General features: G+C 33.6%; 1 protein-coding gene, 2 long non-coding RNA genes and 1 pseudogene across 3 annotated transcripts; 3 read left to right on the top strand and 1 right to left on the bottom strand.

Annotated features, from left to right (window-relative positions):
- The first annotated feature begins 8,965 nt into the window (after window positions 1–8,965).
- On the top strand, window positions 8,966–15,497 carry LOC133198000 (uncharacterized; annotated as a pseudogene).
- A 24,721-nt stretch (window positions 15,498–40,218) lies between these two features.
- Window positions 40,219–45,503, top strand: LOC133193134 (uncharacterized). Its single transcript, XR_009721884.1, has 4 exons — window positions 40,219–40,395; window positions 40,521–40,631; window positions 42,417–42,511; window positions 45,400–45,503. It is a non-coding gene; the product is annotated as an uncharacterized LOC133193134 (long non-coding RNA).
- A 450-nt stretch (window positions 45,504–45,953) lies between these two features.
- LOC133193127 (uncharacterized) lies at window positions 45,954–46,913 on the top strand. Its single transcript, XR_009721883.1, has 2 exons — window positions 45,954–46,082; window positions 46,243–46,913. It is a non-coding gene; the product is annotated as an uncharacterized LOC133193127 (long non-coding RNA).
- A 5,119-nt stretch (window positions 46,914–52,032) lies between these two features.
- LOC133198007 (uncharacterized) lies at window positions 52,033–54,890 on the bottom strand. Its single transcript, XM_061334163.1, has 9 exons — window positions 54,822–54,890; window positions 54,629–54,734; window positions 54,355–54,507; window positions 53,843–54,178; window positions 53,649–53,717; window positions 53,323–53,501; window positions 52,954–53,116; window positions 52,316–52,428; window positions 52,033–52,095 (listed from the first exon to the last, which is right to left on the bottom strand). The coding sequence occupies exons 1-9, from the start codon at window positions 54,888–54,890 to the stop codon at window positions 52,033–52,035; spliced, it is 1,251 nt and encodes a 416-aa protein (XP_061190147.1).
- Between the last annotated feature and the right edge of the window lie 9,847 nt (window positions 54,891–64,737).

Consider the following 64,737-nt stretch of genomic DNA (forward strand, 5'->3'; position numbering starts at 1 on the left):
CCACCCCCCATCTGACTTTGGTACTATTCCTACAGGTGAAATATGGAGATTAGCTAATGGAATATTAAGAAAAGGTCCCATAATCCTACCCATCTCTACCTCTTTCCTAACTTTATCCAACAATTCCTCATGATGATCAGAGGCTGATGTTAAATTTTTTGACATACAATGAATCCTTGGACCATTGTAATGTAATCTAAATCCCTCATAAAATCCCTGTTTTAATTCAAGTGCTGCAATTTTATTTGGGTATGTTTCAAGACTTTCAATTAACCTGTCTACATTAATTGGTGTTTTTCCCAATTCCCATAGGTCTGGCGGAATATGAGTAATGATAGTTAGTGCTGGGCAAGTTATGTATTGGAAGCTTTGCTCTGGGGATTTGTGCCTGTGGTCCACGGGGGCGAAAACAAATAGGAGCAAATGATGATAAAGAAGGAATTTTGGAATTTACCTGACCATAGTTATTCCCATAATTGCCTGATTGAATTTGAGCTTGAGGGTAAGATGATGCCCGAGGGCACTGTGAAAGTGGATGGTTACCTCGACATTTGATGCACACATTGTTATATGAACATATTGGGCGCACACAAATCCCTTTATAATTGTAATCAAAACATGTGTATGTTGACAGAGAGGGGACTGTGCTTGGGGTTTGAAATGCATTTGTTGGGCACATGTAAATAAGCCACAATTCATTGTCTACATTTCCCCCATGGAATTGTTGGATTGGGGCTACGACGAAGACGAAATTGCTCGTCATATTTTTTGAAACCAAGACCCCCAACCCTTGATGCTCCCAACCTAACATCATGCATGTATTTGAATAACCCTTGAACTGAATCAAAGTGAACTGCGGAGTAGATGCTGCTATATACAATAAAGGCATCCGTCCATTTTTCAATGTTATCAATTTTGACAGACGGTTTATTAGTTTCCCTTGTAACGAGTTCCCCCTTTTCATTAATGTAGATAGATTTTTCTGAGGGTACAGCATTAGTATTGTGAAGCAGCAAAGCAAGATCTACATAAGCTGAACTTATTATTTTTGATTTAATATTTTGCGACACATTAACTGCCAGGTGATACAGTGTATGTAATACTTTGTAGCATTTGAGGTGTACCTTGTGATTCACCCATGGCATTCTGAATAACTGACTCTGAGGTACAGGGGGGTGATGTCGCAGAAGATTGCACACCTGCAACTGTCGTTGTAGGGCTTTGAAAACCAACAGTCTCGCTATTTTTGTTGAGTTGTTCAAGGACGACTGGAACCATCTCAGACTCTTTTTCAACCTCTGCTGGCGCGACTTTGGGTTGTTTAGGTCTTGGCTTGGTTGCTTGCCTTCGCAATGTCGTATCCTTGGTCCTCTTGGATTTCACCCGTGGCATTGTGATATCACAAACAAAATAACAATAGCAAAAATTACTTTTTAAATTTACACTAAAATTTTCTACAAAATATGTAAAAGATATTAAAGTGTACAAGCCGCGTTTATTCAAATTTTCTTAACGATTTCAATCCCACGAAAATCACCCTTTAAATACAGCTAAACTAAGCCATCGATGTAAACAAACATCACCAATGTGTCTAAAATTATTCTTTCAAACAAGTTTTTTAGAAAAATAAAGCGGGATTGAGATTATTTTTTGGAAATTTTCAAGAGCTTAAAATTATATATTATATTATATATATTATATTCATATAGATGCTGTTATATTAACTCGTGTCTATAATAACAGACAACCAGAGTCTTAAGACTTTAAAAGTTTACTTTTTGTGACAATTAAAATGATGAATAAACCTCATAAGATCAGAAATGTCTATAAATCAAAAATAAATTCCCACATAATATTATGTACACTTTAATTAGATGAAACATCAAATTGATACAACATATTTCTAATGATCTGATTTACATCTTTTCAAAAACTAAATATATTTAGTAGCATTCAAACATTTTTCATGATACACTTAATTATTTGTTCTCTCAAATTCTCATTATTAAATAATTCACAAATACAATTTTTTTTTATATACAGCTCACGGGCACTTGTCTCTATAATGAATTTTAATGAAGTTTAATAAGAACACAAGGTATCTAACTCGGAATTACATAGAGTAGGCCCCCTCGCCAGAGTCGCAGTCATTTAGACTTTCACAGAAAATGCACTGGCAAACTATTTATTATCAATATCTTCTACGATAATGTATCTACACAACCATATATGACATGCTTTGTCTTTATTTTCTTTTATCTCCGGTCGCCCGCGTGGCGCAATGGTTAGAGCGTCTGCTCTAGAGTCGCGGAGTAAGAAGTTGATCCTTACGTCGCGGGTTCGAATCCCACTGTGGGACATGGAGACAGGTCCTTGACACCATTAATTCTTCGGTTCTTAATGTCAAGAAAAATAATGACCTTGACCCCGCCTTGCTCCTAAAATACAACGCTCAATGTAATGCAATTCATACCATCACCATTAATTTTTATATTCTAAGTACAATTAATATGAGAAGAATCTCTCCTTAAGGGAATAAGATGTTAGAATTGTAACAGGAGGATTCATGAAGAAGGTATTAATACTGTAGATTTCTTATTTTACGCGAGTACTTAATATCGCGAAATGGCCCTTAGACGACAAATCGCGATAAGTATAATTCGCGAGTGGACGCTTGATTAAGATATTTTATATGGATTTCGGTACCTCAAAAATTAAAGCGAATAATTTTATTTCGCGAGTGGTTCTCCTCGCGTAATTACGCGATTATTAATTCCTCGCGTATATTTAGGAATCTACAGTAACGAAAAGAAATCAATCTCAGAAATTCTATAAATATAAATAATATTAATAACACAAAATCAGGACAGAACACGAATCCCTATAATACAAAGGGGGTGGGGTGGGTTAGATATCTAGAAGGAGTAAATATCCCCTGTTTACTGGTCACATCCGCTTTTACACATTACTTTTATCAGTGAAACGAATTAATACTTCATCGAAATTAGTATAAAAACAACCACCTAATAATTGGTATGAACCATGTCAGACAAGTAGGACCCAGAGATAGGGTGATTTTTCAAACAAGGTTATAAAAACGATCATTTTATTTGCAAAAATTGTATAAAGCCATAACATCAACTAATCTGTCAGTAACCTGCCTCAGTTTAAAAATTCAGTGTACTCAGAACATGCCTTTGCGTACGGTTGAGGCTATCTGGTACCGCTTGCAGGGATGGCTGGCAGGAGTTATCTCTCCATAAGTGCGTACGAGTTATCTCGCATTACAACGGTGATAACCATGAATTTGTACCCTTATTAAAAAGTTCCACATCAATCGTTCTATAGAAAGGTTAATGTTTATTTAATATGTAAAACATAATAATTAAGAGAGAGAGAGATCTTGCGAACTTGGGGGTCGTAAGGGGGAAGGGGTGGATCGTCACAATAATTTTAACATTAATGATTATAAAATCGTCACAATAATTTTAACATTAATGATAATAGAATGGAAACAAAGGTGTTTAACAGAGCTGTGACCCCCCCCCCCCCCCCCAAACATATGCATGACGAAGTTTATTTACTTAAATATTTAATTGTTGTATTTATTTATTTATTTACAATGTATTTAATTCATATACTCAGTATTTTGGCTTCTAAAGGAATTTCTCTTTGGTTTTGCCACCAAACTTTTTAATTAATATTGCCTAGAGAGCACAACCCTGGATCAATGGAGAGCCGCGATTCCCAGACCAACAAATATCTACCCCCCTCCCCCCTCACACACACACCTACCTACACAGAGAGAGAGAGAGAGAGAGAGAAACCCGCCTGATGCAAGATATGCAATTTTATGAACGGGATGCGTCTTGATATAAACACATTACAAATAAAAAAAAAAAAAAAAGAATGCTCACAGTTTAACGGTATATTTCTCTGTATAATATTCCTATTTTAGAATTTATGGATTTTTGCTGCTGCAAGCAAAAAACTTTTCATTCTAACTGCTCAATATTTTTCAGTGAATAATTCTTCATTTCATTTCTTTTTTTAATGCTTTGGCACCATTAAACAGTATCAAATGCATATAAAAAAAGCTAGAGACATTTAGACAAAAATATCGGTTTATTTCCTATCATTCGATATATTGGTGGTAAAGAGTGCTTGTGATTATACAGATTTAGCTCATGCTTCAACTATCATTAAAGTTTATCTAACTTTGGCACTCTGAGAAATGTGGCCAAACATGAGAGGATTGTTATAAGAAATTAGGACATAGCTGAGCAATCAACCCCTCATGCATTCTATTGAAATTAAAACAAAACATTAAGATTAAACAGAAAAAAAGTATCGAGAACTGGATTATTTTGAGGGTAATTTTATTCTAAATATGCAAAAAACAAACACAAAAAAGGAGAAGACATTTACGCACATGATACAAAAATAAAGCACTCTACCTCTAACAGGTACCAGATAATGATGCTACCTACCTCTAACAGGTACCAGATTACAGGACAACCTACCTCTAACAGGTACCTGATTTCAAAGCTACCTACCTCTAACATGTACCAGAGTTCAAAGCTACCTACCTCTAACAGGTACCAGATAATGTTGCTACCTACCTCTAACAGGTACCAGATTTCTAAGTTACCTACCTCTAACAGGTACCAGATTTCAAAGCTACCTACCTCTAACAGGTACCAGATTTTAAAGCTACCTACCTCTAACAGGTACCAGAGTTCAAAGCTACCTACCTCTTACAGGTACCAGATTTCTAAGCTACCTACCTCTAACAGGTACCAGATTTTAAAGCTACCTACCTCTAACAGGTACCAGATTTCAAAGCTACCAACCTCTAACAGGTACCAGATTACAGGACAACCTACCTCTAACAGGTACCAGATTACAGGACAACCTACCTCTAACAGGTACTGGATTTCAAAGCTACCTACCTCTAACAGGTACCAAATGACAGGACAACCTACCTCTAACAGGTACCAAATTTCAAAGCTTCCTACCTCTAATAGGTACCAGATTTTAAAGCTACCTACCTCTAACAGGTACCAGATTACAGGACAACCTACCTCTAACATGTACCAGAGTTCAAAGCTACCTACCTCGGACAGGTACCAGATTTCTAAGCTACCTACCTGTAACAGGTACCAGATTACAAGACTACCTACCTCTAACAGGTACCAGATTACAAGACTACCTACCTCTAACAGGTACCAGATTTCTAAGTTACCTACCTCTAACAGGTACCAGATTACAAGACTACCTGCTTCTAACAGGTACCAGATTTCTAAGTTACCTACCTCTAACAGGTACCAGATTACAAGACTACCTACCTCTAACAGGTGCCAGATTTCTAAGTTACCTACTTCTAACAGGTACCAGATTTCAAAGATACCTACCTCTAACAGGTACCAGATTTCAAAGCTACCTACCTTTAACAGGTACCAGATTATAATGTACATACTTCTATGCAGCACTTTATTATGAAGCTACCTGAAGTCTCTAGTAAAACACAATTTTAATTGATTTTAATAATAATTAAACATAACAAAGCAATTTAATTGGATGATTTTTGGTATTACAATTTAGTTCCTGAATAATTTAATTTTTTCATACTTATTTCGTTTCGCTATTATTCTGTTAATTAGTGGCTCAGATTTGACTTGAAACAACTAAATTGAAATGACTCAATGGAATTTCTTGGATATTGCATCAATAGCGTAATTATTGGACACATTTTTATATATTGAAAAATATTAACGCACGCTATCTACAGTACATCTTTCAAAATAATGTGCGAGGTGCACTTGCCATTAATTGTGCTTTTTATCGTTCTAACTTTTCTCGTGCAATATGGCGACAGTGACCATAGATGTGAAAAAAAAATTTACTAACAGGTCGCCAGTCTATGTAAGGAAAAACTGTGCATGAAATAAACGTAAAATGTGAAATGTTTTGTTATAACAAGCTGTACATATCCGCCGTATAAATAGTCATCTACGTGACCGTGTCTATATTCATGCTCGTGGGTATTTAAGAAGGCTCTAAATACTGCTCACTGAAGAGTTCTAAATCTATGATAGTGTTTTATGTAGTTAGGGTGATCTGCTCTTTGATGAGCAAAGGAATACGTGGGAACCTACAGTAAATGACACGAGGTAGATTATTGTATTCTTAACATTATATTAGACCAAGATAAAGTAATTAGAAACATTATTTGCATGTATTTTCCCAGTGTAAGTAGACAACAGTAATTTCTGTTCATTTGTCCTTTATTGTCTTTGAACATTTTTTCTGGAGAAATATGACAGGTACCCTATGTTGAAAATAAACTAGATAAACTCAGTATATAAACCTTTATATAAATAATATTTCTCAAAGTCAAAAAAAACCTTTTTCTTTTGTATTTAGAGCTTCCTTAAATGTCTTTCTCGATTTAGGGAATAATCGCGAGTTTCTGCAACACCCTCTTTCATTAAAATTCTCCAAGCCATCTGTGAGAATATTCTCTACTCCTTGGTATTTATAATACAAACTAAGTGCATAGTTATGATAAGCAAGGGTACCTCTTCCAAAATTGTGAAATATATGGCCTCTGGATCAGGGTTTCCTGTATTGAGGTTTGGGCTCTATTGATTATTTGGTGACTCTGTTGATTATTTAGTGGCTCTATTGATTATACATGTATAGTGAACCTATAGTAAATCTCTTTCTCTGCTCCTGTGCATCTAGGGTCAAACAAAATGCAAAGTTGTATTGAGTAACGGTGTTTTGTGAAGATTTGTGAAATTCTTGGCCACTGGGTCAAGCGTTATATATAGTGCGAGACAGGGCTGTGACGGTCAGGGACGTAGCATCGTTTTTAAAAGTGGGGGGGGGGGAGGGGAGGGAGCAGCCAAAGAAAAAAATTCAACCAACATGAAAAAGCTTGACAAGAAAAAAAAAGGAAATTGACAAAACTCGAAAATCCTATTGCGGAGGGGGGGGGGGGGGAAAGGTTCTTTCAGTACCAAATTTTATTCATACACTACTACATTACTCTTAATTGACTTTACTACAACAAAAAGTGGGGGGAGGCAACCGGCCTTTATATGAACATTTCAATAGTAAAACGTTATGCTCGGAAACAAGTGGGGGCCAGGTCCCCTCTGCCCCTTCCTGTTGCTACGTGCCTCATGACGTCACAATGTCATATTGTCATTCTGTACATATTGTCGTCGGTGACAACATGTACCTACCCTCACTGGACATATTGTCGACAATCGGTACATACTGAGGCGACAATATGTACCGAGCCTTTTTTTCATCCTGCATAATAGACGACAAAATGTACAGTCGCGCATCGGCACATATTGTCGTCGGCGACAATATGTACTAGCTGTGTTCATTTGCACATTTTGTGGCCGATATATTGTGTTGAAGAATATTTACTAAGGTTTTGAAGAGAGAGAGAGAGAGATTAACACACACAAACACACACAGACATACAGACAGAAGGACAGACAAAGTGTACGCCAGTTAAATAAGTAAACAATTTTCATAACTTGCAATACAGCAGGGAGAAAATGTTTTGTTCAGAAAAATTAGGTCCAGGATTGGTGTACACTATGTACATCACTATGATATGTCAAGATACTGTAATTCTTGAGATATTTGATATCTGATAAACCAGCCTATTCTTTTTTTTCTTGTAATATATACTTGGAAATTGAAAATAAAGTTTTTGTTCAATAGTAATATTTATCCGGAAATTATTTTTTGCTTTATTCTTATACATATACTGAAGTTATTGATGTTTAGGGTCGACAATTTTTATATATCAGTGAGACGAAAGTGATGAAAGTTCTTTTTTGACAGAAAGCGGGTATTGGACTGAAGTTTCAGAGAGAGAGAGATTCCTGCATAGTCTTTTTTGATGAATTTATATAATATCATGTTATTTGCACTCGTCACATTAGTACAAGTAGTTTGTGTCGCCGGCGACAATATGAACAGGACGACAATATGTACCTTGACAATCGCGCTGCATAAAATAGGATTTGACAGATATGCTTGTGTGATTTACACGGCAATTACATTAAAAAAACTACAAAAACATAAAACAACCCTAGCTGTGACGCGACAATATGTACGAGAAGGGAAAGCTCATTATGTCGACAAAAATACATATATAATATACATATATATATATATATATATATATATATATATATATATATATATATATATATATATATATATATACATGTATAATTTTTTCAGCCGACAACAATATCTATCGATTGACGACACTATGTGCAATGAGGATACGTGCATATTGTCACTGACGATATGTACAAAACGACTATATGAATTTACAACCATGACATTTAATTTTTCATGCATTGTAGCAAGACTAAGGCTCATTATTTGTTTTATTATGTGTAATTGTTGGCATAATATATAACATGAGAAAAGAGATGAAGCTATTAATCAAAAGCAGAAAGTTTCAAAATCTTTTACCTGTTCGAGGTAGTAGTTTAATAATCTTATACCTAATAGAGATACGTTATTTATAATGTGTTTGTTTTGTTGTATAACGTCCCTTTCGAGAATTTGTCACTCATATGGAGACGCCACCACCTTCCGGTGGAGAGCTACAAATTTTGACCTATACTCGGCACTTAGGGCCATTGAGCAGTGAGGGATCTCTTTCGTGCCAGCACCTACTGCGACACGGGACCTCAGTTTATACGGTCTCGTGATCTGAAGAACCGGTCTCTTCGTCCCACAGTGGGATTCGAACCCGCGACGTAAGGGTCAACTCCTTACTCCGCGACTCTAGGGCAGACGCTCTTACCACTGCGCCACGCAGGCGACTATTTATAATTAAAAACACGGTACCTAATTCAGGTTGGATAACTTCAAAATCTGAAACTTGCTAGAGGTTGGCACCTTCATAATCTGGTATATGTTACAGGAAGGTGGATTCATCATCTGGTACTCCTTACAGGTAGGTACATTTATAATCTGGTACCTGTTAGAGGTAGGTAACTTCATAATCCGGTACTTCTAACAGGTAGGTAGCTTCATAATTTAGTGCCTGTTACAGGTAGGTACATGTAGCTTCATAATATGGTGCCTGTCAGAGGTAAGTTACTTCATATTTTGGAACCTCTGACAGGTAGGTAGCTTCATAATCTGGTACATCATGCAGATAGGAAATTTTATAATACTGTACCCCTTACAGTAAGGAAGTTTTATATTTTGGTACCTGTAAGAGGTAGGCAGCTTCTGAGTGCGGTATTTGTTAGAAGTATTTAGATTCGTAATCTGGTACCTCTTACAGGTAGGAAACTTCATAATCTGGTACGTCATGCTGGTAGGTAGTTTTATAACCCGTTGCCTGTTAGAGGTGAGCAGCTTTATAATCTGGTACCTCTAAGTACTTACTTAGTGAAGTAAGAAGCTTCGTAATCTGATGTTAGAGGTAGGTAGATTCATTATCTGGTACATAATAGAGATTAGTAGCCGTAGTAATAGAACAAGATAGTTTTGCAATCTTGTACCTGTTAGAGGTAAGTTGTCCTGTAATCTGGTACCTGTTAGAGGTAGGTAACTTTAAAATCTGGTACCTGTTAGAGGTAGGAAGCTTTAAAATCCGGTACCTGTTAGAGGTAGGTAGCTTTAAAATCTGGTACCTGTTAGAGGTAGGTGGTCCTGTAATCTGGTACCTGTTAGAGGTAGGTAGCTTTGAAATCTGGTACCTGTTAGAGGTAGCTATAGGTAGCTTAGAAATCTGGTACCTGTTAGAGGTAGGTAGCTTTGAAATCTGCGTGGTACCTGTTAGAGGTAGGTAGCTTTAAAATCTGGTACCTGTTAGAGGTAGGAAGCTTTGAACTCTGGTACCTGTTAGAGGTAGGTAGCTTTGAAATCTGCGTGGTACCTGTTAGAGGTAGGTTGTCCTGTAATCTGGTACCTGTTAGAGGTAGGTTGTCCTGTAATCTGGTACCTGTTAGATGTAGGTTGTCCTGTAATCTGGTACCTGTTAGAGGTAGGAAGTATCATATCTCGATATCTGTAATTATTTTACAGTTACAGGCTACGTAATGTAGTACCTGTTGGAGGTGGGCAGTTTCATTTTCTGGGTGTCGTAACATAAAGGGTACTTAAATCTAAGACATTGCTTAAAAAGGACTGAAGAATGTACAGTGTCAAACAATACCGTAACTAAAAGCATGCTAAGATTTGGCAATCTTAGCAAAACTTAGATAGAGGTGACTTTAGTATGTCTAAACTTTTATACACATATTTAGAACTATTAAATGTTGATTCTCGGCGTTAAAACATTCCCCTATTCATATTTTGCATTAAAGAAAATAAATATCACTATTAAATAATGGTTTAAGAATTTTTAGTTTTTTCATCGGGAGTGGGGGGAGGGCATACATATAGATGCCGAATTATATTTTTGGGATAGTTTTGAAATACTAGTTGGACCTATGTTATAAACGCTATCATTATTAGTAAATTGTACAAGGTTATCATGGCATTGTTATGTTCACTGTGTAAATATGGGATGAAATATATTAAAGAAAAAAAAAACAGAAAATTTTTCGGTGAATTAGAAGATGATGACTAGAAAGCTAACAAAGAGTGTCTGAAATTTAGAATAAATGTAGAACACAGCAAGCACGGATTGAGTCAGGGGTTCACTACCGTTAGAGAGAGAGACAGACAGACAGACAGACAGAGACAGAGAGAACTGTTAATAACTTGGAGACATTCAAAAACACTTCCTTTCGACTCTTGATTAGATTGTAAATAAGTATATAATAAAAGGTCTATGTAGAGTCTTTGCATACCGGCATTCGCTGATACATGGAGTGGGATTCAAAATTCCCTAATTTGTTTTACTTTAATTTATAAGAGTTTCAATTTCAAGAAGAAAGACGTTCGGTTATCGTGCCCTATGTCTGCGAGAATGACAAAGCGAGTGAACATTGTCAAAAAGAAAAGAATAACAACAAAAGGTAACTGAAAACATCGTAGTCTCGAATGATAAACTAAAGGTATGTATTTACAAAAATAAATAAATAAATAATAAAAATATGTGCATAAAATTATATATAGCTCTCTCTCTCTCTCTCTCTCTCTATATATATATATATATATATATGTGTATATATATATATATATATATATATATATATATATATATATATATATATATATATATATATATATATATATATATATATATATATATATATATAAATAACTAAATAATTTAAAAAATTTACTTCATCATACATTTGGGGGGGGGGGGGGGCTCCGTGCACTATATGCTCCCAAATCAGTAATTAGAGGACTTTATTTGTCTCGCTCCCTTTCTTTTTCTTAATTATTACGTTTTACATATTAAATAAACATTAACCTTTCTATAGAACGATTGATGTGGAACTTTTTAATAAGGGTATCACAGTTGTAATGCGAGATAACTCGTACGCACTTATGGAGAGATAACTCCTGCCAGCCACCCTGCAAGCGGTACCAGATAGCCTCAACCTTTGCGTACCGATTCAGCTGGGAGACATGTCTACACGCCATATGCAGACGATGTTGGAATATTTCTTAATTAATAAGGGTGTGATGAAAGCCATTTCTTTCTTCTTCCAGTAAATCAAGTTATGAGACTTCCAAGTTCTCCATGCCATACAAACAGCACGATGTATTGGGGTGTCTTAATAGTGTAAGGATGTTTCTCTTCGTGCTGTAAATTGGATTTGCTCATTCTTGATTGCATCCTACCGGCACAAACGTTCAGCATAACATTCTCCTTAGCTTACAAGTTCTGACTCATTTTGATAATTTATTAGAAACAGGACAAAGCCAGTTCTCATAGGGCCCTAACAGTTAAAGAGCATGAGATTGATCAACCCTATAGATTTCAATAACAAACCTTATAAGTAATAATGAAACGACGTATTCAATCAACATACACATCCAGTAAAAAATCATTTTAATTTTAAAAAATACCGATCTTATACGTACTATGTATAAGAAATATCAACTAAAAAAAGATCACAGAAAAGAGATGGTTTAAAAATAAGTTAAAAGGAATATTTCAATGATGTTTTTCATTATTATTATCCTTTAAGGAACATAATACATAGCATGCTTTTTTTTTCTTTTCTTTTTTTTTTTTTTTTACAAATATAGTTACATAATCAGTTCATACATCACATGAACAAGATAAAACAGAAAACATACATTTATGCACATAGAACACTGATTTTCGTGCAGAGTAAGGCGCAAATTAGGAATGGTAAGACTATTATGATAATCTTTCAATTAAAACAATTATATGGAAAGCCGTAGGGTACCCCCAAATTATTATTATTTTTTCCTATATAATTATACTAAAAATAATTATCTCATCCCAAAATAAAAATCTTGCTTTTTTACAACATTATTTTTTCTGCAACAATAATAATTTGGGTACCTCCACATTATTATTGTTCCAAATATTTATAATTGTACCACAAATTAAAAAAAAATACCCAAAATAAAAAAAAAAAATCTTTGCTTTTTTTTTTTTTTTTTTTTTTTTTTACATTATTATTTCCCCGCAAAAATTACAATTATCATGTTTCCATACCATACCATACTATGTGTACAAATTATCTTTATTTAGCCCAGCAATGAATAATAATTTTATCGTCTGATGTTTTACAACTACAATCTTGCCAACAACAATAATTATAATCTTGTCGGTCGATGTGTGTACATTGTTTATATTAAACACCAAGATTATATCATATTACGTTTACTTCAACGATTTATAAGAATGCACACTTGTAACAACTACTGATTGAAAATTTAAATAAAAAAAAAATTAAAAAAAAAAAAAAAAAAAAAATTTAAAAAAAAAAAAGCCACTTTCATAGAAATAAAAATGTATGCACAAAAAAAAAAAAAAAAAAAATTCTTTTAATTTTTTTTTTAATTATTAATTTGTGGTACAATTATAAATATATAGGAATAAAAGATAATTATTTTTCCATACAATTAACAGATATTTATCATTATTAAAAAGTAAGGATGAAGAATTTAATTTTTAGATACGTAGTTTGCTGAATTAATGAACATTTTATGATATTTGTCCCAGAGGCAAATATATTAACTATTAAATTAAGTCACATTGCTTCAATGACATTAGCCTGAGCCTAGTCTCAAGAAAAAAAATTTATTTATTTGGTTCTTAAAAGAGCGTTGTATTATATTTTTAGGCAAAGGTCTTTCTTTTCCTATCCATAGTTATATTCGATTCAGCGTTTGGATTTAGCTGTGTAAAGGAAGATGACCATTGTTATGGAAGCCTTAAAATCGAGTACGCCTATACAATGATTGACCCCGTGAACGGTCCAGTCTACGCCAAAGACCGCTCACTGTTCACTGCTAATGGTGACGAGGAAGTACCGATAAAGTACCACAAACTTACTGACCGCTAATGGAAAAATGCCAGGACCTAATATTGTCGTATACAAGGATCAGAAAATTACCATTAAAGTCAAAAATAAGTTAATGAACGAGGCTATCACAATGCATTGGCACGGCATTGACCAGTTTGGATCACCTGCAATGGACGGAGTGGCGTTCGTTACACAGTGTCCAATTTTGCCAGGACAACATTTCATCTATACATTCCAACCTCGCTTTGCCGGTACTTACTGGTACCACTCCCACGTCGGTATTCAGAGGGAATTGGGATTGTATTTGTATGGGGCCTTTATAGTTCTCAGAAGGGACAATGAGATTCCCCCAGAAAGGCAATACATTATGCAATTACAGGAATGGAACCACTTGTACGACCCAGTTGCTCGGTTTAAAGCTAATTTAAAAGGTGCCGACGATGACCAAAAATCTTTTTTTATCAATGGAAAAGGGGAATTCAGTGGCAATAATGCACCATTGGAAGAGTTTGTCGTAGATAGAACCAAGCCTCATGTATTCCGTGTGATTCATGTCGGCTCCGCTGATACCTTGCTACTCTCTGTGACGGGGTTAAAACTTATAGTCAAAGAAACTGACGGTTTTCCAATCGAACCAAAGATCGTAGACCAAATAATTATTCTTCCCGCTGAGCGATATGAGTTTGATTTGTTTGTATGTTGTTTAACGTCCCTCTCGAGAATTTTTCACTCATATGGAGACGCCACCACTTGCCGGTGGAGAGCTGCAAATTTTGTCCTATACTCGGCACTTACGGCCATCGAGCAGTGAAGGATCTTTTTTGGCCAGCATCTTCTGCGACATGGGACCTCGGTTTATACGGTCTCATCCGAAGGACCGGTCTCCACGTGCCACAGATTCGAACCCGCGACGTAAGGATCAACTCCTTACTTCGCGACTCTAGAGCAGACGCTCTAACCACTGCGCCACGCGGGCGACGATATGAGTTTGAAGTTGATCTGCAAAACGCTTGTCAAATCAAATATAAAATTATCATGAAAATACTAAATGGTCCTTACTTAGAAGAAAATAAAAAGATAAAAGGGTTAGCCATTTTGATAGTCAACGGGGTCCCCTCATGCAACAGCTTGGGATCTTCTCGACACCCTTTTAAAGATTCCTCACCTTATTTGTCACGGGAAGGGGGACGATGTGAGAGCGAGGAATGCTGTGAAAATACTAGAAAAAATACAAAAACTGTGCTTAATTGTCCATTTGAGATATATCCAAATTCTCCAGAAATAACTTGCGTTCCAGTCTCCGAACTTAAATCTACAATTACAGAATCAAATGTTCGGGCAACAAGAGACTCTGAGACCATTTTTCTCAATTTTGCGTTTGTAGGTGGTCCCTCGATTAATGGTCGCAAATTTATTCTGCCAACAGTAGCAGCTTTGTTCCAACCGGATGAAGTGGATAGAAAATGTGAAGGATGTGACGATGAGAACCCATGCTCCTGCACTCATATCATAGTGTTGTCCTATGAAAAGGAAATAATCATGACATTCCTCAATCTCGGAAAAGGGAGTGGTAAAAATGGTAAAAATCATCCAATCCATATGCATGGCCACACATTTGAGGTTTTGAAGATGGCCTTTCCAACAGTAGAAAACGATTCAACTGGAACAAATACTCTAATAGCGAATGAAGATATCCAGTGTAGCAAAACTTTGCCGAATGATAAAAGCAATTGTAATAATGCTAAATGGAGGAACAAGTCATGGAATAACTACAAACTTATACCAGGTATTAACCTAAACAACCCAGTCCGAAAAGACACCTTGTTGGTGCCGATGGGTGGGTATGCTGTAATCCGAATCATCGCCGATAATCCTGGAGTGTGGTTTATGCACTGCCACATCGATGAGCACATGATAAATAGAATGGCGCTAATGTTGTATGAGGCCACAAACAAGATACCCGAACTTCCTAACCTCCCTACTTGCCGCAGTTTCGACAACAAAGACAATGGAATAAAAGGGACATAGAAATCACGACAGGCTCGGGGTCAGAAGAGTGAACTATAAAATAACTTTGAAATGTTTGAAAATTTTGTTAATCTTTATATATATACGGCTTACGTATCCATATATCAATCCTATATAACATAGAAATGCTTACGCTTTATTAACTTACTGCAGAGCTCAACCTTTTATTATTATTAATATATTTTGTGCTCTATTTCTATTCTAAGATTCAATTAAATATGGGTGAATGTCTCTGGAAATCTAAAAAGAATTAAAATGAAAATAGTCTTTGAATTATGTATTGTCAAGGTGGGTATCGTGTACTTATCGATATATCCTCTCCGAAATATTACATCCATGGGCCACATCGCTCACCTGAGCACATTGCCTAGGATAAAGCCCAAATCTGTTCAGTATTTAAAAAGTTTACATGGAGGGGGGGGGGGGGGGGCTTGAGAATGCTTCCATGTCAATATGACTAAACAAGGCTTTGCTGTTCTTGAGATGAAGATTTTTAAAGATTTTTTTCCAATATAAATCTATGTAAAACTTTGATCCCCCATTGTGGCCCCACCCTATCCACAATGGGGGATCAAATTTTTACAAAGGAATATATTTGAATTTTTTTTTAAATCTCAATTACAACAAAGCCATTTGTTATACTGACATGGACATTATCAGGTAGTTTAAAATCCAAGCCCCCCCCCCCCCCCCCGGTAATCTTTTCAATACTGAACTGATTTGTGCTTTTGCCAAGCCAATGTGCTCAGGTGAGCGATGTGGCCCATGGGCCTCTTGTTAAAGAAATACAGCTGTCAATGATTTCCTCAGGTAGTGTAGATTCAAGTTTGTTCAAATGATGACCCCCGGGGGTAGGGTGGGACCACAATGGGGGATCAAATTTTTTCATAGATTTATATTGGAGAAAATCTTTAAAAATCTTCATCTCAAGAACAGCAAAGCCTTGTTTAGTCATACTGACATGGAAGCATTCTCAAGCCCCCCCCCCCTCCATGTAAACGTTTTTAATACTGAACAGATTTGGGCTTTATCCTAGGCAATGTGCTCAGGTGAGCGATGTGGCCCATGGATGTAATATTTCGGAGAGGATATATCGATAAGTACACGATACCCACCTTAACAATAAACCCGATAATTCAAAGACTATTTTCATTTTAATTCTTTTTAGATTTCCAGAGACATTCACCCATATTTAATTGAATCTTAGAATAGAAATAGAGCACAAAATATATTAATAATAATAAAAGGTTGAGCTCTGCAGTAAGTTAATAAAGCGTAAGCATTTCTATGTTATATAGGATTGATATATGGATACGTAAGCCGTATAAAGATTAACAAAATTTTCAAACATTTCAAAGTTATTTTATAGCGAGCAGCGCGAAGCGCCGCTCGTCACTGCGAGCTCTAACGACAACGCCTGGGCGAAGAGAAAATTCGGACTACTGCACATTCATTCAATAGAATTTTTTTCCGCAGTAAATCTGACCCACAATGCATCGCTTCTTGTTCTCGCTGCTAACTTCGTTCACGCGGTGACAACAACTAAAATTTCACAAAAAATAAACTCACCTTAATTAATGGCTATTGCATGCAGATAGTAGATTAATCAAACGTTCTTTGTTAAAATATTTGCACTTTTTAAACTTTGTTTATGGAAATGCAGCTAACATACGACGTCATGTGACGTCACAGTCTAGACGTTCCAAATGTCTCGTGCGGTTTGAAGAGGCGGATCTTAAAATGAAGTGAACAATGCGCTCGCCCCAACGGTCGCACCGTCAACATATTAGTTCACTCTTCTGACCCCGAGCCTGTCGTGACTTCTATATCCCTTTTATTCCATTGTCTTTGTTGTCGAAACTGCGGCAAGTAGGGAGGTTAGGAAGTTCGGGTATCTTGTTTGTGGCCTCATACAACATTAGCGCCATTCCATTTATCATGTGCTCATCGATGTGGCAGTGCATAAACCACGCCCCAGGATTATCGGCGATGATTCGGATTACAGCATATCCACCCATCGGCACCAACAAGGTGTCTTTTCGGACTGGGTTGTTTAGGTTAATAGCGAAGCGCCGCTCGTCACTGCGAGCTCTAACGACAACGCCTGGGCGAAGAGAAAATTCGGACTACTGCACATTCATTCAATAGAATTTTTTTCCGCAGTAATTCTGACCCACAATGCATCGCTTCTTGCTCTCGCTGCTAACTTCATTCACGCGGTAACAACAACTAAAATGTCACACAAAAAAAAAAAAAACTCACCTTAATTTAATGGATATTGCATGCAGATAGTAGATTAAACGTTCTTTGTTAAAATATGTGCACTTTTTAAACTTTGTTTATGGAAATGCAGCTAACATACGTCATGTGACGTCACAGTCTAGACGTTCCAAAGGTCTCGTGCGGTTTGAAGAGGTGGATCTTAAAATGAAGTGAACAATGCCCTCGCCCCAACGGTCGCACCGTCAACATATTACCTGGTATCAGTTTGTAGTTATTCCATGACCTGTTCCTCCGTTTAGCATTATTACAATTGCTTTTATCATTCGGCAAATATAGCGAACAGTGATCGATCTAAAAATATTTTAAGCAATACAAATTTCCGAACAGGGCATTAAACACGGACCAGAGATGGGATCAGGTGCCTACGAGGAGCAAGTGTCTCCTCTTGACCGGTCACCCTATCTATTGGTAAGGTAGAAAGAATTAATAACCCGTAGTCAAATTTAGAATACAAACAATGGCCTCCATTTGTATAAAACATTGTTGGACCAAAGAATACATACTGTAGTAGATGTTATCAATAAGAAATTCCAACATCGATTTAATATCAACTTTAGAAAACTTGTGTGTAGATTCAGAATGATTTGTAACAAAGTAATTTTGTTGATGACCGATCACTTGATATGAAAATTTCCGAGTTCCATTTTTATAGAAGAAGCAGTTATATTTCAAAAAGCCCAGTCTTTAATTCGTCTTGAGGAATGGTTGTATAAAGTACAGAAAAGTCGTACGTTTTGATGTGACTGATTTTCCAAAAATTTCGTGATTTTAAGTTTTCTCAAAGTTCTTTGGAGTTTTTGAGAACCCACATTGTCACCACTTGTAGAATATGCTGTAGCACAATTCGTCTTAAGTTTCTCCTTCACGGTAGTTGGTCTTTTTGTAAGGAGTATAGATAAAAGCTTGGTAGAGCATTTGCTTGATCCTGCAATATATCATTGTTTATAAAGATTTTTATAAAGTTTAGGAATCCAGTATGGGTAGGGTAGATCCATCCCATTTTCGTCGACTGAAATGTTAAAAGTATCAAAGACTGAAAAGTAAAGTATAAGTTTTAAATTTTATACCATGGTAAAGTAGAATTAGGTACAATACTGTAGTTAACTATAGAAAATGCTATGGAAGCGTTTCAAATTGATCATGTACTGAGTATTTAAAATATATTACATAAATTTTATTCACTTCTTATCGTGGGTTGAGACTCTATAATGGAGGGGGGGGGGGGTTAATGAAAATGTTTTATATTCCAAAAAATCTTCTGTACTTCCAACCGACAAACTAAGATTTTTTTTATCAGCAATTGGCACTCTTCAACAATTTTAAAAATAATTTTTCATTTGTTCCAGGATTAAGGCTACACTGTAGTGTTAAATTATAAATGCAATTAAATATAAAATATAAAATGTACTTCTTTACTCATGGACATCTAACAAATCATTAAAATGATAAAATTGAGCAGCTATCCCTCTACTAAAATTTTAAAATCTATGACCCTTGAATCCAGGGGTGGGGTTAAGTTGGTAATGTGTATATTGAAAATTTATATGAATATTTTACTAGAGAAAGACATTGATGGCTTAGTGACGACTAGACGTTATAATAAACGTGATGACTTCAACTTTTTATCGTCGACTTCTCTTATTTATGTAGCAATACACCATGATCACCTGATATGGAATTTATGTCTCCCATTGATTCGATACGCAAAAGCATGTTCTATACGTGCGAACAATTTCTAAGACGAGGTATACCACAAATAAGTTGATGATACAAGGATATCAACAATCTCTGTTAAAGTCAATATTTTGCAAATTCTAAGGTCGATACAATGACCTTGTTTGCAAGTACTATCTGTCGTTGAGTGTTGACTATGAGGCGCCGTTTTGGTATTTACTGCCAAAAAGTGATATCACCTATTCAAATAGGTGATATCACCTATTCGAATAGGTGATATCACCTATTCGAATAAGTGATATCACCTATTCAAATTGAATAGGTGATATCACCTATTCGAATAGGTGATATCACTTATTCGAATTGGTGATATCACTTATTCGAATAGGTGATATCACTTATTCGAATAGGTGATATCACCTATTCGAAATGAATAGGTGATATCACCTATTCGAATAGGTGATATCACCTATTCGTGCTGAATAGGTGATATCACCTATTCGAATAAGTGATATCACCTATTCGAATAAGTGATATCACCTATTCAATTTGAATAGGTGATATCACCAATTCGAATAGGTGATATCACCTATTTGCATTTCTTACAACAATAAATAATGAATGCTCCCTTCCTCAAGATTATCTACATTTTCATTGGAACCAAGCAAATTCGGGCTGCATTAGGGCCTGTAAGTCTCGTCACGTGACTTGCGAGATTTTTCGATAATATTAACTTCCGGGTGTACCAGTGAAAACTGTCGCTAGTGCTCAGAGTCGCTCTAAAAATAGAAATCACAAGCGGTAGCCTTGCAATTCGCCACTCGTATAATTATACCCAAAGATAGTTATAACCACGTAATATAGATGTTATTGGTGTTTAAAATGAAACATTTTGAAGCAAAAAAAGTTATAACACTCTTGAACAATTCTGTTTTATTCAATATTTACTTAAAAAATCCTGAAAAATAAGTGTATGGTCATTTCTTAATTGACATCGCGATCGGCATGTGGGCTTCGTTTATCTTCATCTCTTACGTGAGAAGTTGGACAATTTGACTAATTAAATTAAATATTTAGACAGTTTATAACCTCTTATTGAAAAAAGGCAACAAGAGAATCGTACGAGGAATTATATTTTGAATCGTCGAGATCGGCATCCAACTTTTATTAGGCAATAGGCGAACGCATACGAATCGGCATGTAACGTTAGATATTATGATTTGTAAAGTCGATTTATTGTAAGTAAGACGGTGTTTTAAAAGATAGAATAAGAATAATTATCTTTTTTTATTAGCGATAAGTTCATTGTAAGCACGAATAAATTTAAATCTTGATCACACAAGTCTAATGCTAATTCGAAACAAAGTTGTGACGCGAATTTCCTCTATTGTGTTTATAACACTAAAAAGCACTGACTTTTTTCATATAATTTAGGACTACTGGTGATTTTTTCTAAATAGGTGCTTAAGTGTTTATTAAATTAAAATTCTCTGCAATTAATTATGAATTTAAAGCAGTTTTTCATCATATTTTGTGGTTATAGAAGGAGTCCCTTCGACTAATTTTCATTAATATATCCCAACTCAGTATCTACATGTATGATAACTGATGATGAATCATTAGATGACCACTTTGTACAAGTATAATAATAACTATCCATCAAAGTTATGTATGTAAGTTGATAATATGTGTTTCGACTGAATTCATTTTACATTTCTAAGTATGGTCATCATGTCTATAGATATCTGGCTTTGTTCAGTTATGATATAGGCATTGGAGACATTCATTAAACTAAATAAGTAGATACAATGTCAGTGAATTATTGTTAGGGTGGGGATGGGGAGTTTAATCTTCTTTACAGTCAATTATTAAACTTCAGTCTGGAGTTTATGAACCTCAGGGTCCACACTGAATATATAAGCTAAGGAAATATATAACCAGATAATATGTTGTAAAATCAGCTTGCACGTGCACTACAATGCTGGACAAGTCACCCCTAAGACAGCTCTCCTGTAGAACAATTCACATTGACAATCACCTTTGATTCAAAGAACTTGGCCACTGTATGGACAATTTTCCACCTTCTCAGACAACTCGAGCGCTTTGTAGCTATTTTATGCTACACTTAAAGCAAAATAGATTACATCATTTTATAGTGATTCATGCATGGATGACCTCCTTTTCATTCTGAAGTTATATGTCAAGACTACATACTATGGATAATGGATTTGATGAACATTTGATATCCAGACCAATATTGTTTATTTAAAACAGCTTAATTTAACAAAGCGACATTTTGATTGTAAAATTTCTGTTAGAAACATGGTGCTTAAGATGATAATTTATTACAACCAATGTCTTAAAAGTAGAAATCAAAAGCAGGGAAAAAAAGTAAAAGAAAGGGTACAAAAAGAATACAGATACAATAAATAAATCCTCCCTGAAAATGTAAAATGTTAATAATTAAATGGTTCGATGCAGTCTCTTCTCCCATAAATTGTTAAATTTGATGCACTTAATCAAACTGATGATGGGAGTCATTATCCAGTAGTTTAACTGTAGTGTTATTCCTAATTTAATAATTAAATTACTTTTTTTTCACTACAACATTTGTTTGTATTCTTAGTACCTGTATTTAAGATTACAGGGGTATATTGATTAAAATGAGATTATCTTTATGAGGTAGTAACATTTTTGAAAATTCTCTCCTCATATCAATCCCTACTTTAGATGAATGCAAGAGTATTTTATATCAGATTGATATTTAAAGATAGAGAATTTTGTCCAATTAGGAATTGAACACCTTAATTAATTAAAGCTTCTTATATCTTATTTGTCTCAGTTCATCCAGCTGAAAATGAGTACCGGTTTACTGAAAGTTGGAAGTAATAGACCTCTGATGATCTACGTCCCTTCCATAGGGAGTCTCTAACTCTATGATCTTCATCTGCTTAGCACAAAAGAAACTGGTTATGAATCACCAGCCCTATGTCAGCCCCTTACCTTGAAAAAATTTAAACTGTTGAAAACATCCAAAAGAATATTTTTATTTTAATTTAATACTAGAAATATTTGTGGAGGTCAGGTGGGTTCGATAGCTCAGTTGGTAAAACTTCTGACTGGAGATTCAGGGGGCCCGGGTTTGAATCCCTGTCTGGTCTGTGAGATTTTTCTCCTTTCCTGTTACATATTTAAGAAAAAAAATATATCAAGAAATAGCAGAGCCACAGTTAGTCATACTGATTTGCAAACATCATCAGGTACCACTACCAGTAGTATGGATTCAACTCTGTTCAGATCATGCCCAGGATGGTAGGTGCATATGAAAGATCTCATAGAGGAATATACAGGAAAATTCAGGAATTTTTTTTTAAATATTCTTATCATATTGGGTGCCAAATGTAACAGGTGGTGAAAAATCAAGTTTCAAGAGGGACTCAACCCAGGGTCTTTGGCATACATGTACCGTGGCTCTAACCACTGAGCAAGTGAGACCCCATATATTGACCAACTTTCACACATCTTTTAAACCGAGACATCATTAACATCAGGACTATAAGTGATATTAAATAATATGCAAGCATCCTCAAGTAGGGCAGTTTGAATATATCTCCAGGGTAGAGTTGGAGTGGCAATATTCTTGAAGAATAAATGCTTTATTTAGGAATATGTCAGAAAAATCTTCTCTCAAACTGAAAAGCAGGGCCATGATAAGCGGTAACAATATGAGAGCATTCTCAGACAATGCAGATTCAATTCTTTTCAAATTATGGCCCATGGGGATTGTAGGGCTACAATAAGGGATCGTTCATCTAATGTGAAGATAGGGTATAAAGTAATGAGGTAAAGGATAATTTTAGATCTCTTTTATATGGACAAGTATTTGCTAGGAAGATAACCTATAACCTTAACCTTCCTTGCAAGTGTTTGATAGGAAGATAACCTTAAATCTTGTTTGCAAGTATCCTTATATAATGCAGATTAAAGTTTGCTCAAATCATGACCCCCAGGGATAGACTGGGAGCCCAATAAAGGATCAAAGTTTATATCAGCACTGGTGTATTTTGGAAAGTAGGTCAAAGTTCAAAGGTCTCGAGATCAGTACAAAAGCCATTCTTCCAAGTAATATGTAAGCCTAATATCAAGTCAGCCAGTAACACTTCTCAAGTTCTCTCAGTTCTGAGGCTTATGTATTATTATGGCGTAGGCATCCCAGGTTAAAGTTTTTGGAGCAGATTTCTTTTCAAGTACCTCTATGCCCTATATTGATCAGAGATGCAGGGAAGATGCTTGTAGTATGTTTCATTGTACCAGTCAAGTTTCAGATGCTGCAATTTCAGCTGAAGAATGACAAGGTTAATGTTTTTGGAGCAGGCTAAAGTTTTTAAAGCAGGTCTCATTTCCAAGTAACACTAATTTTAAGACCTATATTGACAAAACTTGCATGGATGATACATTTATTGATGCACACTACCAGATGAGCGACTAGGTTAAAGTTTTTGGAGCAGTTTCTTTCTAAAGTGACTATAAGCCCTATGCTAACCAACTTTGCACTGAAGATACATTTATTGATGCACACTACCAGAGTTTCTTCAGATGCTGAATTTGACCTACATTTTCCATATGAGTAATTAGGTTAAAGTTTATTTAGCAGGTCCATTACCAAGAAACTATAAGGCCTATCTGAACCTAACTTGCATGGATGATGCATCAAGGGATGAACACCCTCAAACTTCCCCAGATCTTGTTTTCAAAATGAATTTGGTATAAAATTATTAAAATCAATTTGCTATTGTATGAAATATTTTAATTTTTTTTTTGTATTTCGATCAACAACCACAGTGCAGAATGTATGTCTTACTAAGATAAAAGATGGTTGCAATTTTAAAGTTTTCACTCTAAAATACATGCTAATAAATATTTAGATGTTTTAATAGGCTAGGTGTAGCAGAGTTCAGCATTCATAAAACATTAAATGCAATTTAAGAAGATGAGCGAGCAAAATGACGATGGTGTGACAAATACGAAGGTGAAAAATTAAATCTCAATTATAACAAAATTCTCCTTGATATTTCATCAAACATTAACATATACTATATGTAAAATCTCCAAAATTTACAGAAAATCTCAGATTGTAATTATTTGTCTAGAAGTAGCATACACATACCATTAGAGGGCAAAAATGCTGATCATTTCTTCATACTCTAACACAATTTTTTCATATGAGTGGGTCTTCACTCCTTTGTAGCTCACCTGAGCTGAAGGATCAAGTGAGCTTTTCTGATCTAATTAAGAGTGTTTGGTGTTTGTTGTTTAACATCCCTCTTGAGAATTTCTCACTCATATTGAGAAGCCACCACTTGCTGATGGAGGGCTGCAAATTTATACCTATACTAGGCACTCAGGGCCATTGAGCATGGAGGGATCTTTTTCATGCCAACACCTACTGTGACACGGGACCTCGGTTTATATGGTCTCGTCCGAAGGACTGGTCTCCACATCCCGCAGTGGATTTGAACCCGTGACCCTTATACTGTGACTCTGGAGCAAGCACTCTAACCACTAGGCCATGCGGGCGACCCAGTGTTTGTCGTCTGGTGTCTGTAAACTTTTCACATTTTCAACTTATTCTCCAGAACCACTGGACCAATTTCAACCAAACTTGCCACAAAGCATCCTTGGGTAAAGGGTATTCAAGTTTTTTCAGAAGAAGTGCCATGCTTTCTTTTAAGGAGAGATAGTTAAGAATTCATGAAAATTTGGTGGCATTTTTTAAAAAATCTTCTCAAGAACCACTTGGCCAGAAAAGTTGAAACTTATGTGAGAGCTTCATTACAAAGTGTACTAGATTCAAGTTTGTTCATATCATATGCCCCTCAAGGGTAGGACGGGACCACAACAGGCTAGGGGTCAAAGTTTTACATAGGAATATGTAGGAAATATCTAAGAAATCTTCTTAAGAACAGCAAAGCCATGATAAGTCATATTAATATACTGTAGACTCAAGTTTATTCATATCATGACCCTCAAGGGTAGGGCGGGGCCACAACAGGGGGTCAAAGTTTTACATAGAATATATAGAAAATATCTAAAGAAGTCTTCTCAAGAACAGCAAAGCCATGATCAGTCATATTAATATAGAAGCATCCTCAGGTAGTGTAGATTCAAGTCTGTTCATATCATGCCCCGTGGGGGTAGGGCGGGGCCACAACAGGGTGTCAAAGTTTTACATAGGAAGATGCAGGAAATATCTTTAAAAAATCATCTCTCACGATCTGCAAAGCCATTGTTAGTCATATTAATACAGAAGCATAGAAACATGTGTAGATTCACATTTGTTTTGAACATTTTCAGCTCCTTCTTTTGTACCCCAAAACCTATTTCATCCAGATTTCAAGGGGTGAAGGGGTACAAAAATAGTGAATTTCAGTGTCCCTGCTCTGGGGGGAGGAGGGGGGGGGGGGGCAAAATTAGTGCTATCTTTAAAAATTATCCTTTTTCACTCCCAGACAGCAAGCAGTCAAACTGTTGGCATAATTGTAATAAGCATTGAGCCCCTACTAAAATTTTCAATTTCTTGGCCCCTAGATCAGGAGTTCTATTGTTAGGACAGGGCTCTATAGATATTGAAAATGCATAAATTCTCTAAGTGTTTTCTCTGCCCCTTAGAGAATCAGTGGAAGCTCAGAACTGGTACAAAAATTGTTTATGACCTGAGGGTGTGTCATGACCTTGACCAAGTGCCATTCCTGCAAGTTCAAGGTCACTGGCAGAAAAAGCATAAAATTCTTGTTTAGACTAAAACTCATTAGAAGCTCATACATTGTACACAGATTAGTTATGACCTGAGTGTGTGCCATAACCTTGACCCAAGCTCATTGTGGCAAATTCTATGTCACTGGTATAAAAAAGTATAAAATTCATGACAGATCTATAATTAATTTGATTAATTTATAATAATTAACAGAGAAACATTTAATGTCCATATTTCAATAGAAGATTACTTATGATCAGAAGATGTGTTTCTTTTCATAATCAAGTTTTTTAGCAAGTTCAAGGTCACATTTACAAACTTTACAATGTTGTATTATACTTGTATACTTGTATTATACTGTATTTCCGAGAATTATTCGGAGTCCATTAAGTCAAATGTCATGCATGATTTAAGGATATACGCAACGTGCCTTACCTACTGATAATTTTTCAAGATGTTCTTAATATAAGATTATAGTGCCATCAGATGTTCGTAGACAAAAAATTAGCATGTATTACCAAGGGTCTTGTAAAGATATCAATTGATGAAAATTATTGTATAATTTAAAGAAAAATATACAAAAATTACTAAACATATTCTATATGTTTTGTTTATCCAAACTTGTTTTAGAAGAAGTACAACAGCATATATAGACATTAAAATGTAGCACACCGTTCCTTCAAGTGTTGGAACTCTTCAACTCCAGGGAAAAAAAGACAATGAAGTTCGAACTACGTTGCGTATGTCCTTAAATTAATTGCCACAATTTGTCACAAGTTGTAGCGTGGTGGTTAACGTGTTAGTCTTAATAAAAAAAAAAAATTAAATTGGTGTCCCAGCAGTTATTTCAACGTTGAACCAACGTACGTTGCTCTTCAACGTTGAATTTCGGTTGCATATTAAAGTTGAGGCAATGTTGAGACCTCAACCGTTGTTTCAACGTCAAATATCAACGTGGAATAGACGTTGAAAATGGCTTGAACTTAGGTTGATTTATGGTTGAATTTGTTTGCAGATGAAAGTTGAGGCAATTTTACTCAGAACCAGATTCGAGCCAGATTGTTGTAATAATTATAATGCACGACAGCCTGATTTTGATGTATTAAGTTGAGAGAAATGCACGGAAATTGTAGGGCACCTTAACAAATAGCTTGCAGCCACAACCGTTAACATTATTTACGAGTAAATAATTTTAAAACCAGAAAAAAAGATGGGCGTATTTGGCGTGTGATCTGCAGGAATAATGCGTACGGAACATTTATTGTTTAAATGCCTACGATTTGGTCGGCTGACCACAGCTGGACATACTTTACAAAGTTAAGCACATGGGAAAATGTTACATTTAGTTTGAAATACTTTGTCAAATTTAATATTTAAGTCCGCTTATCTTAATAATTACTACATGTATATCTTAGTAACGCTTCACATAAATAATAAAATGGAATTACAAGTACATGTGTATATTAAAGTTAGTATCAGTAGGTTGGAAGAATTACTGTCGCTCCCGGTGCAACAGAACCAGAATTTATCTATTTGAAAATAAATCAGTACATGAATTTAAACGGATAAAAAAAAATGATTGATTTTACTTCAAAAAAAAAATATTAACGCTCCGTGCGGGGATCGAACCAAAATTTTTCTCTTTTTCATTGCACTGGACAGATAACGCATACTACTGAGCTATCACCGCTATAGCAACTATACGGGTTTTCTAAAACGAGGACCGCATTTATATGTTGGATTTTTTTTTTTTAAACAAATGCTTGTTAGTTTCTTTGAATTAAAATGCACTCAAATAACGTTTCAAAATCATGGAGAGATAACCCAGAGATAACAAGTTTTTAGGAAAAAATGTTTAAAAATGTAGCATTTTGTATCAAATGACTCATCTAGTTAATTTTCAAGTTCTTTTTTAGCAAATCAAAATACAATATCGGGAAAATATTCCCCTTTCCCTATTTTGCAGGAATCCGATACATCAAAAGAATGCTAAAATTTCATGTGACAGATAAATGGAATTTTCACTTTCAAGTAGGCCCAGATTCCTGTGGAATGCCAGCCAAAAGCGCCCTCGTTCTTTGATAACAGAATAAATAAAATAAAAATCCTGAATACTTGTGGTTGTAACAGGAATCAGATTCTTAGGCACCATATATACATGTACCTGAAACAGGTGCAATTTATTAAGCACCCAAGTATTGGTAAAAGGTACCCGGTATATTGGTTCGGACCAGGATATCGGCACGAATAGCTCAGTTGGTAGAATGCCCTGACTATTGATGCAAGGGTTTGGGGTTCAATTACCAGTCCAGTCATACCTTTTCTGTTACATAATTTGGTGCCTTTGATCATCTCTGGAGTTGCAGGTGAAAGTCCTGCAAGAGGCAATAAGAATTTGGGTTGTGTCTTCCAGGACGAAGACAATGTAAGGAGGAAGGAATGTAGTGGTTTGTGGGTAGCTCAGTTGGTAAAGCGCCTGACCGGTGATGCAAGAGTCCTGAGTTCGATACCCGCTCCAGCCATATATTTCCTCAGTTCCTGTTTCACAGGAATTATAGATAATATAGCAACCTGTCAGTAACAGGTACAAGATTATAAGGCTCCCCACCGGTTACAGTTGCAAATTAAAGCTTCCTAGTATAGTTAACAGGTATAATATCATGAAATATCCTACGTTTGTACTCAGAAACAAAAGTTTTTAGTAGGAGTAATCTACAGGCCTCCTAATTCATATTCTGAACATTGGAATAAGTTTTTATATACCGTGGAAAAAGCTTTAGATACTGAAATGTCAATATTTTTGGTCGGAGATTTTAATGTAAATATGTTAGCCTCTGATTATAATACCTTTAAGCATCTTTTACAAAGACTGAATATCAGTAATGTGTTAAATGAACCAACCAATTTTACTTCAAATACAGGAACCTGTATAGATTTAGCCCTCACAAACGATGTAAATAAAATTGAAACTGTAAAGGCTAATGCACCCATATACAGCTCTCATTCCCCAGTTATAATAAATATATCATTTAAGGCTTACAAACTAAAAGGCATATAAACGTACCATAAGAAACTATAATTCAACCGATTACCAAAGCTTGAACGACGATTTAAAACAAGTTAAATGGGATGAGGCTGTGTTCAATTGTGAGAATAATTTTAATTTAAAATTAATGAACTAAGTTGATATGTATATCCCTACAAAGGTCATAACTGTTTGATCCGCTGACAAACCTTTTATTACAAATGCAATTCGTAGGAAAATGAGGAAAAGAAATAGAATACATTATAAAGCAAAACGTACAGATAATCCTGTTCCCTGGCAAAAATTTAGGGGAATTCGTAACGAAGTAGTCAACTTAGTACGAAAAGCTCGAAATGATTATAAAATAAAACTGGCCTCTCAGCTTATAGATAAGACTATTCCCCAAGGCAAATGGTGGCATATTGCAAAATCTGTCTCAAGATTTAAAAAACAGAATACCTCCCCTCCTCCTCTTAAATCTAGTGATGGTAGAATACTTATTCATCCTATTGATAAAGCTGAAGAATTTAATACTTATTTTGTAAACATCTCACATATAATCTTCCTGAACACGGACCCGGTCCACCAATTAATTGCTTTGATGGTTTTGAAATAACTGAACAGGGTGTTCTTGATCAACTAGAAATCTTGGATACCTCAAAACCACCAGGGCCAGACGGATTATCTCCAAGAATCCTATAAGAAATACGATTCTCAATTTATAAACCACTAACAAGACTCTTCAATATGTCACTCATTAATAAATGTCTACCTTATATATGGAAACAAGCACATGTTTCTCCAATCTTTAAAAACAAAGGAAGCCCCGAAAATACTAACAATTATAGGCCTATTTTTCTTGCTAGGTATGTCTGCAAAGTATGAGGCGCCGTTTTGGTATGTATTGCCATTTAGTGATATCACCTATTCAAATGGGTGATATCACCTATACGAATAGGTGATATCACCTATTCGAATAAGTGATATCACTCATTCAAATTGAATAGGTGATATCATCTATTCGAATAGGTGATATCACTTATTCGAATAGGTGATATCACCTATTGGAAATGAATAGGTTATATCACCTATTCGTGCTGAATAGGTGATATCACCTATTCGAATAAGTGATATCACCTATTCGAATAGGTAATACAGTACAATTCGTTTTTTATCATACCGGTTTTATATCATACTTCTTTTTTTATCATAGACATTTGAAACACAAAATCATTTCTTAATAATTCATTATAAATTCAAAAGCTGAATAGGTGATATCACTTATTCGAATAGGTGATATCACCTATTCCAATAGGCAATATCACGTTTTGGCAGTTAAAACCAAAACGGCGCCTCATAGCAAAGTCATGGAAAAATACTTTTCAAGTATATGTTTAATTATATAAAAGACTACGAATTATTATCAAAAAACCAATATGGGATTCAACCTGGTGACTCTACTGTAAATCAACTAGTTGAAATATATGATAAAATTATTTCAAATCTTGATAAAGGCCGGGAAGTTAGATTTATATTCTGTGATATTTCAAAGGCCTTTGACAGGGTTTGGCATAAAGGACTTATCTTTAAACTTGAGAAAAATAGGCTTCCAAAATAATATTTTGGGCTGGATTAAAGATTACCTTACTGACAGGCAACAAAAAGTAAATATTGAAGGTTTTTCATCAACATTTAAAACTGTTGATGCGGGAGTACCTCAGGGATCTGTGCTAGGCCCATTTTTATTCTTAATATACATTAATGATATACAGTAACCGAAGGCATACATAATGGTATTCGTTTATTTGCGGAAACATCATTGTTTGCTATAATAGGCGCCGATATTTTTACTCCTGCATTATCTCTTACAGCCGATCTTGGAAAAATAAAGAAATGGTCCAACTCTTGGGCTGTAGATTTTAAAGATTTTAATTTTACAAGAAAGCAGCGACTTTTTCCAGACATTTTGGAGGAAATGGGGACATTATTGAACAATCCAGTAGCCATATACATCTAGGGCTTCACCTGCAGTCCGATGGTAGTTGGAACTAGATATCATTGAGATGGTGGCCATCTCAAAGGGCCCCGCTTTCAGCAATGAACATAAAAATGTAAGGTAGCTGAAAAGGGTTTATTTTGAAGAGGACCATTTGTGTACTATTAAGGGATGTGTTGTTTGAGTCTAAAGGGCTTCCATGTCATCCTTTTTATAATAAAAAATGGCACGAAATCACGAGTGCTCCATACCCTCTATCAATAAACGGCACAAAAATTACGAATGTTGCACATCCTCTATCAAAATATGGAAGGAAAATCACAAATGTTTCGTACCTTAAGTTAATTGGTTAAGTTTGAGGCTGACTGGACTTAAGGGAAAGAAATTATGCACCAAACAAAAATTTTGAACAGAGAGGCTGTTTTTGACCTTGACCCTTGACCTAGAAACTTAGTTCAAGGTCACTGCACATCCATTGACCAGTGGCACTCTGTGAGTGAAGTATGAGCCACATTGGACCAAGCGGAGAGAAGATATGGTGCGGACAAGGATTTTCATATAATTCTGCTATGACCTTAACCTTTGACCTAGAAACATGGTTCAACGTCACTGCATACCCTTTACCCATAGACACTCTGTGGGTGAAGTATGAGCCAGATTGGGCCAAGGAGAGAGGAGATATGCTCCGGACAAGAGATCTCGGACGGACAGACGGACAGACTGATCACTATAGGGCGCCCGCAGAGCGGGGCCCTAGTAACCATATCTCTGCTATTTACGAAAAAAAACTTGTAACAGATTAAATATTTTGAGATTATTAAAGCACACACTTGATAGAAATTTCTTAATACGATATATCTTGCTTTCATTAGACCGGTCCTAGAATACGCATATGTGGTACTGGATAACTGGTCTCAGGAAAATACAGAATTGTTAGAAAAGGTCCAAGTAGAAGCTGCAAGAATTATTACTGGTCTAAGGGTAAATTCTTCAAGATCAATTCTATACGCTGAACTCTTTTGGGAGCCATTACATCAGAAAAGAATAAATCATAAACTAATATTATTTTATAAAATTGTCCACGGTATTGCCCCATATTTATCTTAGCGATTTATGACAGCCTTTCCAACCAGCGCATCATTCTTACAGATTGAGATCAGACAGAAGTAATCTTTCTCTAACCATAATGTAGAACTGTATCTTACTACAAGTTTTATTCCTTCAACTATAAAACTGTGGAAGAATCTTAGCTCTGATGTAAAAATGTCACCTTCTTTATTAATTTTTTAAGTCAAAAATAAAAATTAAACGACCATTTAACAGTTGTAAATATTTTAACAATGGTAACAGAAAAGAGAATATACTTCACTGTCAATTTCGCAATAAAGCTAATAACCTTAATGCAAACTTAAACAATCATTATATAATAGCTGATGCATCTTGTCCTAGGTGTGATTACCATAATGAGCACTAATTTATGAATTGTCCAGCATATAGCATACAAAGAAATAAACTAAGAAAAGACCCACAACCTGAGCTAGGTGTATCGTATGAGCTAAAGATTTTTTTACATGGGTGTTCGGAGTTTTCGTATCAAACGAACATCAACATACAAATTATGTACAAGAATACATCCATCCACGTAAGCCAGGGGTTCTGAGTCAATACGTTACCGTTGGACGGCAACGTGTCGACTCAGGACCCCTGGCTTGCGAGGATGGAATATATATGGTTAACAAAACGTTTTCAAATACATTTCATTTTAATATATTCTTTTCACTATATGTTATTAATACAATTCTGTGTTATGCTTAATTCATCTGGATCTTTGTGTGTGCGTGTGTGTGTGTGTGTGTAAGTTTACCCGTATAATTGTAATACATATATTCACTCAGTTCATTGTATTTGTAACCTTGATTCTTGTATAGAGAGGGTATTTATAGGCATTGCCTGTTGCCCAATCTATTCCGTATTCTGAATAAATATTGTTTAAATCAAGTATCCTACGTGTAACAGATAACGGTGCCAGATTATAAATCATCATATTAGTAACAGGTATCAGATTATTAGGCAAACTACCGGTAATTGCTACCAGATGATTAAAAAAATATACCTATAACAAGTATGAGATTACAAAACATTCTATATGTAACAGGTATTAGATTATAAGGCACCCTACCTGTAATAGGTGCCAAATTGTAAAACACCATGTTGGTTTCAGGTATCAGATAATAGAGCACCCTATCTGTAACAGGTGCCAGATTATGAAGCAACTTATTGTTGTCAAGTAATAGATATTTAACAACCGTATTGGTTACAGGTGTAGATTTGTGAGCACCCTTATTGGTTACAGGAATGAAATCATTAAGTTCTCTAATGTCAGATACCAGATTATATCAAAGCATATTACATTTACATGTAACTGGTACAAGATTATAAGGCACCCCATCTGTTACAGGTACAGATAATAAAGCAACTTGCCTGTTACAGGTATCAGATTGTAAGTCATCTAAGTTGATCCAACCATTAAGAGGTACTTAATTATAGAGCACCATACTTATAACAGGTACAAGATCATAAGAAACTTGTAATGAAGGCATCTGCTTGTAACTGGTGCCAGATTACTAAGCAATCTAACAGGTAACAAATTAATACTAGATCAAAATATACAAGGCACAAGAGAATAAAGTAACGAACAAAGAATCATAAATGCACTTTACTGTAAAGCACCTTTTTGTTACAGCCGTAGCGTATGCTAAAAATTCGAATGAATAGGGATTGTTATAATTATACATGTACTACATGTATTAAAGTAAAAAACTATATTATATAGTCTATAAATAGCCCCTATATAATCTATACAAACGCAAACAGTTCATAACACTACATATTCACCGGATTTGAAGCCGTATTCACCGGAGGGTCAGTGCGCGTGCAGTGGCATTGTGACGTCACAATCAATACCCTAAACAACGTTGAATTTAACAATGGTTGCAACGGTCGGAGCTAGCTGAATATATGAGCAGGAAAAATTGTTTCGCAAGTCTATCGCAGGATTATTTTCTAACATTTCGATGTCTTACGCACATCAAAAGGAAAACACGGAGGTTATAGGTTGTAATCTGGACATTTTTTATTTTTCTACGACAGAAGTTCGTTAATGAAAATGGAATCGTCAGGCGGCTTTCAATGTCTTATTCATTAAATCCTGACTATATAATAAAACAATTATGGACTCTTTCGATGGTGAATATGGTTTGTTATTCACCAGAAAAATATTAATATTGACCTCGGCTTCGCCTCGGTCAATATTAATATTTTTCTGGTGAATAACAAACCATATTCGCCATCGAAAGAGTCCATAATTGTATAATATTTCATCGTTTCATTTACCGGTAGATTAATTATTCATGCAATTAATTGGATTATATATTGTGTAGATTTCTGGCATGCATATATCTGGTTATAAGGGAAAATGGGTGAAAAGTCGTATCCTCAAAAATTCAGTTAATCGGTAATTGATCGGTTCAAAAAATTATATTTGTTTTAAACCGTTAAAGTGCCTATACCTTTATGAGAGTTATTGAGTAGCGTTTTAAAAAAATGAATATAACATGGCATAATATTTTCTAATTTACACTAGGTGTGGTTTTATAATATTCTTTCACTTCAAACTGCATTGATTTCCAATTATTTAAATTGTTACCAACCTGCTAACGTGAAACTAAACCGTTCTGATAATATTTGAAGAGCGACCGAAATCGCCAATAACTTATTTAAATTAATTATTTTTCGGATTATTTTTTTTATCTATAATGATTAAACTATACACTTGCATTATCTATTTGAAATCAAACTTGAATCCATTTGAATTTTTTATAAAGTTGTTACAGACCGTAAAATAATAGTTTCTGATACAATATGGAAAGAGCACTAGCGACTCAAATCACCGATGCTCATAACTAATTCAAAATAATTATTTTCCCTAATATTTTCATGTAGAATTATTAAACTACACTTAGATTATCTATTTCAAATGAAACCGGCATCAAATTCCACTATTTACTGGTTTTACAGGCGATAAATATGTTAGTTCTGATAAATTCTGAAATCGCCATTTTGAAGAGCGACTCAAATCACTGATGCTCATAACTAATTCAAAATAATTATTTTCCCTAATATTTTCATGTAGAATTGTTAAACCACACTTAGATTATCTATTTCAAATGAAACCAGCATCAAATTCCACTATTTACTGGTTTTACAGGCGATAAATATGTTAGTTCTGATAAATTCTGAAATCGCCATTTTGAAGAGCGACTCAAATCACTGATGCTCATAACTAATTCAAAATAATTATTTTCCCTAATATTTTCATGTAGAATTATTAAACTACACTTAGATTATCTATTTCAAATGAAACCGGCATCAAATTCCACTTTTTACTGGTTTTACAGGCGATAAATATGTTAGTTCTGATAAATTCTGAAATCGCCATTTTGAAGAGCGACTCAAATCACTGATGCTCATAACTAATTCAAAATAATTATTTTCCCTAATATTTTCATGTAGAATTGTTAAACCACACTTAGATTATCTATTTCAAATGAAACCGGCATCAAATTCCACTTTTTACTGGTTTTACAGGCGATAAATATGTTAGTTCTGATAAATTCTGAAATCGCCATTTTGAAGAGCGACTCAAATCACTGATGCTCATAACTAATTCAAAATAATTATTTTCCCTAATATTTTCATGTAGAATTATTAAACTACACTTAGATTATCTATTTCAAATGAAACCAGCATCAAATTCCACTATTTACTGGTTTTACAGGCGATAAATATGTTAGTTCTGATAAATTCTGAAATCGCCATTTTGAAGAGCGACTCAAATCACTGATGCTCATAACTAATTCAAAATAATTATTTTCCCTAATATTTTCATGTAGAATTATTAAACTACACTTAGATTATCTATTTCAAATGAAACCAGCATCAAATTCCACTATTTACTGGTTTTACAGGCGATAAATATGTTAGTTCTGATAAATTCTGAAATCGCCATTTTGAAGAGCGACTCAAATCACTGATGCTCATAACTAATTCAAAATAATTATTTTCCCTAATATTTTCATGTAGAATTATTAAACTACACTTAGATTATCTATTTCAAATGAAACCAGCATCAAATTCCACTATTTACTGGTTTTACAGGCGATAAATATGTTAGTTCTGATAAATTCTGAAATCGCCATTTTGAAGAGCGACTCAAATCACTGATGCTCATAACTAATTCAAAATAATTATTTTCCCTAATATTTTCATGTAGAATTATTAAACTACACTTAGATTATCTATTTCAAATGAAACCAGCATCAAATTCCACTATTTACTGGTTTTACAGGCGATAAATATGTTAGTTCTGATAAATTCTGAAATCGCCATTTTGAAGAGCGACTCAAATCACTGATGCTCATAACTAATTCAAAATAATTATTTTCCCTAATATTTTCATGTAGAATTGTTAAACCACACTTAGATTATCTATTTCAAATGAAACCGACATCAAATTCCACTTTTTACTGGTTTTACAGGCGATAAATATGTTAGTTCTGATAAATTCTGAAATCGCCATTTTGAAGAGCGACTCAAATCACTGATGCTCATAACTAATTCAAAATAATTATTTTCCCTAATATTTTCATGTAGAATTATTAAACTACACTTAGATTATCTATTTCAAATGAAACCAGCATCAAATTCCACTATTTACTGGTTTTACAGGCGATAAATATGTTAGTTCTGATAAATTCTGAAATCGCCATTTTGAAGAGCGACTCAAATCACTGATGCTCATAACTAATTCAAAATAATTATTTTCCCTAATATTTTCATGTAGAATTGTTAAACCACACTTAGATTATCTATTTCAAATGAAACCGACATCAAATTCCACTATTTACTGGTTTTACAGGCGATAAATATGTTAGTTCTGATAAATTCTGAAATCGCCATTTTGAAGAGCGACTCAAATCACTGATGCTCATAACTAATTCAAAATAATTATTTTCCCTAATATTTTCATGTAGAATTATTAAACTACACTTAGATTATCTATTTCAAATGAAACCAGCATCAAATTCCACTATTTACTGGTTTTACAGGCGATAAATATGTTAGTTCTGATAAATTCTGAAATCGCCATTTTGAAGAGCGACTCAAATCACTGATGCTCATAACTAATTCAAAATAATTATTTTCCCTAATATTTTCATGTAGAATTATTAAACTACACTTAGATTATCTATTTCAAATGAAACCAGCATCAAATTCCACTATTTACTGGTTTTACAGGCGATAAATATGTTAGTTCTGATAAATTCTGAAATCGCCATTTTGAAGAGCGACTCAAATCACTGATGCTCATAACTAATTCAAAATAATTATTTTCCCTAATATTTTCATGTAGAATTGTTAAACCACACTTAGATTATCTATTTCAAATGAAACCGACATCAAATTCCACTATTTACTGGTTTTACAGGCGATAAATATGTTAGTTCTGATAAATTCTGAAATCGCCATTTTGAAGAGCGACTCAAATCACTGATGCTCATAACTAATTCAAAATAATTATTTTCCCTAATATTTTCATGTAGAATTGTTAAACCACACTTAGATTATCTATTTCAAATGAAACCAGCATCAAATTCCACTATTTACTGGTTTTACAGGCGATAAATATGTTAGTTCTGATAAATTCTGAAATCGCCATTTTGAAGAGCGACTCAAATCACTGATGCTCATAACTAATTCAAAATAATTATTTTCCCTAATATTTTCATGTAGAATTGTTAAACCACACTTAGATTATCTATTTCAAATGAAACCAGCATCAAATTCCACTTTTTACTGGTTTTACAGGCGATAAATATGTTAGTTCTGATAAATTCTGAAATCGCCATTTTGAAGAGCGACTCAAATCACTGATGCTCATAACTAATTCAAAATAATTATTTTCCCTAATATTTTCATGTAGAATTGTTAAACCACACTTAGATTATCTATTTCAAATGAAACCGACATCAAATTCCACTTTTTACTGGTTTTACAGGCGATAAATATGTTAGTTCTGATAAATTCTGAAATCGCCATTTTGAAGAGCGACTCAAATCACTGATGCTCATAACTAATTCAAAATAATTATTTTCCCTAATATTTTCATGTAGAATTGTTAAACCACACTTAGATTATCTATTTCAAATGAAACCAGCATCAAATTCCACTATTTACTGGTTTTACAGGCGATAAATATGTTAGTTCTGATAAATTCTGAAATCGCCATTTTGAAGAGCGACTCAAATCACTGATGCTCATAACTAATTCAAAATAATTATTTTCCCTAATATTTTCATGTAGAATTGTTAAACCACACTTAGATTATCTATTTCAAATGAAACCGGCATCAAATTCCACTATTTACTGGTTTTACAGGCGATAAATATGTTAGTTCTGATAAATTCTGAAATCGCCATTTTGAAGAGCGACTCAAATCACTGATGCTCATAACTAATTCAAAATAATTATTTTCCCTAATATTTTCATGTAGAATTATTAAACTACACTTCGATTTTCTTTTTTTTAGCTAAACCTGCATCCATTTTAATTTCCTTAAGTTGGTACAGACCGTGAACTAGTAGCTTCTGATGGATTTCTGACGAGCGACAGAAATCACCGATGCTCATAATTATTATTCGAATTTTTTCTCTAGAATTATTAAACTAACCTTTTATCGTCTACTCTTTGTCATAACTGCATCCAATTTTTTAAGTTGTTAGAGATGGAAATATAATTCTGGTAGGTTATGAAACCCCCTTTTGAAGAGCGACCGAATAACTAAATAAATTTAAAATAACGTTTTCCGATTTTTTCCCTAGAAATATTGAACTAAACTCAGATAATCTACTTTAAATCAAAACTGCATCCCGTTTTTCTATTTAATGTTGTAACAGAAGGCATACTAGTCGGTTCGTTTAAAACAATTGAACATGAAACCGTAATTTTGAAGAGCGACTGAAATCACCGACGCTCTTGATTTGTTTAAGATAATGTTTCTTCAATTCTTCATATTCAGATTTATTAAACTCAAAATTTATATCAGCTACATAAAATTAAAACCACATCCATTTCTTTTCACTTTTTCTTATCATTTCGACGGACAAGTGGCCAACCACCCTAAACGTATTTAAAATTATTATGTCGTCATTATTTATTTGTTCAGAATTATTTTCCCGTCATTTAATTTTTATGTTAAATAAAAAATAGGTCGAAATGAGATAAGAATTATCACTTTATATTCTGGTGAAATACAGGTATTTATGGTTCATTGAAGACAAAATACAAGTGTATATAATGAAGTGGTTATAAAAACACACTTCACACCTTTGGTAAAAATTGACCACGGGGAGCTGTGTTTGTGAGTTATTAACAAACAGGTAATTGTTGACACCTGTCTAAGATAACGCCCTGGGCATGGTTCACACCTGTTGAACAAATGACTGAGAGATTGTTAACCGTAGCATGTTTTCCCCCCTTCTTTTCTTTTTAAATATATATTCAATTTACAAAATTTTTAATTAAATTTGAAGTCGTTTATTTCCTTTTAGAAAATACATAGATTTTAGAAATCTAAAACATTATTTAATAATAATGCTATACGAAGAAAATTCAATATTAAGTTTTAAATAACATATATAATTGTTTTGCATACTTTTAGGATTAAAATAAATAAATAAAACACTAAAAGCTAAGACTTCGGATACTATTACCGTGGATTTAAAACCAGTAGAGCACCGCTTTGATTTGAAGCGACTAAAATCCCCAGGCATGCGCAGAGGCCAGTGATTTGAGTCGCTCTTTTCCCTATATATTCTATTAAGAGCGACCCTGAGCACTAGCGACAGAAATCACGGTTACACCGGGTACCTCACACATGGAGATGCAAGATGTGTATTGGGTTATGCATGTTTATGGTTTACACAAAGCGTATAAGGAAAGTTTAAGCAGTTGTACAAAGCCGAAGGGTTCTCTGACTTACGATGGATAAATTGAGTGTCATAAAAGCTTGGGTGCGAGCAGGAGGAGAATTTCGATCGAAGTACAGGTAAACAAGTCAGAGAATGTCACCTGTTTCTTGGGTATTCGTGGGTGAAATAGAAGTCTTATATTATACATTTGTATCTGATTAGAATAGTTTTGTTATCATCATTACAACTAATTTATTAACAGATTTTTCTTGAATTCGAGGATAATGATGTTATTACCAGCTGATTAAGGAGGAGTAGTGTAAGTGTCAGATGGGTACGAACGTCATCTTGTGACAGCATCACCTTTGTTTGGGTAAATAATTTGTCAGAATACACTTCATTTATCAACAGAAATTAAGCTGTTGCATGTCAGTGGGTCTAGTTTTATAAGTATTCAATGTTTGAAAGCACTTATCAGGTCCAGTACAATCTTTTGATTTAGCTATATAGCTTTATTAAGCTATTCAGAATAGATAGAACGTTCTATTGTTAAAATGATATTGTCCTACGGACCCGGTTTAACGATAGAATTTGTTCCGTGTATTCGCAATGTAGCAAAATAAACACGGGCGATAACTCGAATTCTCTGCATTTTGTATGAAGAATCCAGAGAGTTCCGAATGTCAACATGGCGTTAAATTTGAAGCGAGGAAAAAACGTTGAGAAAATGAGTTGAATTTTCGTATATATATGGATTAATTTGTAGGTTAAAAGGCATATACAATCTCAAAAATGTTTGTTATGATTAATTTGGTAGTTATTTTCAATGCAACTCCTTTTGTATTCTTCAAAATCATTTCGGATTGGATCCACTCCGATTTGCTACATTGCAAGTATATGGGAGGTATTCTAACTGTGGTGAGGGCTTGTCCCGAGACACAGTTAGATTATTCTAACTATATTCAGAATAGCTTAATTTAGCTATTTTATATCAGTTTTTCTTAAATGTGTACTTTTCTCAGCATGCACAAAAAGTCGCACCTTGGTGCAGTGATGATACTCAACCTTGAACTCATCTGAAATTGATGCATTATAAAACTCACTCATTAAAATCTCCTTGCATTCATGTAATAATTTTTAGGCCCAAATACTGTACAGCAGTCCTCAAAATACTGGAATTTGGGTGAAAATACTGTACATTGTTCATAAAAAAACTGTAAAAAATATCAACCAAAAATCAATGTAAGAGGTTCATATTTAGCTCTTCTGAGCCAAATGCCCAAAGAGCTAATGCTATGGCCATTTGTGCGGTGTGCGTAAACTTTTTAGAATATGGGCCATAACTCAAGAACCCTTTGGCCAATTATTGTCAAATTTGTCACAGGGTATCCTTGGGCCAAGGGCTTCCGTTTATACTAAAACTAGGGTTGTGACCCTTAAACAAGGGGAGATAATTAGGAAAATAGAAACAAAAGAGACTTTGTACTCAAAGTTCTAAAAGTTTTTAGGCTACATGCGCAATTGATACAGTTACTTCTTCAATGAAATTATAAAGGAGGCCAATTATGGTCAAGAAGATAATTGATTGGTAATAATTCAGTACAATGAGAAGCAATCATACTTATCCATGCCTCAATGCACACAAGGTAGTGGACAGTTACTCAAATAATAGAAATTTATCTTTTGCTTAAAAGTATTCAAAAGTTGCAAAGTTGGAGATATCTTTGATTTTGCTTGTTGTTTCGATAGCCCATAGCACATATATGAATGGTCAAATACATGCAACTTTTTGTCTATTTCTTACCAAAATAATTTTTGTGAAAAACTGCATATAAATAGCTAAGTTAAGCTATTTTGAATAGCTTAATAAAGCTATATAGCTATTTCAAGCTATATAGCTAAATTAAGAGATTGTACTGGACCTGCTTATTTCCCAACAATAAGACTTTCTTTATATATTCTGCAAATTCTCTCTGCATTTATCATTGAACAAAATTCATATGACTGCAATAATTATATGACCATACTCTTCATTCAGAGAGCATGTTATAGAGGATATTTTGGTTAAAGTTTTGGTCTGTTAAGGTTTCAGTCTGTTTCAGTGTTTGAAATATTCTTTCATCTTACACAATTGTATACATTAAAATTTATTTTATAGCTAAAGTACAAGAGAACTGCAGCATGTAAGACTACATGTACATCGACTTTGAATAATCTACCTGGTATATCCTCAAAAAGGCAACTCAAATACAGGTATGAAATTGATGTCACAAAATAAGTTTTTGGACTTACATTTACTCTTATAATTCATATACATATAAAGCATATAAAAAATAGAAAAGAATTAAAGGTTCATCAGGTGACAGCTCAATCATGTATGGAATATAATTAGGCCAAATAAAAAAATATGTGTGGTTCCCGTTACCCGACCGTCCCTATTTTAGATCCCCGACCCTTAACTTTTTTCTGGCAATTTTCATATTTATTTTCCGGAATTTTCCGTGATTTCCGTCATCCACTTCGGTATTAGTTTTAGTTCCAGCAATGGCGACCTCCATGCAAAAATCATTTCAACACGTAGTGCAAGTGTTTGATGGTGTTAAATCTAAAGCAAGCTAGCATGGCGCAGCAGTATACCTTTTTCCAGCGCCATGTTTTTTGTTTGTTTGTTTTTTGGTTGCCAAAATTAAATAAATATGCCCAAGAGTGGCGAGATTCAGTTAGTTGCTCTGTTTACAGCTGGTTTATAACAAGTGCATGCTGATTAGTCTCTTTATTATTAATGCACGCAAAGGTGTGAAGTCAGGATAGGAAATCACTTCTCGCTTGAAAGCACACAGACAGCTGGCCAGGTAACGTTTTTTGGAGTTAGAGGGAAGATAACATGAGAAAACATTTATTTGATTGCATTGATTACGCAAGAATTAGCCCAATGTGTAAGATAAATTAACTTGTAAATTATTAAATAATTTATATCAGGATCGTTTCTTTTAAACCGAAAGTAGAAAAAAAAAGCAGTTCATGAGGAACCGTGAAAAAGAAGACTGCTGATTTCACCTGAATAAAGTCAACTTGCAAAACACCAATATATATGAGAAATGAGCTTGGAAGTATGAAGTCTTCAATGAGGCAAAAAGGTTTCATGAAAGGATTTAAAATTTTAATAATATTAAATATTTGTAATTCTGACGAATTTGAATCATTCTATGTCATCTTGCTTAGGTGATTTATTTTGTTTTAAACATTACTGTACAAAGTATAGGTGTCACATTCTTTTCCTCTGACAGCTCTTAAAAGTTTATCATTCAAAATTTATTATTAAGTAAAATAAGAACTATTCTGGATAAAAGTAATTAATTTCATTTATAAACACTGATTTTAAACAAAAGGATGTTCACCTTGGACTTTATTTTTTACAAAAAGAAAAGATTGTGTTTTCATTATTTTTATGCCCCTGGATCGAAAGATCCCGAGGGTATATTGTTTTTGTCCTGTCTGTCTGTTTGTCTGTTTATCTGTTTGTCTATCTGTCTGTTGTCAATTTTAACCTTGCCCATAACTTTGATTGGTTAGAGCTATGACTTTCATATTTCACATGTGTATTCTTTGTGACAAGACCTTTCTTTGGGTACCATCATATTTGACCTTTTGACCTTGATGTTGGAGTTTGACCCACTTTTGCAAAATTTTATGAGATTTTAACCTTGACCATAACTTCTGAACAGTTGGTGCTTGGGGTTTCGAACTTCACATGTGTATTCTTTGTTACAAGGCCTTTCTTTGAATACCAACAACTATGACCTTTTGACCTTGACCTTAGAGTTTGACCTACTTTTGAAAAACTTTAACCTTGGCCATAACTTTTGAACGGTTGGAGCTAGGGCTTTCATACTTCACATATGTAATCCTTGTAACAAGACCTTTCTTTGGATACCAACAACTTTGACCTTGACCGTGATGTTTTACTTACTTTTAAAAAACTTTAACCTTTGCCATAACTTTTGAACAGTTGCAGCTAGGGCTTTCAAATTTAACATTTTTTATCTTTTGGCCTGGATTTTGACTTGCATTTGAGAAACTTTAACCTTCGCCATAAGATGCCATTCGGGGGCATCAGTGTTTCACAAACACATCTTGCTGATTTAAAAATATTTGTTTCATATTCATAACTAGGGTGCCCCCTACCAATGTTGACTAGTATATTTCACGCCACATCGAAATGCCACTTATTTTCTCCTTCACTCTGTTCATCCACAAATAAAACATTTCTTTTCTGAACCATAGTTGGAAAAGACTGAATTCAAAATAAACAAAACATTTATTAGTTATGATTTATATACTCAGCTCTTCACAAAATATTTCTGTTTTTTCGCATTCTATAATATACAATTTTAGATTTTATATACCTGTATAAAGACTTCCGCAGCAGATTCCGATGGAGAAATCATGATCTATATTTAAGATTTAATGTATAATGCTTAAGATATCCATTAATTTTACTTATAATATACAATTCTGAAATTAATATCATCCTTTAAAAACAAGGACAGCACTTATCATCTTCGTAAAAACTTAACATTCTAAAAAAAGAAAATATAATATCCAAATAACAGTTAAATAATTCAATTTGCTCATGCTGATTTTCTTCAAACATTGTATTTTCTGGATGAGTATGAACTCGAATGAATAGAATCAGCAAACAACTGTTTAAATACCCAAGACATTTTATTCACACATTAAAGCACATATCTAATCCATATGCTTAAGAGAAAACATATCTAACACTCTACACATAAAATAGTTCACTTATGCTAACGAAAAGAAATAGGTATTATTTGGAAAAATTTAGAAAATCATTTTGTTAAAAAAAAAAAAAAAAAAAAAAAAAAAATCCCTACCCACCTTCCCTATTTTTTTTTGGAGGTGTAACCAGAACCACACATATTTTTTGTTTGGCCTTAACAAAGGGTTTCCAAATGTCAAAATTAAGGGTATTCGATATATTCCATACAAGTTGTGAATCATTTATAAGTGATTTGTACAGAGGTTCATTTGCATATAAATGTTGTTAACATTGTTTTACTGTCTTTATTAACTTGTAATACTAAATTTTATAAATTGACAAATTCATTCTTTTTTAGAAAGTGCATATAATTTGGAAAAGAGACCATCAATCCACTGGGGGGTATGGCATGAAAGCAATGATTATAGAATATTGTAAGGTTGGAGGAGTTATAGTACAACAGGCAGGCAAGTAATGGTACTTTGTTCTGGAAATTTTTCGCCCCAGTTAAGTTTTATTTTTCTCATTCTGCCCTCCTTACAAGTAGGTGAATTTAAAACCGGACAAATTCGAAGAAGGCAGCATATATCTTTTAAACACAAATGTGTCTGATCAAATTTTAAAAGGGCAAAATTGTTTTCAAGGGTGAAAGAGTGAATATTTTAAAAATTAGAATGGGGTGAAAATATCCAATAATACAGGTTATATGTATTAAAACAGTACATATGCATTTCTCTTTTCTTTAAAATGAAAATAATTTGTTCTGTAAAAGGACAAATTTTGTTCTGATTTGTATCAAATAAATAAATATGTGCCAGATTTATTATTTTGCAGGCACCTAAGATACCATCAGTTGTGCGTCAAGCTGTGCAAAAATTCTATGTCATGTTACAGAATCTTTCTTAAATACAGGTATATGTCTGCTCATCTGGCAATCTTAGGACATCACTGGATGGTTTTGTTTAAAAAGATTACAGAGTTAACACACACTTCCAGCATGAAGACCAGCCAGTTGCCTCACCTGTCCTGACATTGTTAAAGGTAAATGGCCCTTTCAGAAAAGGATCTGACAATGCAAAGGCTTGCTAATCAATTAAAGATTTCTATTTACTAATAGGTAATTAATTTGAATTTCTGTAGCTTAAAAATTTAATGATGTGAATTAAAAGAAATATTTTAATCAAAATTATTTTTATTTCAGTACTTTGTGACAGTGAAAAGACATGGCTTTAAATTACTGCATCAGAGATCAATCCAGGTTATAAATCTGAGGAAAACAATAAAGCATCACTTCGAGCTACTTATATCACTGCCTTAATAAGTTGTCTGTATGTGTAACTAACAAAGGACAGTGACCAGTTGTACCTATGATATCAGAGGGCATCCTGAAAAACACTCATCACTAAGAATAGAAAACTTCAAATGACTTTTGTATCAATCCTTTTGAATTTCATCTGGCTTGGAATTTCAGTAGCCTTTAGCATCCTTCAAGCATTTCATGAAGTACATGTACCAATTTGCAGGTATAAAATGTTTGAAACAGATTGCTTGTCCCAAATAAAAAAAAAATAAATTCTCTGCCAATTAATAGTGTCATAAGCAGTTGATTGATATCACAGTTCCACTGGCTAGTATTTGTAGTTGAATGGTGCCATTTTTAAGAAAACTTTTCACAAAAACCTGGAAAACATCAGATGGAAAGGAGCATCTACAAGAAAAACAGTGAACACTTTCTTGAATATTAACAATGATATGTCATGTCCATTTACATCCTTTATATAAACTAATTAACCAAATCATAGAGAATTATGTACAAATTTGTCCTTTTGTGTATTCATAGTGTATTAAATTGATTTTACTAATTTATAAATATTTATGTTTTTCACAGTCATTAACATTTACAAATAGAAGTACATATAACATGAAAATATTACATGTTTAGTAGGATAACGTGAAATTGTAATACCACAAAAACCATCGCTGACCTCGCCTCGGTCAGCAATGGTTTTTAAGGGGTAAGAATTTCACATCACCCAAAATAAACAGGTAATATTTTTCTTGTTATAGAATGCATTTTAAGGATACACCAAAGGCTTTTTTCAAGATTTTCAACAATTTTGAGATTTTTGGCTAAGAAAAAGAAGTTATTCACTGCTTTATAATGCATGTAAAATTCTTGGTAATTATGAAATGGTTTTCTAATTATTTAACAATAATGAAACATAAACACTACCACATGTGAATGTTCCGTTATTGAAGCTTCTGATTTGATCTGTGACTGCCTGCTCATGAAAGACGCAATAAATCACTGTGACCACTTGGGGAATTCTTCACTAGCCACACAGAGATTATCAGTAATTAAACTACAGGGACTCTAGATTTAGAGAAGGAGATCTAACAGATCACTGATGACCATAAAATAGGAGGTGGAGCTTAGCTCTTGCCATTTTGCCGGGAAATCTTTCTGATTCAGAATTGAACCTATTTTAACTAATTAAAAGCATCTAAATACAGAAAAGAACCTCCCATTCCTGTGAATATGCATAGGAAATATGGCTAAGTGACAGGTATCCAAAGCTGAATCTCCAAGGTGTCATATATTCCTAGCTTTGGCAGATTTTGTTGTGTAATGGGTTTTTGCCCTCTACTGTAAAGTAAGATCAGACAGTGTGTGGTATTATTTCAAAGGATTCATCTTCCTTATTTATTGACCAATTTCTCTGAAAATTGGATGGGCTTCTTCTCAAATGTGTGTTCACAAAACCGTATCTCAGATTTTTGATATCTAGCTTAGTTTTGGAATTATTGAGGGAAATGTTAAATTAGGCTAATAAATTGGTAACATTGAAGGGCAAATGGCTGTAACTTTTGAATTAGAAGATTTATCAAAAATCTGAGATACAGTTTTGAAGTTCAATCTTTAATCTACCTTGAGGCAAAATGACCACTTTGAGGGGTTAAATACAAAAAAGTTGATTTATAAAATATTTAGGCACTAAAATTTACATTAATATTTAAATAATTTTTAAATAAGTCATTAATTAAAGTTTAAATTAGGATAATTAAATAGTAAATTTAACAAGCTTTCAAATGATATATACTTTTATTATGTTATCTTTGATAATGAAAGAATTACATGCAAATTAAATTCTAGCATTTGGAAACCTTTAGTGTATCCTTAAAGAAAACAACAAGGTGAAACGAACGTGCAAACATTCTGCACAGTTAACATTTTTTATTACTGTATATACTGTTACCCGTAGTCATGCATTTTCAACCATTGGGATGTAATGTCTGGCATGCAGTATGGTAATAGTACTTGTTAACAAATGTTTTTTAAACCAATCAAATTTGACTATTTAACATGAAAGTGTATAACAAATTTTTCTAGCATAATGGTGTTGTAAGTAACCATGGAATGTGAGCTTGTGTGAACTTGATCCTGAATTATTAAGTTTTGAATATTGTAATAAAGAATTGTGCAGCCTAAACTTTAACTTGTACCTGATTTAAATGGAGTTCCGTCATTAACAAGTTGGAAGTTGTTACACTCTCCATGAGTATAATAACTGGGGGATCTGCTTCATTTGCAGATACATGGATAACACATTCACTCAAAGCGCTGTCTCTTTTTCAGTACCTTGTGCAGCCCTGTAATATGTTATGACAAATGGAGAAAAATGCCTATTTCAAGAAAAAAAAGTCTGTCTCATAATTGTAGAAGTATTGGAAAAGGGGGGGGGGGGGTCATGAAACTTGGCAGTTAATACAGTTTGTATGTGTAAATGAAAAAATGCCTTCTTCTTTGTAGAATAAAAAATAATTATTTTTTGAATGTATGTGACCATTTTTATTTCTGAATAGACAGGGTAGCCTACAGAATGACCAATTTTGAGCTGACCATTTTTATTTATTGTAGTAATTAAATTAAAAAAAAATGTGTTTTCTACAAAGATCATATGTTATCGACGTGGTATTCAACTTTGTATTCCCATGGTCGATGCATTTGGGTACATCTATTTTTTTTATTTGCTTTCAATGACATCGCATTCAATATCCCAATCTCATGTATACCTGTCCAATACTCCAAATTATACCATATTGTAAGCTAAATCAATGCTTTAAATTTATGAAACCAATCTGTAGATAAGCGTACCTTTTGAATACAGACGATTTTAGAATAAAAACGATTTAATTTTCCCTTTATGCTTAAGTATGTTGGCTAATCTTGGCCCCCTCGGAATAGCTTGTGTTTACGTTATGTAATGAAAAAATAAAGCAATTAAACGCTATTCACCTGCATCTATCAATCCATTTTCTCCTCTTCTTTGCAACAATCGGGAATCAAAACAAACTACAAGTTTAATAATTCCACTGCGATGCTTACAACTTAAGTAATCCACTGTCTCCAAGAACGCTCAGGTACCCGGGAGTTATAAAACGAAAGTGAAAGTCAACGAGACTTACAGACCCTTTGAATTTTCCTATAGTATACATGATAGATAAGTGTAATAAATATAATTTGTGAGCAAAACAAACTACAAATTCTACTGGGCTGCTTAAAACTAAATGCGAAGCTGTAATCCATTGTCTGCAAGAATGGTAAGTTATAAAACGAAAGTGAAAGTAAATGAGAATTAAAGGCTATAGTCTTGGGAGCAGTTGTTATTTCATAAATAATTTGAATAGGTGATATCACCTATTGGAATAAGTGATATCACCTATTCAAAATGATTAAGTGATATCATCTATTCGAATAAGTGATATCACCTATTCGAATAGGTGATATCACCTATTTGATTTGAATAGGTGATATCACCTATTCGAATAAGTGATATCACCTATTCAAAAGGAATAGGTGATATCACCTATTCGAATAAGTGATATCACCTATTCGAATAAGTGATATCACCTATTCGAATAGGTGATATCACCTATTCGAATAGGTGATATCACTCATTCAAATTGAATAGGTGATATCACCTATTCGAATAGGTGATATCACTTATTCGAATAGGTGATATCACCTATTCGAATAGGTGATATCACCTATTCAGAAGCTGAATAGGTGATATCACTTATTCGAATAGGTGATATCACCAATTGAATAGGTGATATCACCTATTCGAATAGGTGATATCACTTTTTTGCAGTAAATACCAAAACGGCGCCTCATAGTTGACTGACGTCTTTCATACAAATTGTAAGGCCATTATTTTCACACTGAATTGATTACGGATTTTTCCGTTTACCCGATCATGACAAGTACGTGCACTTGGCTGGTGTGAGCGGTTGGCAGGGGATACTTACTCCTACGTGGCACCTTATCCCAACTCTGTTTTCAAAGGTCCGTGTTTGCTCCGTTAACAATTCGTATTGTGAGATTGATCACTGTTCATTATCTGCACATTTCACCTTTGAAAATCCTTTTTACTCATTTACCTCTAGCATGTGAATTGTTTACAAAATAACAATATGCTGCTAGCCCTCAACAGAAATGGCGAAATTCTTGCTCCCAGGTTCCAGTGGCCATGCCCGAGGGTAAGGCTAAGTTGGTCATATATTTGAAATTCAATTATTCAAGATGCATTTGAAGATCTTATTTACTCCTAAACAATTACCAAATTATACATGAGGGCAGTAAGCTATGGGTCCTTTACCATCCCAGCTAGCACAAAAACATTTTAAAAATGTTTTTAAAACATTCTCAAAATGTTACGAAAACATTTTTAAAAATGTTTTAATCACGTGATTTTGTATGGTTTTTTAAACGTTTTTAAAACATTTTAGCATAATGTTGCACCCAATGTTTTAAGAACATTTTCTTAAAATGTTGCAAAAACATTATTTAAAATGTTTTAATCACGTGATTTTGTATGGTTTTTTAAACGTTTTTAAAACATTTTAGCATAATGTTTCACCCAATGTTATAAGAACATTTTCTTAGAATGTTGCAAAAACATTTTTTAAAATGTTTTAATCACGTGATTTTGTATGGTTTTTTAAACGTCTTTAAAACATTTTAGCATAATGTTTCACCCAATGTTATAAGAACATTTTCTTAGAATGTTGCAAAAACATTTTTTAACATGTTTTAATCACGTGATTTTGTATGTTTTTTTAAACGTTTTTAAAACATTTTCTGAAATGTTTTGAAATAATGTTTTTTGAAATATTACTTAAACACATTTTAAGCCATATTGTGCAGAAATATTTTTGAAACATATTTTACAACGTTTTTAAACACTTCAATTTTTTTTTTACATTATTTCAAACATTATAAAAATTTTAAACAACATTCTAAAAACCTGTCTGCAAACATTGTAAGATAATGCTCCTGAAACATCTGGATGAAACATTTTGAAAATATTTCTACAAATATTCTCTAACTATTTCTTATTTACATATAAAAATAAGAACAACTTTTTGAAAACATGATAAAGTTCTTATATTGATGAAAAATTCTTACATATTTTTCAAAACTTATAAACACAAAAGTCCTCTACAGTACACAAAAATGAATTATTGTACATGAGTCTTGGTGCTATATACAAATGATTCAAATTTTAAAATTGTACCTGCTTGAATCATTTTAAAAGTCTTTAACCGAACTTTGAAACACAAGAGTCCTCTACAGTACACAAAAATGAATTATTGTACATGAGTCTTGGTGCTTTATACAAATGAATCAAATTTTAAAATTGTACCTGCTTGAATCATTTTAAAAGTCTTTAACTGAACTTTAAAACACAAGAGTCCTCTACAGTACACAAATATGAATTATTGTACATGAGTCTTGGTGCTATAAACAAATGAATCAAATTTTAAAATTGCACCTGCTTGAATCATTTTAAAAGTCTCTAACTGAACTTTAAAACACAATAGTCCTCTACAGTACACAAATATGAATTATTGTACATGAGTCTTGGTGCTATAAACAACCGAAATGAATCAAATTTTGAAATTGTAATCTCGAATCTTTTAAACGTCTTTAACTGGAGTCCTCCGGAAATTCATCTATCAAAGGTGGTCTTGTTCGTTTATTTCCTCTTTTCTGTAATCATAGAGCAGAGTAACTTAAACATGTAATACAAAGAAAATGAATTAATTTTTTTATTAAAAATTATACAAGTAAAATTATAACAATGTTTGATTTATATTACATATAACCAACAATGATATGCAACTGTTTTCATTAGTGTGTGAAAAAAGTATATAAAGATTACCTAAACTTTCTAACTACCAGTTAAAAGATACATGTACATGTGTATTACCTTTATGTAATTTGTTCCCCCTGGCTTATTAGGGGCATTCCTTAAAACATCAAGCACTTCTGTTTTGATTTCCTGGAATGCTAGTGTCTTCTTAGAGGCCTTTCTTGCTGCAGCTATTTTAACAGAAATTGTTTAAGCTGTTAGAAAAGCTCTTTACATACATTTCATATCACATACCAGTACTCTATAAATAGTTTAAATTTTCTTTGATTTAAATACTAATGTATGATGAAAACAAAATTATTTGAATGCTTTGGGATCCTATATCTACAAAAGCAAAAGAAAATTTGGACAAAAAAGTGTGAATACTTACTGGTAAGTCTTTTTCAATTTTAACACAGAATACATTTACCACCAGGAAAAATGTTCAAAATTAAAAGTACTGATAACAACAGAAATCGCTGTAGTTTTTCCAGAATTGCGAATAAAGAGGTCAATGAATTATTGAAATTGCTTGAACTGCCAACAAACTGAGTAATATATTGCAGAATCAGATTTCAATTTATATCATTTTAGATCTAAAGGTAGCTAACTTAAACTTCAGACACATAAAACAGATTCAGAACTCTTTAGAGTGTGCTCTCAAATAATAATTATCAAAGACACTTTAAAACATGAAATTGAAGATATGGACTTACACAGAATAATCTTGTAGAGAGGTGTACCAATGAAGGGTAGCTTTCCTTTTTGGCCTGTTCCACTGTACTGACTCATGGCATTGTTAGTCATCAATGCCCTCATGACCGTCCTGCAAATTTCACCTGCATCATTCCCTCCTTGCAATGAGGCCAGTGAAGTAATCTATAAATCAATTTAAATTAATTAGATACTTATATAACAGATACTTTAAAGCAGATATTGAGAGTTGAATTTTTTTTTTTCAAAACTTACATATAAATGTTTTAAATTATGATTTTTTTCTGACCTAAATTCTTTGGCGATTCTAGGTAATAGACAGAAAAGCTTTTAATTAGTTTATACACAAATGTAATTTTATTTTTCCTTACCATTTTTTTCCTAGAACTTTCATCTAAGCTCTCCTCCAATTGTTTTATATCTTCACTTGAATCAAGTTTTCTCTGAGATGGAAGGAAACTTTCAATGTCTTCAACTTCAACATCTGCAGTTGTCATATGATTTCTTAAAGCTGTCATATCACTTTGAAGATGGTCCAGTTTAGCAAGCACTAAAAATGATTTATACATTCTCATATTTCCATGAAAATATGCTTACACATGAAACATTCACACGTATTTAGGTAAAAACAGTGATATTTATAAAAATATCTTTAAAAATCATTAAAAAATTAAAACTACTGAGAATTTAAACATACCCTGTCTGAGCAATTCAGGAACACTGTGTACGTCCTCTTTTTCTGCCGAATTAGCTGAAGATCGTGATGCTAAAAAATAAATTTAATACATGTACCATGACTAAATTTAATGATGCATGATGTACAACAACACAGGAAGTGCAAACAACAAAATTTCAGAATTTAAACAGGTTTATAATTTAATTTTATCAAACCTGTCGTGTGTGATATTGACAAGGCCTGCACTCTGGGTGGGGTTGCTAGATTTCTTCGGGTCTCTTCTCTGCCAGACAATGTTGTTTTCGATCTGGGTGATCTGCGAACAGGTGATAACAACTGCCTCCTAACAGTTGTAACTGTCTGACTCCTTGGTACTGCTGGTGGTGGAGATGGGGATCGAGGGGAGGGATGAGTGTCAGTTTCTTTTGATGCCAGCAATAACTTCTTCTTCAAGGGAGCTGAATTTCCTTGCCCTTCTAAGTCATTGGTAGTTCTTTTAAGCCCTTTCAAGGAGGAGATGACTTTAGGTGGTTTTGGTAGGCCAGCTGAACCTTGATTTAAAAGATAATAGTTTAGTTGAACGTGCTTTTGTTTCATTTTAAAATCTTCCATGAAACTTCATTTCACCTTCTAAGAAAAACAGTAAACTTCCTTACTCATTAACTACAGGCTTACAAGTCATCTAAACAAGTAAGAAACTGAATTTTATCAAAATTGGTTAAATTACCTTTTCCATCAATGTCATTGTCATCTTCACTCTCACTGGAGGAGTAGAATCTAGCAGGAGTCTTCTTCTTTCTTGTGTCATCATCCGTTTCAAAGTTTGATGTTTCCTCTGCCTTTTTGCAATATTTCCTGGCTGTGTCATAGTCTTCATAATCTATGGAAACATTAGACATTCACTATATATCATTCTAATAATGCAGTTTTATCTGTACATTATGAGTATAAAGAGAATGACTTGTAAAACTTTATCAGGTTACATTTACTTTATAACTTACCTTGTCCCAGTTTCCGAATGTTGTACAGAGTCCATTTCTCTTTGTCTGGAATTGCCAAGTTCTTTATTTTTTTCTTTGCCTCCTTTTGAGGCCAATAGCACTTTCCCTAAAGTTTCATAAAAAGTGTATGATAAATGCAATCAAATAATCAAGACTTTATTTGTAAAGATTGAAAATACATGTACTTTTATACCTCATGTAACCATGACATGGGAACACATTCCACACAATCCTCATCTGGGAAATGAACTACTGCAAACATATCCTATTGGAAAAAAAAAACTTTCTAAAATTATTCTTATTGATGTAGTGTAATTGACAACTTACCATGTAAGCAGCAAACAGAAATTATTAAACAATCACTCAAATGATAACCATCCTATTTATTTTTTGTATTTTTACAAACTAATTTTCAAACATGCATTCACTATTTGCATTGGACCAATGTTTACTGGAAATTAACTACTTTAAAAAATTCATTTTCAACGATTACAAATGAAACAGTTTGTGGAAATGCATTTTGACCACTAGCAAATGATTCAGTCTGAACACCACACAAAATTAACAGTGAAATAACTTAATACACATACATAGTGTTTATCAACATCCATACAAGCAAGGCGAGTTTGCATTTGGACATCACAATTTAAATCTCAAAGTCATGTTGTAAAGGGACAAACACAACTTTGTTTTCCTGGTGTGAAGGCATTCTCAAACATCTTATTACCAATTCGTCTGCATTTAGAGTTTTGACATTGTAGTTTAGTTTTCCAAATTGAGCATGACCAATCAAGTCCGAGTTGCATGGATAAGTAAATGAATTTTCTGGAGAATGGTACACTCTGCATAGGAATGACTTTGCCTCTCTGTTTGTTGGTCGAATTAATTCACAGTACTTATCCCTGTTGGTACGGTACAGATTATTTGGCTTTTTATATCTTATTTTCTTGACCTTGATTGGATCTTTCTCACAATCTGATTCCATGGACTCCAAAACTCTTTTCACTAATTGAGCAGCTGGATTGTTTCCTCCACTTATTTTGCGCTTTAGTTGTTGCATATAATTTTCAAACGGCCATGCAGCGCATTTGTCGAGCGATCCAAATTTTTCGGCTTCTTTCCCTAGATGAAGAAGACTGTGAACATTGTAGACACAAAACTCCTCGCCATATAATTCACGGCTTTTTCTAACAAAGTATGTAAGCAATCGATGTGCATACTCAGAATAATGGGCTACCAGGCTCTGATTAACCAGAATGTTCAAAGCAATGCTTAAACACATGAAATGTCTGTACAGGCGATTTGGTAAAATGCCTCTAAGTGCAAACTGGCCAGTGTACAGTAAGAATTGCCGAAATTCTGTAGCCTTCCATCGATCTACCACGTCAAGGCTCCTTGGTTTTCTTGAAAACTCACATGGCATAAATTGGGCTAAGGATATGAGCTTTGCGCTGATCTGTCCAACATGTCCAGCAGAGAGCCTCACGTTTGGTCGTGGACTCCTTACCCACGAAATGATCAACTTCTTCGTGACACCAAGACAAACTTGATGCATGTAATCTATTGGAAAATCCCACACCATGTCAACAGGTAGGTTAAGAAATGGTGAGTGCATATTTTGCTTGTGATGTTCTTCCTGATCTTGGTTTCTAAACGAATCATCTGTTCGAAGTTCAAGATTGTCCGTGACTGGGAATGTCATTCTTCCAGTGTATGACCCTCGTTGATTACATTTGTCACAACCGAAGTATCCTGAATATTGTTTGACACACTTCACGTAAGCTCTTGCAGGTGCATCACATATTATACATGTCAATTTAACATCAAACTCCGTTTCATTAAAATGAATACCATTGGTACGCAAATGGTCATACTCTGCAATTGCTTCATTTAGAAAGTCAAGGTTTGAAGGTTTTGTGCAGCCGACAGTCAATGTTATAGGAAATGGCTTCAATGGTTTTAAATTGTTGATAACTCCAAGAACTGGCCAGGCGGAGGTATTGGAACTTTTAAACAAGGGCAGTCCATCAATATTTAAGGAAATATGCAAGGTATCTAAACCCTGAATATCAGCCAGTCTGTATTTTTTTAAAGTATGGATCATCATCGTTTCTAATCCAAAGTGGTAGTAATTCATGTCAGAAACTCTCAATAGCTCAACATTTCTTGGCGTGTGAAGCAATGTTCTTGAAGAAGCCGGAAGATATGTATGACCATTTTCTCTCAAAATCTTAAGAAGGGCATCAACAGCATTTGCCTTTATTTCGTACATGTTAATCCACTGTCTTAAGGCTTCTAACAGATGCGTAGATGGATCATCACTTCCACTTTCTTGATCACTAGAAGTCATGTTTTGAAAATTAAAATTCCAAATATAAGGATTTCTCTCACTCTCAGAAGATGTATTGCGACCATCCTGTTGTGTACTATTTCCATGATTTGAAGCATATTTATCAGGTGAATCTGGTATATGTTCCCTAGTTACATCATGCCTTCCCCCCCTGAGTGGTCGGAGTACTTGATTCGCTATTGCCATCTCTGTGGTTCAAGTTTGATTGCCTGCGTCTTTTCGATATCCACTTCTTGTTATAGAGAAGCCTTTTTCTTTGTTTTTTATTTGGATCCATCACACCTAAAAAATGTTCTTTAATTCTAAACCTGCATGATTCCTAACATACTTAAGGTCTAGTGACATTCTGTTATAAATTTCTAACAAAATATATTAAATTCCTGAGACGTGTATTTTCCTCGACAAAAAAAGCAAAAGTTTGAAAAGAAAAAGTTTTAAGCATGAAGCGAGGCTTACTTTTCCAGAAAATAACCATGATATGAAGGCAAACTGACACAGAGTGTAGAATAGAAAGAATGTATCGTCACCTAATAAAAAAAGAGGTATATATAGGAATAAAAATGATAAATAAATAGTGTAGTATGTAATAAATTCATACTCTAAAATACAATGAATCTTTTTGGGTCGGTATATATTATTATATATTCTTTTAAAAAATGCATCCAACAATAATTGTAATATACGTTTTTCTTCGTTCGTGTAGGGAAAAATGTGAAAATAATAAAAGCACTAAAGATCGTACCTGGTAAATTATGATAGTTTTTTTAAAATTATTTTATATGGAAATATTCTAATTTGCAACAGTAAAAAAACTGGGTGCAAATACTTAAGATAAACAATAAATAAATAAATGAATATCAATGGTAAGGAAATACAATTTATTGTCCCATTCTACAGGTGCATGTGCGGGCTCGCAGTATCCAGTGAGGGGTGGTGTATGTCTCCCCCCCTCCCCCCCCCCCCCATTTTTTCGAAACAGTATTTCGCTGTTGAAATTATTATGATGATTATTATTATTTTATTAATTTATAAAGCGCAAAATTACATATAGTTTCTATGCGCTGTACATTGCTTAAGCCAACAATTAATGACAATATACCAATTAAAGACCTGTCGGAGCTATGTTAAATCAAAAATGAAAGTAAGGATCGATAACACAAAGCAAAACATAAATAAAATATGATACTAAGATGAAATTTGGTTAATAGACAAAAAAAATTACTTAAATGCCCTCCCCCCTTTTTTTGTTGCAGCATAGTCAAATCAGCGAAATATAATAATGTATAACTAAAATTTTGAAATGGGATTTTCGTGTTGGACAGTTTTCCTTTCTTTCAGGTTTTATCCACCCCCCCCCTTTTTTTTGAAACGATACTACATGCCTGGTGTGATGAGAACAGAAAAATGGCAAAAGAACTACATCACAAATGAAATGAACATTACATGAAATGAATTATTGGATATTTTGAAATTCCTGACGCTTTTTAAATTCATTAAGTATAATTATGATATTGAATACAATCTATACATGGAGAAAAATCCAACAGCAGATTAATACTCAGCAGAGTGCATTTGTAGGCATTACCTCCCTTTGGAATGCAAATAAATAGTAAAAATTACCGAATTCTATGAAATTTCTTATTTTCTGAAAATCAAATTATAATGAACTAATATGTCAAATATCACATCGTTATCTCAAAGGATAACAAGAAACGAAACAATGAGACAATGAAAAAAACCTCCGCCCTTGACCCTACCCTTCCAAAGGAAAAATTAAAAAATAAAAAAAAAACGACAAAAGGGTTATAAAATCAACTTGCTAAGACAAGGCCGGGGTCGTAAATCTGTATAAAAATTACAAAAATTGAATATCATAAAAGTATAGACTAACAGTACTGTATTTTACCACATCTTTTGAATTAAAAACACACATGTATAGTTCAATCTTTACATATATTAATTCATCCGCCCCGATCCAATTAAAATATTGTTTGATAGACGATGAAAGATGTATTCACAAATTAGATGTAACCCTTTAACCAAGTCTTCAAATTACATTCTAGATAAATGTGTGTTTGTATTAAGCAAAAACAGATAATTCATAGTTGTTGAAACATTAAGAAATTGTTTATGTAAAAGAATTATTTATTTTGCTGAAAGATTCTGCTTAAAAAAATAAATAAAAATCGTAAGTTTTGTTGGTAATTTATCTACATTTAGAGTTTAAAACATCTGTTTAAAACTCAAACGCAATGTTAGAAATGAACAATTTTGCTGAGTAACAAACACGGATCAAAGTTTTGTAAATACGTGTACCGAACACGTTAGATCCGCCTACAGATCGCAATTATGGCTAATTTCCGCAGGTGGTTATTAGATGCACTAACATGTTTCAAAGAACTGATGTTTAAAATAAGATTATCCCCAGTTTCTTTGGAACGTTTAAGTTACAATATATTTTGTGTTAGTTAAAAATCATCAGATAGCAATTTAAAAGCGATTCAAAATAATAATTCTCGGCCACCAATGGAAGCCTTGATTTCAAAAGCCTGTGTTCACACTGGTTAAGTTTATCACGCGGTAATAGCATTCAAAAGAATTACGAAGTTTTATCATAGTGATACTATGAATTACCCGATACGACGATACATTGAACTGATATTCAGTGAAAGTTTTATAATTCCTTTGATAATGTTGATATATCTATACCAGTTATTTTTTTTAACAGTTAACTTACAAGTTATTTAGACCACGTGGGAAAAAACATGTGAAAAATTGTGAATATTGAATGAGGTTTTATAAAATTAAAAGAAAAAAGGAATAAATATACTTACTTGTGTAGATTTAATCAGCTGAAGTAGAACTAATCCGTAGTATTCTTTTTGAAATTCAAATGCTTCTGGTCGCTTCTAAACACTGGTCAATTGTGCCTCGGCCGCGCTGATCCAGTAGCAAGGAAATTGCATAAGAAGGATTGGCCGCGCTGACATGCCGAGAACCAGAATCTTTTATCCAAGATGTTAGGTTGTAAAGTAAGTGTAAAGTAATTAAGTGACTCCGATTAACATCTCTAAAAACGCTCAGTTGGATACATGTCTATAAAATCTATCATATTATTGATAATCGATTGTGATTAATACAAGACCATGTGGAAGAGGATTTTAGTGCCATTTTAATCCTTAATTTAAAAAAGTAGAAGATTCTGTCCATTTAAATTCAACGCAAAACAGGAAACTGAAATCAGCAATTTAATAATTATAATTTCATTTCTTTGTTTATAATGTAGATTATTCGATAAATATTTTGCAAATAGTGCTTTATAGAATAATGCAAACATAAATAAATAGTTTATTTGGCAGCCTTCTGAACAACCCCCCCCCCCTTTCAGACTACATGTTAGACAATACCGTATGTGCTCGGTTTAAGAATAAAGAGGACACGAAAAAACTTTGCTTAGAATTAAGAAAGTTAAATCATGAAAATAAGAAACAAGAATTTTCTGATATGTATTTTTGTTTTATACAATAAACTTGTACATTCAGCTTACATCTTTTCTCTACAACAGAATGTTGATCCCGCGTTACATGTACCTTTTTAACGTTTACATTTCTTTTACAATATATGAAACTTGATAAATATACAGTATCTGTAAGTTGATAATGTTTTGTGTATACCTTTATTTTGAAGGCAGAAAGAATCAGCATGCATATGTATAATTATATGTACGAAAATAAACACCCATTAGTAAATATGATGAGGATGTTTGATAAGTGTAGACCTGCCCAACTTCATTCCTGTTGTTCAGCTGGATATATGAGCGAGGCATTTGAGATTAGCTAAATATTATGTAATCTGTGATGTTATTTGTGGTATTGATGAAATCAAGATTTTGTTTGGACCTTTAATACCCTGTTCTTCTTTGGATGTATATTTAAGTTTCCATGCAATATAGTCCTCACTCTCTCTACCTTTTCAAGATCCAGATATTTCAAATACATAGACTAAATCAAGCACTCTCTGAAGACGTCAGACTATAAATATTAGAGTGCAATTTCAACGATTATTTTTTTTTGTACTCAAATACGTGTAGTTTGTCGCTGTCGATACTGATTTTAATGATTTTTTTTTTTAATTCGGAATACATTCCATTTTTCAAATTGCATTGCTTTCATATGTATCATTCGTCATAAAATAAATGTGCCTAATTTTTTCATAGTCATCTATTACAGCAGATTGTATTGCGTCATTTTGTTACCTACTGGCGCCGTAGGGGTATCCATTAATTTCCTTTCTTTACAGATATATTCAGACGTGATAATTACTCCAATGGGTTATATATGTTCTTCCTTATTTTTTTATGATTAACCCCCTACTTAGATATTGTTATATTAATTCTAGAAAATAAATTACCTTTCGAAAATATTTTAATCGACACAATATCGACAAAATACATTTTAAAAAAATGTCTTTTATATCTGCATAAAGTAGATTTACATATAAAAAATAATCGTTTACAAATAAAATATTTCAAGGTATTGAGGGGTCGAAATTACACAGGTGGTCGAAATTACACCATCCATCTCATACTAGACTGAGAGTAAAAAAAAATTCCTTAGATTCTGATGTATTTTCAGCTTCTGAACAATTAATTGGTTAAAAGGCTAGTCTTGTACGATATCAATGTTTTATAAACACTTAGTAATCGTTCCAACAGATAATTACAGAAAGGTGTTAAAACTTGTCATTACTTCAAATAGAAAACATTTGAGCTTTTTTTGTTATATATACATGTATTCACAATACAAATTAAAACTCATTGTTGATATAATGGTAATACTATATACGAATATTTTAAAAACATTTTAGAAATGTTTCTACAAATGTTTCCATGTTGCGCAAACGATTATTAAAATGTTTCAGTTAATGATAGAAAAAATATGTAGTTTAATGTTTTTAAAACGTTTTGAAAACATTGTTTGAAAGCATTTAAATATTAAAATGTAAGCAGCTTAATGAATGTTTTGAAAACATTTTTAAAATTTTTCTACAGAAACGTTGCACAAACGCTTTATAAAATATTTCAATTTAACTGATGCAAAACATTTTGGTGAATGTTTTTAAAACGTTTTCATTACATTGGCTGAAATGAAAGCAACATTATGAATGTTTTAAAAACATTTTGAAAATATTCTTCAAAATGTTGTACCTATATGATATAAAAAGTTTCAGTTTTCTCGAAGAAAAATATTTTACTAAATATTTTAAAAACATTTTAAATATTAAAATGTAAGCGGCTTAAGAAATATTTTGAAAACATTTTTAAAATGTTCCTACAGAAACGTTGCACGAACGCTTTATAAAACATTTCAGTTTAACTAATGTAAAACATTTTGGTGAATGTTTTTAAAACGTTTTCAATACCTTAGCTGAAAACATTCAAATATCGGAATGAAGCAACATTATGAATGTTTTAAAAACATTTTGAAAACATTCCCCCAAAATGTTGTACTAATGTGATATAAAATGTTTCAGTTTTCTAGAAGAAAAATATTTTACTAAATATTTTTAAAACATTTTTAAAACGTAACATGAAAATGTTTATTTTACGCTAACTAGACATTACTTATGAATCATTTTTAAAACGTTTTTAAAACATCTGTCAAAAATGTTTCTTAAAAATATGACCATAACCTTTTTTAAAACATTTTAAAAATGTTTTTAAAATGTTATCATGTAGAGGCATGACGTTTTAAAAACATTTTAAAAATATTTTCTCTGAAATGTTTTTAAAAAACCTTTTTACAACTGCAATAAAATGTTTTGAAAATGTTTTGTGCTACCTGGGATGCTGAGAAATTAGTGTCCCTGTGGCTATCGTCCCAGGGTGGAGCTTAATCGATGATATATTTTAAATATGATTATCGTTGTTTGTCGTCTTCACTCCTGAATTTCTACGAATCGTGCAACGTGAATTTTGTAATGATCATAGAATCTCAACAATGGTAAAATTCGTGAGTCCAGGGTTCGATTCAGTTCTAGGTGGGTCCCCATTGGTCATTGTCTGAGAACTAATCACGAGGCCCATCTTTTGATTTTCTTTTTGTTTCTTTGTTAATTTAATGATATAAACATGTAAAAGAATCTTTAATATACATAGTTTACATTGAAAATCCATTTGAATTTAACATTCACATCAGGCCCGTAGGAAGCAATTTCAGTTTGGGGGAAGGAGGGATGGGGGACACAGCCAAACATTTTCAGTTTGGGGGGGGGGGACTACCAAGCAAAAATTCCTTCACAAGCCAAAAAAAAAATCATCAGACCTTATATTATTGTGGGGACAAGAATCACCATGTGATTGAGGTAATGGTGATAACTAAATTTTTTAGTGATCTTTTGCATATTGTTTTGAGAAGATTTTCTTGAGTATCTTGTTGAACTAATTGTAAATCCTATCTCAAATTAGGCTTTGAAACCCATCAAGATACATTCACAACTTTACGAAGTCACTCACTTTCAAACATTGAATTTTATTTACATTCATATAATTGTGAACACAATATAAATCTCATTATTTTATGTTCGTTAATTTAAACACAATGTACAAATTAAATTGGGGGGTTGCATTTAGTATAAAATGTGAAAAATCGTAAGCATTTTTGAACATCTGTTTATTATTTGATTGTCTTCATTTTCATTCTATCAAATTCAAATTAAAAAATTTTTGTATGCGAGAGTTTCAAAATATCCTGCTGTGTTTTGAAATGCATATATTTCTGATGTTTACACTTGCTCACTAAACGAGACAGTACAGCTCAAGTTCAAGGTCTCCTCTAGATAGAACGTTCTATCGTTAAAATGATATTGTCCTACGGACCCGGCCGGTTTAACGTGTGGTGAGGGCTTATCCCGAGACACAGTTAGATTATTCTAACTAGGTCTCCTCGTGCGTGGGGGAGAGGCTCCAGTCCCGAGTGATGCATTTAACATGCCGAGTCGGGCATGCGTAGTTAATACCGTGGACAGAGGGCGAGGATGAACTAGGATAACCTGGTAAACCTGGTATATCAGAGCTGTTTATCCTATTCTGCAGTTTTCAGTAATTTAAATGGTTTCTCTCCGTAATTTGAGCTTTTTATACGTAATTTATTGTTGGCAATACATTGTTTGAATTTCCTAACGTACATTTGATAACTTTAGACAAGAATGTTTATTGTTACGTTAATATCCAATTTTGTCAGCATGTATCATGCATATTAATTAAATGGCGATCTAAATATTTATATATCAGTGTATTTAAGGTTTATAAGTATATCCAAAGTTAATAAAAAGAATTAAAATTAGAATCATAACACAGAATCATAATTTTCGGAGGCCAATCCGTATTTGAAAACAAAAATCCGTGATAAATACGGAATTTTCGTAATAGCAAACAGCACTTGTATATTGCTACAAAATAAGGGAAGCTGACGATAGGAAAGTTGAAGTCATCATGTTAAACATAAAGTTAAGTTGCTAGTTTGCCATCAATGTCTTTCTCTTGTAAAGCATCCAAAGATGGTAAGGCCATGTAAGGCTCTGTCTATAGTCTTTTATTTCGGATTCTGTGGATATATCAGGCACGAAGCATGGGGGGGACACTTTTTTCCAAACATAACTTTTATTATTGAAAATGTTCACTGAAAGACCGGTTGCCTCCCCCCCCCCCCCCTTTTGTTACAGTATAGTAAAATAAAGGTAATATAGTAGTGTTTGAGTA

This window comes from Saccostrea echinata, unplaced genomic scaffold (assembly GCF_033153115.1).
Source record: "Saccostrea echinata isolate AGI-Se365-2 ecotype Australia unplaced genomic scaffold, CSIRO_AGI_Sech_v1 ptg000001l, whole genome shotgun sequence".
NCBI lineage: Eukaryota > Metazoa > Mollusca > Bivalvia > Ostreida > Ostreidae > Saccostrea > Saccostrea echinata.

What these genes read in the sequence shown, in the direction of transcription:
- LOC133198007 (XM_061334163.1), bottom strand. Translation starts at nt 54,890, where the DNA reads ATGTTTGCAGTAGTTCATTTCCCAGATGAGGATTGTGTGGAATGTGTT. An exon ending in CATTCGGAAACTGGGACAAG is followed by an intron (nt 54,508 to 54,628) that starts GTAAGTTATAAA and finishes ATGTTTCCATAG; the next exon opens with ATTATGAAGACTATGACACA. An exon ending in CAATGACATTGATGGAAAAG is followed by an intron (nt 54,179 to 54,354) that starts GTAATTTAACCA and finishes TTTTAAATCAAG; the next exon opens with GTTCAGCTGGCCTACCAAAA.